Here is a 72089-nt window from a genome sequence, read left to right as displayed (position 1 = left end):
TAAGACCCTAAGACTTGAAGATAATATCTTTAAAATAAGGAACTAAGGACATTCCCAGACTTTGGAATTTGAAGCTTGATGACTGGTGGAATGCCATAGCTGCCCAAATCACATTTCATGTTGAAGCACCTCAAGCTTTTGGCCGTAGGACCAGAAAATGGACCAGGCAAATAAATAAGACAGAAGCAAAGCATTATATCAAAGCATGCACATGGACATCAGCTGACCTGGACTTAGTGACCATTGAAGTGCCAGAGAAAGAAAAAATTGTAGTCAAAGACAGCCCTGAAGGGCAGCATAAAAGACTTAGAACATGCTAGAGAGAAGGAAAACACAACAGGACAAGAAGTAAGAAAACAGCACCTAAGGAGGGTATGAAGGAAGAGATCGTAAAGGAGAATGAAGGAAGGGTGCGAAATAAGACACTCTGGTGGACGATTCTTGCTCTGAAGATTCTAGCTATGTTTGCCAACAATTTATTGGATCTGCATTGCACAATTTAATTTTTACTAATGCTAAATTCTGCTTTCTCCTTCCCATCATAGGAGTGGATTCTTAATTCACACCCTGAACCCTAAACTTTGTCTTTTCCAGGGAATTATAAATGGCTGATATTGGTAGTAGACCAAGGAAAGCAGAAACTCAGAAAGAAAACCTTCTGAGCTAGATTATGCGCCATCCAGATGGCAATGAGGACCTTGTGCTGATGATAGGTGGAACTCAGAAAGCCCCTGGGGAGGAGGGAGCTGTCCAATTGCTGAAAAACATTCACAGGTGGTGAACTCATAGGGCATACTGTTGAAAGGGAATTCATTAGAAGGTGTGGTAGATGATTTATCAAGCATCTGGAGTACATAGAGAAAAGAGTAGCTTTAAAGATAATGCTATCAAATAGTATTGCCACACATCACTGAGACATTACAAAAAGATAATGAAGAGCTGAGTGCAAGTCCCTTGCTACTGAAAGCCAGATGTTAAAGTTAGAGGGCTCCATTGGTTGCATACAAGAAATCTCTCATATTCTGTGATAGAGTATGGAGGACAATGAGGGCAAACACCAAGACCCAACAGCCAAACATGATGGATGACCATCAAGGATAATTACCCAAAAAGAATATTGTATTCTGGGAAATGGGAAGGTCAGAGCATAGTGTCAGCTTCAAGGATATAAAGCATACAGAAGTCATGGCCTCTTCAGTTCTCACATTAACAACAGTCTAGCCCCTAAGGAAGTCAGATGGATTCTGGATGCACTCTGTAGACCAGTGCATGAACAACCAAGTAATAAGCCTGGTTGTAACCAGCATGCTAAACGTGCTTTGGTTGTTGTTAGACTAGATTAATATGATCTCAGGTACATGCTGTAGAGACATTGTTTTGGCAAATGTGTTCTTTGATATCTCATTCAGAAGAAAGGATAAGACATAGTTTGTATTCATATGGAATGAGTAAAAATGCATTTTAACAATATTACCCCAGATCTATGTTCACCATCTGTCCTCTGCTACAAAATAATTTTAACAGATATGGACCACTTACAGGGCACACAAATATGATTTTAATCTATTCCATGATGGCATCATGCTCATTGGACAAAGTGAGCAAAGGGTGGCAAACATGCTGGCAGTCTTGGTAAAACTCATGGGATCCAGAGGGTGAGGTATAAACCCGAAAGTTTTAGCAGTTTGCCACATCCATAAAACTGTTAGGGTCTCAGTGGGACAGAATTATGTGAAAGGCTTACAGCATTAAGTGTGGCCCAAAGCAGAAAAGACTTTGCAGCAATGTCTAGGCATTAATGAAAGCAGCAATGCCAATTAGGCCATATAATTTAGCTGACCCTTGCATTACAGGTGAGAAAAGATGCTATGTGAAGCACATGGCTTGCTCCAAAAGGAGAACTGCAATTCAGTGCCCAGAACTGTGAGCAAGATCAAGCCAACTGGGGGAAGAATGTTATGGCTTTAGAAATACATCCTGATGAGCTAATGGGCTACAGTAGAGACAGAATGTCTGAGAGTGAGACAAGTGACCATGTGTCTAAAACTCCATCATGAACTGTTTCTTTTCAGACCCACCAAGTCATAAGGCCAAGAGCACAGTGACAATTCATCATACTTTGAAAGTAGTACCTACAGAATTTAGCCTGAGAAAGACCAGAAGGCACAAGCAAGATGCATGAGCAGATATTTCATATGTCCATGGCTCCTACCTGTATTAGGTAAACACTCGTGTTTTGTCAGATATTTTCTATGGTCATATGTATGGGAGATTTAGCTTGGTTCAGAGTCTCTGTGTGTGTGTGTGTGCACACATGCGTGCACGTGCACAAGGTGAAAATGGAAAGCAGTGTCACAACAGCTTCATTTAGAGATGGTCTTAAGGTAATGACCAAGAAAAATCCTCTCAGTGAACAGAGCTTCAGGCAGTGCACATGGTCTTCCAGTTTGTGTTGAAAGAGAAGTAGCCCATATTAGAATAAGTAAGAAGTTATGAGCAGTAGTGAATGGTCTGGCTGACTTTCCAGGAGCTTTAAGGAAAAGATCGTAATACTGATAACAAAGAAATTTGGATGGATGTATAGAAATGGTAATACATTGTAAAGTTCTCAGCATTCACTAGAGAGTATTTACCTTAGTAGAGACACTAGATAACCAAGTGAACACTAGGCCCAGCAAGCCAGTTGATGTCAGCTAGCCTCTGTCCTGGGTTAGCCCAATGCTGACTCAGGAACGAAATGTCTACAGTGTCACAGGTGGACATTATGGGCCCAATAGCAAAGACACACCAAGTTTGATCTACTCCTGCTCCCAAATATAAAAGCTTCCAGCAACAGAAACAAATGCTAAGCCTTTGATGGGAGACAATTTCTGCAAGAGACCCTGAAGCTACTTGGTGGTAATAAGACTGCATTGAGCTCCTGTATCCTGAAAGCGTCAGTAGTTTGTTCTCACAGAAATAGACATGTTTTCTTTTACTACCCACAGGGCCTTTGGCAGCACCATTATCCAATGGATTTTGAAGCATTTGACCCATGTAAACCCAGGGGACCCACTTTACAAAAAAGGAGTTGAGGGAGTCACTCCATGACCATGGGATCCTCTAGTTGTACCAAACTTCACCACATAGAAGCTTTTAGCCTGATAGACTGTTAAACTGGCCCAGTGAAGCATAGCTGAAAACAGTAGTTGAGAGCCAATACTTTGAGATCACTGCATGCCATCCTCCAAGACCCAATTTATACTTGGAATCAATCTGTATGGCATTGTGCTACCAATGGGAAGAATATATGTCCTGGTAATTTAGAGGTAGACATAGCACTCATAGCAACCCACAGAGAAAACTGGTGCTTCCCATCCCTACAACTAGTATCTGCAGGGTTAGAGTCCCTTGTCCCCAAATATATATATGTGGAAGTACATCTAAGCAGACAAGAGATAGGCCATGGTAGATATGGGGATGTGCTGCCTTAATCCTTTTGAAATAGGAGCTTGCTGCCCATCTGCAGGGAGTGCTGCTCAGAGATGGCCACTAATAGCTTCCCAGTATTTAACTTAATAGCTGCTCTTTTATCATAAACACACACACACACACACACACACACACACACACACATTTATTTTTCCACTGTAGCCTACATAATCTATACATGATTGAATATTGTTTTACAATATTTTTGCCCCACAATATAGTTACACATTTATCAATATGACTAAATATTCTACAATGTCATATTTGCAGCTGCATTAAATTCTAAAATCTAAATACCATAACATATTTATCTGATTTTGATGTTTATTTTAATTGTACTTTCCATCTGTGTAGAGCAGCTTATAAAGTTTCCCCACAGACAATGACATGCAGGGATTCTCAGGATACACTTTGAGAGGACTCATATAGACTAAAAACTTTACTATAATTAAAATTGTAAGGTATTGTTAAAAATGTAGGGGTAGGCCGGGCGCGGTGGCTCAAGCCTGTAATCCCAGCACTTTGGGAGGCCGAGGCGGGTGGATCACGAGGTCAAGAGATCGAGACCATCCTGGTCAACATGGTGAAACCCCGTCTCTACTAATACAAAAAATTAGCTGGGCACGGTGGCGCGTGCCTGTAATCCCAGCTACTCAGGAGGCTGAGGCAGGAGAATTGCCTGAACCCAGGAGGCGGAGATTGCGGTGAGCCGAGATCGCGCCATTGCGCTCCAGCCTGGGTAACAAGAGCGAAACTCCGTCTCAAAAAAAAAAAAAAAAAAAAAAAAATGTAGGGGTAATAGGAGAAGACAGAGTAAACTAATTATATATACCTGTTTATTAATCTCACTCAAAACATTCTTACTTATGAATTTAAATACCACCTGCTATTCTTGAATCTGTCTTCTTTAGTCCTGAGAGAGTCTAGCCCCAGGTAAGATGGGCTAGAGCAGATGGGGCCTTTCTAAAACCAATCTCCAGTGGCGCATTTTCCCATCTTAATTATTGGTTATAGGAGCAACTGCACAGCATGAAAAAATAAAATAAAACTTACATAATTCTGTTTCTAATTTATGCTTGCAATAAATTATGATTGTTTTTCATTGCTTATGCCAACCACCAAGTTATAACAGGAGGAGAACGACAATGTATTTCTAAAATAAGACTTTATTGAGATTGTCAATGTATTAAGCAGATCAACTATGAGAAGGTGCAGAATGACAGTTTGCATATTATCAAGAACTAGCTGGCAGGACTTTGTTAAAACACATAATCTATGGCTTTTCATATTGATGTTTCCATTTGCATTCCCATTTGTTTCTCTGACCCAAAACACAAAAATATGTCATGTTAAAAACCTTGATCGTGATATTACTGAAAGCAAAAGAGAACATGCTCTGAGAGGCCTCAAGGAACACAAACATTCTTCTCTCTCTAGGCTAAGCTTCTTCCAATAAGTCAACACAGGGTAGTGGGGAAAACATGCTTCTCTTCAAAACTGATACACTCTCAGCTTTGTCAACAGAAATTTAGACACCAGATACTTGTCCTTCAAGGACAATCTCTGAAGGTGATGTGATGATTACATGTACTACCAAGGAAGATGGACAAGGTGGATATTATGGACCAACTTTACACCAAAGTGCCAATCTTAGTCTGGTTAGGCTACTATAACAAAATACCACAGACTGGGTGGCTTAGTAACAGAAATAAACAGAAATTTATTTCTCATAGCTCTGGAGGCTGCGAAGTCCAAGATCAAGGTGCTAGCAGATTCTTTGTCTGGTGAGGACCTGCTTTTTGGTTGATAGAGGGCACCTGTGTCCTCACATGGTGGAGGGAGCAAGGCAGCTCTCTCAGTCCTCTTTTATTAAGGCACCAATCTATCATGCATGATCCCTGTTGTTATTTAATCAACCCCAAAAGCCCCACCTCCTAATAGCTTCACCTTAGGGGATAAGATTTCAACATATTAATTTAGGCAAATGCAAACATTTAGACCATAGCACTGCTAAATATAATGTGGTCCAAAAAGAAATTAATGTAAATTTTAAGTAAACTCATTAATAGCCATATAGATTTGGATAAATTACTTAATCTTTTTAATATTTAGCTTCCTCACATATATGGGAAAAATAATATCTATCTCTCAGAGTAGAAAGATAACATGGTAATTTATATAAAGTGCTTACCAGTGTATATAACACTTTTGATACTAGATTTACACAAAATTTTAAATTCATAAGTTCTTTCATGTACCTGTAACTAGTGGAAGTACTTTCAAAAATAATTCCTAATTTAATCCTCACAGCAACTTTGTAAAGACATAATTATACTAATTATACAGATAAGAACATGAAGAGTAAAGAAATCTTGACACCTGGGCATCATCGCATAATTGATAAGGGAATAAAAGGTAGGGTCTAGTGTTCTGAATCATATTCTGGAATTGCCCCTGTACTCATACTGAAGTAGCCAACAGCATACCCAGCAGAATGACTTCCTCAACTCTTCTGTATAATCTAAAGAACAGCATTATGAATGTCAGCAGCACTGGCTCACTTTCATTACGTTGCTTTTTTATGTGAAAATGTTAAAAGAAAAGTTTAAAATAAAATTTGAAACCAGTCTACAGGATGACTATTTTCTGCTTAACGTATATCAACAAACTTTTGATTTATCAATATACTGAACGAAGGTATGTTAAGTAACTTCCACAAAACATGGAAGCATATATAAGAATAACCTAAAATAGGCCTGACACTATTTACCCATTTCTCCTCACTATAACACTGGCTATGCCCTGAGAGTAATGAAGGTAGAATCTGTGTAATTCCAATACTAATACATTTATTTATGTTGCACAGTAGTCAAACTTAGCATTAAATAAAGTGCTAGTTTTTAAGAGTTCATTTTCCCAAACTTTAGCTTTCAAAAAATGAAGATATTGTGCCTTAATTACCCAGAATTTAGAAACAGTCTACATAGGTCTTTAATTGTTTTGTCCCTAATAACTGTTTTGTAAATCTATAAAAATGACAGAAATTCAACAAGTATCACTCACCTTGAATGCAAAAGCATTGCAATGACCTCTGTGAAATGCTACGTAGCTGTGGTGGGAGGAGTTTAATTTCCCTCCCTGAGTTTTCAATAGAAAAATCATTTTCCTGGCTGACTACTGCCTGGAATGCTCACCCCATAACTAATGCACCTTTTCATTTTGTTGATTTCCTATCTGCTGCCTTCAAATATATTTCCTCCTCCCACCTCATCTTCTAGCGTCCAGCCTTGCCATCTTGCCCAGCCCAACTGTGGCAGATGGAATATAAAGTAACAGAGAATCAAAAAATGTAGTTTTTCGAGCCGAGATCGCGCCATTGCACTCCAGCCTGGGTAACAAGAGCGAAACTCCATCTCAAAAAAAAAAAAAAAAAAAAAAAAAATGTATTTTTTCTTGGATCTGCTTTTCAATCAGCCTATGTCTACGCCAGGGGAGTTAAATTGAAAACTTATGAGAATGGAATTGCATTGTTCTTGTTTTATTATTTTTTGCAGCTAATGCATATTTTCCTACAAAAATTTAAAGATAGGTATATGAGTAAATAGGGATAATTTCTAAATTATATACTGAGTATGTGTTTATATAGAAAGATACTGATCAAATTATTTATTATAGAGGTACCTTTTCATGAATAATATGGAAGAAAATGTGCACTGAAAATATGAGAACAGGAACAAAATATATGTGTATATGGATATAAGTACATATATCTTTTTCAGTAATTCAATAAATAAGAGTTCTTATGTGGTATCCAGGAGCTGAGTGTTGGCATGACTAGCCAGTCTCTGCCCTCAAGGAACTCACTCATAGAAAGGGAGTTAGATCTGCAAGAGGACAATTACAATGTGAATGCTGTTTGAAGAGTCATTTCAGAGTACTTGAAAATACATCTGGGTGCTGCATGAGATTCATCTTCTTTGCGCAAATCTTCGGTTTTCTAACATCAGTCTGTGTTAGACCAGTTTATGTGACTAGTGTGAAGTCAGTCAGCTCATCAGTGGAAAGTCATCTTACATTCTACAATTCTAAAATGAAAGGGTCAGAATAACAACTCTCTTTCAAGAAAGATAATTCGCAAAATGCTTCAGGGGAAATTGTTAAAATAAAATTTTAAGAAGAATCGGATAATTACTAAAAGCAGATGAGGAACGTGACAAATTAGCATAGGATGGGAACGATATTTTATCAGCCTTCTGTTTATAAACAACCTCAACAAAGACTATTAAAACAGCAACATTTATTGTTTATCTTAGAACTTTTGTTTTTAGGTTTTTTTTCTTCACTGAATAAACCAAATAACCAATAAATAAACAAAAATACACACACACACACTTTTTATCATACAAGTTGTCCTTAGGCATGAACAACCTTTAACATGATAAATTTCCCTAATGTCATGTTGAATAAAGGCCTCGGTGTGTTGAGAAAGGGTAGTACAGGGGAAAGTTTGAAAGAACCACTTTGGAAAAAAGGAAGGATCATTAAGGCATGCACTGGGGTGTGGGTTGTGGGTGCATGTCGGCAGCTTACACGGACTGATATTTAGAGGGTTGTTCCTTAAAAGAGAAAGACTTTAGTGGATTGAAACTAATCCCTTAATCTCTTCCATTTGTACATCAATTTACAGTTCTCAAAGCACTTTCGAACCATTATCACATTTAATCTTCACAAATGCCAGGGCAAAACACAGGACAGGGATAAATCTGTCCTTTTTAATGTACAAAGGAGAGGATGTGATTTTAGCCAAAGTCACCCAGACAAGAGGAGCAAAGCTGGCTGGGGTCTTTGGTTTTTCTTTTTCTTTTTACTCATGGCCCCTCTTATTACTTTCTTTTCAGCCTGGGGGTAATATTAATTTGGTCCATGGGAAGAAAAGAAGTGCACAGATGATAGCCTTATGTTTTGTGCCAAGCTGCTACTCTAGGTAAAAATGGCCTCCTCCTAAGACTGCCTGTCGTCCTACACTCAGTCAGAGGACTCCAAAACTACGCTTCCTCTCTGCAGCAAGATAAGGGGCTTATGCCTCAATGCAATCAACTGTCACAAAGCACAGTGTTCATTTCAGGTGATTTTTTTTTTTATAGCAAGTATTGCATTGCCTTACGTGCTAGCCAAAACATGTTTTCTCATCACAACCCTGTAGCAAGGAATTCAAGGACAAGAACTTTGTATCATGGCTCTCAACTAATGAAACTAATAAAATGTAACTAACGAAACTAACGAAATTTCCCAGTGTGGGATTTCGGAGTGGCTTCCCTCCATGGTAACTACTTGAGTTCCAATGGAAAACTTCAGTACTGGGGATTTCCCCACTCAGGTCTTGCCCAGGCTGTCCCTATCCCCGCAACCCTCTCAATTGGAATAAGCACTCATTTATTCAGCTACAATTGTTTGAGCCTTTGCTACTTCCCAGTTAGGGACTAGGGGATTGAGGGGTCTATCATTTATGGAAGACAATGATAAGGACATGGAGATAGGCACAGGAGGTTCTGAGAAAACCAAGCAGGAACCACTAAACCAGGGTGGGTAAAGGGAGCTCTTCAGGAAGGGTGCCAGAGAGGAAGTGGCAACTGTACATTTGATATCAACACGTGCCTGAAATTCACCAGATAGACAAAGAGGAAAATGAATATCCCACAGATGAAATAGCACTGGGAAATTCACAATAGAGGAATGTGTTCACCCAACTGCAAGCATTTTATTATGGAACTGGGGAGGGAGTGCAGCACAAGTGAGAGGAGCCGGGCATGAAAGGTAGACACCACAACACAGAGGACCTTTTGTGCACAAGTAAGAGGCTTAGTTTGTATCCTGTGGGCACTGGCAACCCATTGAGGGCATTTATACAGGTACATAAAGGACATTTTTAAAAAATATCACTGGCATTTGTAAAAGTTTATTTGAAGAGACTGTAACTGAAGGCAATAAATTCGAAGAATATTGAAGCAATTCAGGAGAGGAGAACTGACTAAGGCAGGAAAAGTGAAGATTTGGGGGAAAAACAGAATTTTTAACAGGTTGAATTTGATACCTAATTATAATATCAGGTGAAGGGTTTTTAGACAGAGGCATCCCGGGCAACAGAGTGGTTGGTTTTCACCCTGTGCAGAACCCAAGTGTACTCATTCCCAGCCCAGCACTCATTGCCCTCCAAAACAAAGAAGGTTGCACGGAAATGTCAGGACCCTCCTGTCCCTGTCCTTTGACCTCTGCCCTGCACTGTTCAGTTCAAATAGTGACCACATTGGGCCACAAATGTCGCTCTTCACACTGGATACTCCGCACTTGTTAACAACCTGCTCACACATAGCTCCAGGGCCCCAGGCAGCTTCCTGATCCTTCACTCCATTTCCTATTTCTCATCTCATCCTGCCCTCTCAGACCTGATTAGTTGTTTCTGTTCTCTCTGCCTTCTGACTCCAGCTCTCCCAGTGATCCTGGATGGAATAACTCATCCCTGCTAAGCTGCTGTGAGTTGCCTTAGCTGAGGTGCCCAGCCTGTCCAGCACTCAAGATTCTGGTGTGCCTGGTCCCAGCCTACCACTCAGCTTCCAACTCCTGATTAAGTGACTGATTGGAGCTCTGCTCAGGTTTAATGTTCCAAATGTTCTCGTGTTTGCCATGTCCTCCCTACAGACTGTGGTGTAGCCATTTCTCTTGGATGTCACATAACTCAGAGGGAAGACTTTAGGACCTGATCTCCTCAGCTGCCCTGGAATACCCTCCCATCCACTGCTGTGCTGGCCATGTTCACGGTCCCAGTGTTCACAGGATGTGCAGCTGTACCTAGCAGATGAGATACCAGAAAGGTGGGGAAGTTATGTCTGGATTGAATTTTGTCGCATTAAATCCTGAAGTGCAATATGGTTCATTCAACATGCAACAGATATTTATTTTGTTCATACTATGTACCAGAAACTGTTTAAGGAATTAGAGATTTGGAATGGAGCAAAGGTACTTTCTTTTGTCATGAAGATAATATTTTAGTAGACTATAGATGAATATGAAATAATTTAAAAGTTCAGTTAGAGTTATATGAAAAAAATAAAACAATAAAAAGATTAAGGTAAGGTATTTAAAATTTTTCAACTTCAGTTTTCTCATCTGTATAATAATAATGAAAAGCTCTACTTTAGATATTTGTCATTAGATTCAAATGAAATAAAACATTTACAAACACTTAGAAAATTTCCTGAGACATAATGTGCACCTAATAAATATCTTTCATTATTCAAGGGATTTAAAATTATTACACATAGAAGCATTACAAATTAAAGCTATTACTAATATTTTAACCTGCCTGCTTCCATTTGATAAAAATTATTTTCGTTAGTATAATGACATATAAGAAATTTGAATAGCACAGTATTTAAAAGTTCTATCAAGTGCATTTAAAAGTAAAAGTTAAAAATAATCTCAATCTATGAGTAATCTGCTAAAATATTTTCATTTGTCTAGACCTTGGAGATGAATAATGTCAATAAATAAAGAAGAAAAAACATGAAGGGTTGGCTAACATAAATTGGCCAAGGTACCTTTGTATATATCTAAAGAAATAATAAAAGGAGTTGCCATTTTTTGAATGATTACTATGTGCCCTAAGTTCTTATGTTATACCTCTAATTCTTAAAACAACACTGAATGTTAGGTGTTTTTATAAAGACTTCAGGCAATGCAAATGACAGAGTCCCAACTCTATCTCACAAAAGAGACAATTTTGGTTCCGCTATTTGGGAACTCCAAGGTTGGGACCAGAAACAGGAATGGCTGCATTCAGGAGCTAAAATGAGGTTTTGACTCTAGCTTTTGCTTTTTATAACCTTCCTGCTTCCATTTGATAAAAATTATTTTTTAACCTTCCTGTTTCCTTTCAATCTTTCTTTCAATCTTCCTGCTCTACATCCTTTTGGGTTGGTGTTTTTATTAGGCAAGCTACTTCCAGAAAAGGGAACATCCTACCTGGAGTCCCAAGATTTTTGTAAATCATAATCCAAAATTAAAGAAATCTCTCCTTCCCAGTGACCACAGAACAATCCCAGGAAGGGTACTCATTGGCCCTGCTTAAAAGCATGTGACTTTCCCTTAACACTTCCTTATGATCAAGGTGATAAAGCAAAATCCCCAACCTGCAGTAGTGGGAAAGATGGTGATTATAGACGGGAGGGAAACAGCGCCACGTCTGACAGCCCAATAAGAACCAAATGGAGATGGTATGAGGGTTGTAAAAGGAAGGGCGTTAAATAGATATATTAAACTGTACTAAATTGAATTCTTAATTTGCATATGAGAAAACTGAGGCTTGGTTATACAAAACAACAAACAAATGCAACCTTGCGAAAATCTCATAACTTGTGTCAGAGCAAAGATTCAAAGTAACAACTTATTCTAAATCCTGAGATCTTTCTAGGATGCCACCTGCTTTTCTAACCCTCCATTAATGAATGCAATGGCACCTTCAGGGACTATCTCAACCTGGAGAACTAGATAATTGTGTTACATTTGCAAATTCCAATTGTGAGGAACTTGTTACACATTGTGTTGCTTCTCTGGACAGTTTTTGATGCTGTACATTAGGTTATTTTAACACGTGGCTTTCTTGTGCTATTTTATAGTCTTTTTTCAAATGCAATCAGAAAAAAAAAGCAATTTATTGGAAAGGATCTAGCCCATGCACAGCTGAATTCAAATAAATTTTGGATTTTGAACAGTGCTCATCTTCCAGTTAAATCCACAAGGCCATACAGAATGTCACAGGGAAATGAAGGAGCCAGTGTGATGGCTTCCAGGCTGTGCTTGCCAGAGCCATGGGCCTCCAGGCTTCCTCAGGGGTCCAGTAAGCAGCCAAAAAAGTGCAGGGCTGGCATGGCTCAGGAACCTCTCCCCAGTTCCACCGAGGTTCATTTGCATCATTTTATGTGAGAGGTACATTGCTTTAACAGAAAAATATGCAGCCTCCCTCAATGGTCTGATAGCAGAACATGGTTATTGGTGCCATCCTTAGCACATGTGGTAGGGTTGTTGTTTTGGCAAGTTACCTAATATAGTCAGACTCAGCCCTCCCCTTTATTTCAGAATACTCCACACAAGTGAGCACAAGTACTTCTAATATTTACTACGCACACAGTATAGGCAAAGCAAAGGGAGTCCTGGAAAGGCAGCCAAGCAACAAGAGAGCTCTCTGATGTCTAAGCAGACAGAGAGCCTGGTCTTGGGGACAGATATAGGAGACAGTACTCTGCTACTGAGATTTTTCAATAAGACTAGGGGCAGATGTATTTTGAGAGTTCTGAGATGTATTTTGAAAGAAGCAAGGAGGGCTATTTTGCATACCACTCATGAAGCATCTGATGGATTCTGCCCTGGAAGATGTTTACGGTGTGGCCGATATTTTGCATACCACTCATAGAGCATCTGATGGATTCTGCCCTGGAAGGTGTTTACAGTGTGGCCGACTTTCTTCTAGCCGAGGTGGACATACTGCTTTCAACTCTACTTCTTTACATTACTCAATTTCTCCATTGATAAAATGTTTATGTTGTAGCTGTGTGATTATTAGAAATATGCCCTCCCCTGGTATTTACAGTACAAACAAAATTTTAACTACTGACACTTTTATTGTTAATAATATTAATAAGCATTTCGAATACAATACTATGTTAAGTCTAAGCACTTACAGCTATTGTCTAAACATCCCTCTTAATAACTCAGGGGTAGGCATTATTATTATCCTTAATCTTGAAGTGAGAAAACTGAAGACTCAAGAGTTTAAGTTAAATTGAAAAGACTGAAAATATTTGAACAAAAGTATGTTTGAGTATATATGTGTGTGTGTGTGTGTGTGTGTAAAATATGTTTAAATAAAAATATATATTATATATATAACAACTATTAATATTCATGCAAATAGCTAGCCAGAATTCAATAAGCATCTTACTCCTTTCTCCCCCCCAGAAAAAAAAAAGAGAAGGAAGAGCAAGACAAGGATCTGTATTCAACACGGCCAGCTAAACAGGGGATTATGGGTCCAAACACTTTTGTGACTTTTATTTTCCTGTTGCCCTCATGTTTTTCCAACAGGTGCCAGAAATTCAACTGGTGTCTGTGGTTGCTCTGGTTAACAGGAATTACTATTACAGTGATCTTCTCATTCCTGGAGACTCTTTCCTGCCCAGACTGTGAGGTTAGATGCACACTGCTTCCATTTAATATTTACTACCCTCACTATCCCTAAAAACAAATTCATAGGCTCATTTGTTTGACTGTAGAATGACAGTGTCTGTTTTGAGACCCTTCTCAGGCATCCTCTCCTCTGTGCAGCCAGCCTTCCCTCGCCTCTGCAGGGAGAGTCATCCATAGTCTCTCAGCACTCTTCTTTGAACTGATCAAAGGAATATTTGTTGAGCTTTGAGCACACACATCCAGACTTGTCCATTTACCTCCACCACCTGGAGGGTGTAAGATCACAAGTGATCAGGACTCTGGAAGAAGGAAGCTGAGATTTTCAGAAAACGGCACAGAATGAGTAGACAGATGATGAACTTGTTGCCTGTCCTCCCAGATTAAACGAATGGACTTCGGGCCCCGCCACCAGTGGCACCAGCTCCACTGTCACTAATCAACCCGGAATAGAGGACTGATGACTTTTAAAGCCAAGTGATTACTTTTCTCTAAGAAATTTCATAGCTTCTGCCTTTGATCAGAGAGAGATGTCTTCCCATGAACTGCTCTCTCTCATACATACCTATATTGAGAAAACCCCCCACAGCTTTAAAATGATGATTTCTGACTTATTCTTTGAAGTTGAGTCCTCATCATGCTTCTCTGGTTATTTTTCTTGCATTTGCATTCTGTGCACTTGGACACTTGCCACACTGAAGGGTGTTACTCATCACTTGCTTCTCTTCTCGGTGGCACGTGAGTGTAGCTACTCACTCCGCACACATTTGCTTTGCAGTGACTGTCAGCCAGATCCAATGTCACATACCAACTGGTAAACTGAATAAATGTTTCTAATACTATGTGCTTACAATAGGGTAGGGGTGGGGAGAGGGGGAGGGAATCACAGCCGCATAATGACAAGGTACGATTGCAAATGCGCTGAAAGAGAGAGATGTGCTGGGCATCAGGGAATCGCAGAAGCCGAGGGAGGTGTTCTCCACCCAGCCCAAAGTCATAGGGAGTGTCAGGTGCACTTTCCAGAAAAGGAGACTCCTGTTCCTCCTTTTATCAGTTCTTCCTTTTATCATACATTAAAGTGGTTAGAACTGGGTGTGAATGTTTTAAAAAAATATATCAGCTGTCAACTGAAAAAAAGCAACTTGGTTTAGAAACTTTACAAAGACGAAGATTTGATGTCTGTGATCTCTGATCAATCTCAGTTGACCCCGTGCTTGCTTCTCTTACCTTTGAGAGTATTGTTCAAGGCATCTTTAGACCTAGACACCTTTTCTCTTGGGTATGCAGTCCACCTCACCATAAAGGCAGCTTGTTACAACATTAGCAACAGAAATGTCAATGGGAAGAAAAAGAAATGTGAAACAGCATGCCTTTAGGATCTTCCAGGTTTCAAGGCATTCATCACCTCTGTGATCTCTAGACTAGGTAGTTCCCAGAGAAGAGAATCCCTTGCCCCTCACAAGGATGTGTCTTTATGTATTTTGCTTACATCTCCAAGACAATAAGAAATGGTTTTGTAGGAACAAGAGACACAAAGCACAGAGCTCTGGTAAATCCAGGCTGTGGTTTAAGAGCAATGACTTTGGGATCAAGGAAGAGCAAGTTCACTCTCCGACCCTGCCAATTACTGTGTAAACTTGGCTGGGTGATTTAACCTCTTTTGTCTTTAGTTTCCTCACCTATAAAGTGGATATTGTCTGAAACAAGCCGGACACAAAAAGACAAACATCACCTGCCCTCACCTATAAGGTGTACATATGGACATATACAGTGGCATGATAGACAATGGAGACTCAGAAAGGTGAGAGAGTGGGAGGAGGGTGGATGATGAAAAATTACTTAATAGTACAATGTGTATTTTTCAGGTGATGGATACCCTAGAAGCCCTAATTTAACCACTATGCAGGTAACAAAATTGCACTTATATTCTATAAATTTATAAACATAAAAAATTAAAGGCCGGGCACAGTGGCTCACACCTGTAATCCAAGTACTTTGGGAGGCCAAGGCAGGCAGATCACAAGGTCAGGAGTTCGAGATCATCCTGGCCAACATTGTGAAACCCCATCTCTACTAAAAATACAAAAGTTAGCTGTGTGTGATGGTGCACGCATATAGTCCCAGCTACTTGGGAGGCTGACGCAGGAGAATTACTTGAACCCAGGAGGCAGAGGTTGCAGTGAGCCAAGATCGTGCCACTGCACTCCAGCCTGGGTGACAGAGTGAGACTCTGTCTCAAATAAATAAATAAATAAATGGATGCTGTCTTGGTATCTATGTCACAGTTTTGGAATTAAACCTGAGAATTCATGTAAGGAGAGCTTTTGTCAATATTTCTTCTTATATAAATGTTCAGTTCAATTCTGAAAATTTGTCCCTAGAGTGTGTGTTTAGTGTTTGGAAATTATAGGGGATTTCCATGATCAAAATGGAGGAAGTTAAGGCAACCTCAAAGAAATGGGAAAAGTGAGGTTATTAATTGTCATCAGAATATATTTGACAAAAATGCAGGAGATAATTGATTTTTACCTAATGCCACTTTGGGGGGCACATTCTGCAAATGCTTTTGCTTTAAGAAACAGTTACTGAGCTGCTATCATTAACAAATTACTGCCTCCAACATTGTGGGGCACACAAGAGCGAACTGATTCCTTGAGGACAGGGATTATGTTTGTTCATTTTGGTATCTACAATACCTGTCAGAGAGAAGATGATCAATGAATGTGCTATGCATGAATACACTAGAAAAGGCCCCATTCTGATTCTTGTTACTTACATACAATAGGTGTGCAAATAATAATGCAGTGTAGAAAGTGGTAACTGCTCTGAATTTAGTACAATTAGAGAGAGATGAAATGACACCAAAAGTGTGATAGATTAGGATGGAGACAGTTAGTAAATCATCTCTGCCATTTACAAAGCTCTTTACCTGCATAACCTTGAGTGAGTCACTCAGTTCAGATCAGTATTTGCTGAACACCCACAATGCACCAGGCACCAGAGATTTCAAGATAGTGCACCACACTTCTAAGAAGCAGCAGCAATGCCTCTGTCTGTGAAATGAAGACAATAGTTGTACTAATAGCTCTGGGCTCTTGGTGAAGTTGTAGTAAATTACCATATGCAAAAGTGCTTTTTTAAGCAAAAACTGATTTTCAAGTGTGCATTGTTGTTGAGACTTTTGCTCTGGGAATTCATTAAATAGAGAAAGATGACTTCCAGGTGAAGCAATGAGCACAAACAGCTGCTACGCAGAGACAAAAAGATTACCTGAGTCCTACTGGATTTTATGTATTGAAGCAAGGCATCCTGTGGCATTTATGAATGCTTCCAGAGAGAAATATGGAAAATGTACTAATTTAATGAAAGATGGATGTTTATTATCACTGAAACGTTATTCAGAGGACTTTAGAAAACATGTTCCACTAATTAGCTATTATGATCAGGTATCTATGGAAACAGTTATAAATCAGAACTCAAAATAGACAATAATTGAACACTTAATAGGGAATAAGAACCCAAAAGCGATCATAGTTCAGTGACTTCTTGAAACATACGTAAAATATACATAAAACTGTACAAATTTCAAGGGTAAATATGGCATTAAAAAAGAAAAAAGATCCAGGTGGGGTTAAGGGAGTAGAATAGAATAGGGGAAAGAAACCATTCTGCATGTCTGAAGACCATGCCTGCTTTATGTGCATTAGCAGCAATACTCACTGTGCCCTTGGTAAGATGATAATTTGTTGTAATATTTAATATGTTGATCAATAATACAGAAAGCACTGAGTTTTCTTAATGCTGCCTAGCACTGTTGCAGAGACACAAAGATGAAAAGAACCCCATCTCTGCCCTTGAGGAACTCACGGTATGAAAATCGGGGGAAAGATTTAATAGATGAGCAATATCTGAAAAGTGTTCTGGGAACATAAATTTGGTGTTGCGGCCAGGAATCCGCAAAAATCACAGGGAGAGGCCACATTTCAGTGTGGCCTTAAAGCCAGAGAGATACTCATATAGGTGGAGGAGATGGGTGAGAAATAGTACCGGGAAGGTGCCCAGACACTGAGTTATGTGTGCGATGCCCTGGGAAAGGATGAAACAATGGGTCCTTAGAGATTCTTCTGTGATTTTGAACGTGTTGCAAATATGTCTTCATTTAAGCCTCACAACAACCCTATATTCGGTATTATTCATCATCCAAGTTTTATAAATAAGAAAATAGATGCTCGGAGCTATTAAGTAACTTAGCCCATGGTTGTCCTGCTGGGAGTCAAGGTTTAAAATGATGATGGCCTGATTCCCGAGTCTGCGGTCTGCATCCAGTTTCCCACTCTAATTTTATCTTTGTGTCTGGTTTTCTATTGCTCCTGTATTTTTGTTGTTGTTGTTTTTTCTGCCATCTGTTTGGTATCTCATATTCAAACCTTTCCAAGATAAAGTCTGATTGGGGCATCTCTGCTAAACAGAGTTCTTACAGGAGGCCACTGCATGGAACGCTAGTGTCCTTTTGATGTAAAGCTTGTATGTGCATTCAGATTCAAAGTCTAGTAAGAGGTGGCCAGGACAAGAGCCACAGGACACAAGGCAAACTTCTCATCAAGTGATTCTCAGGGAGATCTGGGCTAGGAAGGTGTCTGTAAGTATGACAGACACTCAAGAGTCTCATTACTCATCCCCAGTACAAACTGTCTCCTATGAACAAGAGTTGAGCCCCTTGATACCTGCTTGACACCTGATGTTCTGGCCTATGAATAAGGTGCTCCTTTCTATACTCCTGGCTTAGCTTGCATTACCATATTGGGAGGACAATTTTGATATGGGCACCAGGCAAAATGGTTGACATCCTGAATCCAAGGTAAATTCCCTGTAGGGCACTCTCACAAGGGGGTGAGACTTCTGAGGCCCTGTTTTGACCTAGAAACTTCACTTGTTCATGATTTCTCTAGCAATGCATGTAACTTTCCTGAGGACAATGTTGTCACCTGGTAATGAAATAATCCTGAGTACTGGTAATGGTAATAGCTTGGCAATGGGCAAAACAAAAGCAGCACCAGAGGCTGATGCAAGAACCACAATAGCAGCTGATCAGGTCTGGTTGAGAGGTTGCCTCTTGTATGAAATAAATACCTAATTGTTTTTAGTCCCCTTTTAATGTATGTAGATATAATAACATAATAATATAACCTAAAGGAGAAGATATAAATACCAACTTGAAATAGTAATTCTAAACAGACTACGCAACAAGAGATATACATGTTATAATCCCTAAAATAACCCTAAAAAGAGGAGGGTGAGAAGTATAGTCCCAAAGGCAATGGATTAATTAAGATTAAATGCTAAAACACATTCAGCTAATCCAAAAGAAGGAAATAAAGGAAAAAAAATGAAGAACAAAAACTAAAGTGGACAGATAGAACTTAAATTCAGCCATATCAGTAACCATATTAAATGGATATCAAGTGGCCAAAAACATCAATTGAAAGACAGAGATTGCCAAATTAAGTTGGTGAGAAAAAGACAACTATTTTCTGTTTGCACAATGCCTCCTTTAAATATAATAGTACAGATAAGTTACAAGTGAAAGGATGGAAAAAAGTATACCATCTAAATGCCAATTTTAAAATAATTAAAAAAAACTGGAGTAGACATGTTGATATTAAAGTAGACTTCAGAACAAGCAGTCTACCATGGATCAAGAAAGATCTTGTTAATAACAAAATGGTCAATTCGCCAAGTGTGTTAGTTTGCTAAAGGCGCCATAGCAAAGTACCACAAATGGAGTGGCTTAAACAATGGAAATATATTGTCTCACAGTTCTAGAGGCTAGTCCAAAATCAAGTTGTCAGTAGCGTTGCTTTCCTGTGAGGGCCATGAAATAGTCTGGTCCTTGCCTTTTGCCTGACTTCTGGTGCTTTGCTGGCAGTCTTTCACAATCCTCAGCTTGTAGAAGGATCTGGACCCAGTTCCAGATCTGTTGCAGATCCAGCAGAAATCACAGGATCTGAATCACAGAATGTCCTATATAAGGACAGGCCTTCCTTGAAAGTGAATCTTAAGTAGCTGTCTTGTTTTACTTGACCTCTTACCTCCTCACAGGTCTGGATGGGGTCCTAGGTATCTCCTGGCCAAGCCCTTAAGAATCTGGCATGTTAGAAGCATCATCCTAATCTGTCATCATCTTCACATAGTATTCTACTTGCATGTATGTCTGTGTACAAATGTCCCCTTTTTATAAGAATTTTCATCATATTAGAATAGAAGTTCACCCTACTACTGTATGGCCTCATCTTAACTACCTACACCTGCAACAATCCTATCTTCAAATACCATCACATTCTGAGGTACTGGGGGCTAGGACTTATAGTCCCTATGAATGTGAGTATGAACTTGGAGGGACACAATTCAACCCATAACACCAAGAACACATAACAATACTAAATAAGCATGAACCTAACCTCAGAGTTTCAAACTGCATGGAACAAAGACCAATAGTACTAAACGGAGAAATGGACAAATATACAATTACGGTTTGAGACTTCTCAGGGACAAATTAGGGCAAACTGATGCCCTAAACATAAACATAGAACAACAATGATGGACCTTGAATCTTCCATTGCATAACATAAAAAACTTCAGTATCTGTTACACAAATCAGCTGATAATTTACTGATAGGCTGGCCCAGGTGATTATGTTTACATTCAATGGAAGTGAAACTCTCCTGAGATAAACCAGAAACAAATGTAATATAACATGCCACTTTCAAACAAGAATTGTAAACTTTAAGCTCTCACCATGTCAAACAATAAAAAAAGTGTATTTAACCATGCAATTGAAAGTTGAATAAGGCAGATAAAGAATATTGCCCCCAAAAGAGACTAAAGTTGACTGTGGCAATGCAAGAATTAAGAGTACTATAGCCAGGAGATATAAAATTATAAGGTTTGCCTCTCTAATGTCTTAAGCAAACAATTATTTGCTTAATAAGAAAATAATATAATAATATTCAGGGCTGAAATAGTTATCTATTCATACATATACAGGTAGTATATTTGACAGAACACATCAATGGAAAATTGATAAAACTATAGAAGCCCAAAGTTATATTACCAATTGACCTCATCAATATTTATAGAACACTTTATTCAACAACAGCAGAATATGCATTATTTGAAGTTCACATGACGTTTCACACAGGCCATATGTAATAAGCCACAAACTATACATTAATTTTGTCAAATAAAATGAAATAATATAATTTATAAAGATATTCTATGACCATAAGGAAAAGAAACTACAGATCAATAAAATTAAGATAGCTGGAAACCCGCTAGATATTTGGAAATTAAACATCATACTTCGAATATATTATGTTCAATAAGTAAGTTTCAAGTAAATTATACATTATTTATAATTGAATGAAAGGAAACATATCAAAATGTGATCATCTTTACAAAATAAACTTTAAAAAAGAAGCATAAAGCTCCTTTAAAAAGTCTTTCAAAAAATTGCCAACAATAAAACATTAAGTAATTAATTGATTAAATTTGTGGAAGGTATTTTTCTAACTCAACATTTAGATAATCTTATAGAAAAAAACAAATATCTCAAATTTAAAATCTATGTTTTTACCTTAAGAAGCTAGATAGAGGAAATTAAATAAAAAACTTACAAAACAGAAAATAAAGATTTAAAAATAAATAAAAATGAAAAACAGCTTATCAAAAGAAAAAAGTAAGAGATTGTTCTTTGATAAGATTGATAAACTTGATAAATCTTAATATAAGATTGCTGTAAACAATGCTATGCCCGTCATCAAATATTAATATGAAAGACATGAACTACCAAACTCACTCAAGAAGAAACAGACAATCCAAATAGTCATCTATTTCTTATAGAAATTGAATTAATAATTTAAAACTTTCTAACAAGAACAACAAAAAACTTCAGGTCTAGATGATTTTATTGGTAAATTCAACCAAATATTTAAAAAAGAAATAGAATCTATTATAGACATTTGTTCCAGAAAAGACAATAGGAGGGATTATATTCCAACTCATTCTATGAGGGCAGCTACATACTGATACTGAACCTACATGAAAAATTACGAAAAAGTAAAAATACAGACCAAAATATCCAACAATTCAACTAATCCAACAATTCAACTAATATTTTGCTGAGAAATTTGCATCAGTGCTCATGAAATATTTTGGTCTGTATTTTTACTTTTTTGTAATCCAGCACAAACAAATGAGCTTTATCCCAGGAATGCAAGTAGGATTTAATATTTTTTTAAAAAACCATCAATAAAATTAACTGTATTAACAGCATAAGGAAAAAAATTAAGAACTTATTTCAATAGATACATAAAAATTATTTGAGAAAATTCAGTATTCAATCATGAAAAGAAATAAACTATCTTAATTAGGTAACAGACAGCTATAAAATTCTACAACTGATATCGAACCTAATGGTGAAATGCTGAATAATTTTCTTCTCCTATATGTGAGAATAAGGGATGTGCTATTCTACCTAGTACAGTAAGATTATAAAAAGTAAAAAAGCATACAAATGGGGGGGTGCAGAAATCAAATTGCCTTTGTTTATAGAAGTCATGATAGTCTCCGTAGAAAAATCCTAAGTAATCTACCAAATGGCTTCTTGAATTAATGAGTAAGTTTATCAAGGTCACAGTTTAAGAGATTACTATAAAATATCAATTGTATTTCCATATACTAGCAATAAATACCTGGAAATTAAAAAATTGCTTGAATCGCCATTTATGATAGTATTCAAAAAGAAAATATCTAGATGTATATCTGACAAAATATATGTAGAATTTGTGTCCTAAAAACTACAAATAACTAAATAAATAAACTAAAGATGATCTGAATAAATGCAGAGGGATATTGTTTCATGGACTGTAAGACTAAATGTCATTATGTTAATTTTCTTCAAATTCATCTATAGAATTAAGGCAATCCCAACTGTAACCTATTGCAAAAATTATTCTAAAATTTATATGAATAGCACAGAAACAAAAAGAACCAAAATCATTTTGAAAGTGAACACATTTGGAGGGCTCTCATTACCCAATTTCAACACCTACTCTTAATACAAACCTGTAGAAGTTAACACAGTGAGTTATTGAGAAACGGTAGAACATTTATATACCTTTAAAGACTATATAAGAAATAAATGCTATCCCTGCCCCCTACCAAGCTCACCATAATTTTCCTTCCATGGACTTTCTGCCCACACTTTCTTGACTAAAATATCAGCAGTAAGTGTTGCAAATCAAGCCAGAATCATTGTATCTGAATCATAGGATGTCCTCTATGAGAACAGGGCTTCCTTGAAAGTGAATCTTAAATGCTTTTCTGGTTTTACTTGATCTCTCACTGCCTCACAAACCTGGATAGGTCCTAGGTATCTCATGCCCAAGCCTATAAGAATCCAGGGATGCTAATCAGCCCCCAGCATCCATCTATTAGTGCAAGTAACACCTCTAACATGGCACTTTCAATCACAAACCAGAAATTACAATGAGAATTTTGTTTTACAGACCCTGAATTATTCAACTACTTTTCCATTCATAACATCGCATGAAATGCTTGGTTGGTTATGACACAAGGATGTTTCTCTCTCTCACTCTCTCTCTCTCACACACACACACACACAAACACATACACACACAAACACATGTACACTTACTATGTTACAAAACACCCTTGCCTGTGTTGCCAGACCACAGCCGACTGGGAATAAAGTCAGGGTCACAGCAATGACACTAAATAGAATTCTTTGGATCTGCCCTCACTTCAAGGTTTCTCACTTCTTTCCCATTGCTGGAGTTTTATGTACACAAAATTATTTTATGTGTACCTTCAGGCATGAACCTCAACGACTACATACTAAGGCCCCCCATTCAGGATGCCCTTCATACTGTATGACCTCCATTTCCTCCCCTGCCTGCTGTAGCTTCCTGTCATGATTTGCTACCAGGCAATGATGGCTCCAAGTCCACCATCAAGGAGCTACTGCTTCAGGTGGCTCTGCCAAGGTCCCATGAAACCAATCCCCATGGCTTCTAGGCTCCATCTCCTTATAGGTGCAAGCCCCCATTGGCTGTAGAGGGTGAGCATGGTGGTTAACATTATATGTAAACTTAAAACTGGAATTCTTGGAGAAGACTTTCCTGACTCTTCCTCTACTTTAGGATCTCAGATTATAGTCCCATAACACCTTATATGTTTCCTATCATGGTACTCATTGTATTTTTTAAGTATTAATGTCTTAAGGAAGGAAGCGTCTGCCTCATTCACAATCACACTGCTCAGGCCTAATATCTATTTTTGTGCCTGGCATAAAGTGTAACATACATATATATATATATATATATATATATAAAACAAAAGTACTTAAATTTTGATGTACATAATAGTTACTTTGGGAGTTTATTAAAAATGTGTGTCTATATATATGTGTGTGTATGTGTATATGTGTGTGTGTGATATCACATTCAGTAAATTTATGATGCAAACCAGGAATTTGCAGTGGCTCAAATATTTTTCAAGTTTTTTTAATGCAGAAGGCCATTTAGCAATTATTTAGTGAATTAATATTTGAATAGATGGATGGATATATGAATAAATTCATCAATTAGCCAATTAATTAATGAATGGACAAATGAATTTTCAAGCTAAGACTAGATCTCAGATTGTGTTGTCTCCACTATGATTCTGTTATTCCACAAGGTCTAACCTGGACAGATGGCAAGTCTTGCCTGTGACATGTTTTTAAAAACAAATGCTCTGGGATGAAATAGTTCCCTGATAATCATCATTATATTGTACACACCCCACCAACACTTCAAATGAAGCCTTTGAACTAAGTCTTTAGAGAAACAAACAATTAGGAACAAGACAATACCATAATTGACTTGGAAGTAAACACTAGGTTGCTATTTAAATATCATCACCCCAAGTATAAACTCCTTAAGACCAACATTGAATAAATGCAAAAATAAATCTATTAGTTGAAAATAAATAAAACAATATTTATAAAATAAGCAATTTGGATTTGATTAACGTTTATAAATGTGTTTACAATGAATTGAATATTAACCTATAGCTTGAAAAGCTTTAATTAGCCTTGGAATATTGTTTCGGAGAGCAACGAAAAGAAACCAATTCACAAAGGGGAAGGCAAAGGATATCTGAAAGCACAAATGAGGTCAATTAATTGAGCAATTTGCATACATTTGAATGATTATTTTCACAGCGCTTTTTTCAATATTTGGCTCTTCCTCGTCCCATATTTTGTTTCCAACATTCTATTTATAAAACATATCAATCACCCAGCCACTCAGTGCATTATGATCAGCTCAGGAGCAGCTGATCATAACCCTGGAGCCCATTTTTCCTGAGAACTAATCATCTCTGTACAGAAAACAGAATAACTTCTTCATAAAAGCCCCAGAATGACCAGAGTGGGAAGTCAGGTTTAAACTAAACCAATAAATGTGATATAGAACATTAATTATTGGTACACAGCAACAGGAACACAATAGAACTTCAATAATTATTTGTTTAATGAGTGAATAAATGAAAGTTATCATGGAGTTTCAAGATTATTGAATGTAGTGTTTTATAAAAATTATTGCATACAGTATACTTAACCCTTTTTAACCCCTATCCTCAACATGATTTAGTTGTCTAAATTTTGTACTTACCTATCTCTCAGGAAGACCTTGTGAAGTCTTACATTATTCCAGTTGCTTTATAAAAATAATATATAAATTCAATATGCTTTTACAAATGAGTTATCTTGTCTCTCCAGTTTTGATCACCTCGCATGAAGGATTGCCACCCTTCTCAATATTGAGTCAGTATTATTGAGATTCCTAATGCAAAGTTAAATAGCTGGTCAATCAAGTAATGATAAAACTAGCTAGAGATACAATTATACCTAACCTCTATCTACCCTCCAATAAACATAGAAGGAGGTCATTGTTAATCAGATGCCCAAGAACTGTTAAGTGGAGTAGAAGGAAGAATAATAGCACCACTGAGAAACAGCCCATTCTTTATGGGTACATTGTAATATATCCAGTTGTATAGAATACTATTACATTCATTATTCAATATCAATTTGTGAAAGAAGTATGGGAGGTGTCATTTTCCTCATTTGAAACAGAAAACGTGTTCTTTCCATTGGAATGGAATATCTGAAGCATTATCATTGCTACACTCAATTATCATCTTAAGAACTTCTCAGCCTCAGGCCAAGAACTGGTACAGAGAGCTGTAGAGAATGGAAATCCATTTACTCCGATTGGGGTTGGCATTTTGTATTGTCATGTGAACAACCAGTGCATGTCATGATTATAAGGACACTTGAAAGTATTCTACGTCTACAATTTCCCCTAGTTTATTCGATATACAAAAATATTTAACAGTAGAGCCTTTATTTCCGCTAAGATAAATAGGATTAAAAGGATGATAATTACAGAAATAATTGTTTATGCTAACAATAAAAATTAAGGCATATAGAACTTAAATCTGTAAAGGTAAATCCTGTCTTTCCAGTAGTTTCCATTGGGTGTAAGTTTAGATAGAGCCTAATAGAAGTAAGTTCCTTAATAATTTTGTTAATGAGTTGATTAGAGAAGGTAACTTTGAAAGAAAAATTAATTCATGGACTGAGCACAATGGCTCTTGCATGTAATCCCAGAACTTTGAGAGGTTGAGGTGGGAGGATACCTTGAGCCCAGGAGGTAGAGGCTTTAGCAAGCCATGATCAGGCCACTTTACTCCAGCCTGGTGAATATAGTGAGACCCTGTTTCTTCAAAAAATAACAAATAGCCAGGCGCGATGACACATGCCTATAGTTTTAGCTACTTAAAGATCTGAGGTGGGAGGATCCCTTGAGTCCAGGAGATCAAGGCTACAGTGAGCAATAACCATGCCACTGCATGCCAGCCTGGGTGACAGAGTGACATCCTGTCTCTAAAAAATAATTCTTGGAAGGCATTCTGTTATACTGAAATCAATCTTTGCTCACTTGCCAACTTTGTCAAGATCTGAATCTAGGTGCTCGCTCTTATTTGCCTAATCAAACAAGTATTTGCCTTATGAGTTCTACCTTAGAAACTTTGAAAGGGCTGAGTGTGTAGTGTGAAGTGCACTGAAGTTGGAATCACATCATTTTGTTAAAAAAAAAAAGAGTGGGGAAATTAATATATTGAGAGCTTGCAATGCACCAGACATTATACTAGGTCAACTGACATGCATTATCTAGTTGAATCATCACAGTAACTCTTTGAGAAAGAAATTATTCTTATTTATTTTCCAACTGAGTCTCAGGGGATGCTTAAATGAGTTTTGTTTCCTTTCGGTAATAAGGATTAGAGCCAAGACTTGAGCTCAAATCTGTTTGACCCCAAATCACAGATCCTCACTTTTGTATCTACCATTTGCTAACTCTGGGGTGGGCTCCCACAGCCCTGTTGGATTCTTTGAGGTTAGATAACTTAAGTTCAGTCCAGGGAGACGAGAGTATCTGTTCCAGACAATGAGGCTACTTTCCATTTTCCCTTCTACATTCAAATCTCAGAATTTGCAAACTCATGGCCAAACTACCATTTCCCAGAAACTGAAATGGAAAGTTCTGTTGAGTCCCTACTCACCCACAACACACACATTCAGTTCTCCTTAACTCTAATCTTATTTGCAGTTGACACATAATATTTTACGTATTTATAGGGTATGTGAGGTTTTCTTACATGCATAGAATGTGCAATGATCAAGTCAGGGTTATTGAGGTATCTACCACTTTCAGAATTTATCATTTTCATGTGTTGAGAACAGCTTAAGTTCTTTACCTTATTGTTAGTAAAGTCACTCTACTCTGCTATTGGACAATATAATTTTCTTAATCAATTGCTGCCACTCTATCCCTGTCATTTCCAGTCATTTTATGTAGTCTTAGATCCATGCTTCCTTCCTTCCTAATCTATGAAGGATACATGGCGCAGGGAAGCAGGCACAGGTTTTAGAGTCAGAAAGAAGTCGGTTCAGGCCACGGCTAAGAGACTGGTTCACTGTGAGACTTTGAGCAAAATGAACTTGGTCTCATTTTTCTCATCCTTTCAATAGGAGAAATAACTATCAAACCAAAATGCTATGAGTGTAATGTGTCTAGTTTGCAAATTGAGCTATCATTTTTGTTGGTGTCTCATGAGGTTCAATTCAATTCAGAAAATATTTACGAAGGGCACCTTATGGCAAACAATGACCAGGGAGAGGACTTGGCCTTTTTATAAGACTAAGTAGCTCCGGATTCAAGCCACTAACTCCAGTAAAAAGGAGCTCCCTTAATGACTTTGTAAGTCTTTTCTTTTTACACTCTGATCTTTATGATTTGTCTTCCTCTCCTGTTTCCTACCTTCTACAGACCTGCAGAAACCTAAGGCTTTCCTTCCCACTATGTCCTACCTTGAATTATTTCCTTGGTTCGATGCTAATTTCCAGCTACAAAGGAAAACAGCTGGGTCTTACTCCATCCCATTCCAGGACATTGTGCCTTGGTGCCAGCTCATTGGAAGGAAATTCAATCCATTTGCATAAGAACAAACCATCCAAGGAGCACAGAGTTAAGCTCTGAGGACTCAACAAAACACCAGTTTTTCAATTTAAAGAAAAGAAAATGATATCAAATGTACGTGCTTTCACTGACCTTTCACAGATTTTTAGTCCTGAATGTTCCTTAGAATTAGACGCCCATCCAAATGCTCCAATCCCATGACTCTAATCCCTTACTGCTCAGTTTCACAAACACAAGATCATAGGGGCTCTAAGCAAACACTGTAAAGTTCCTAACTTGTTTGAATAATTATTCTTTATGTCTACCTGTCTGTCTGTCTTTATTTTTTTATTTTTATTTTTAAAGGGAGAACAGGAGGTAGACAGAAAACCAGTATCTGTGACTCCATTCACCATCCCTTACTTCTGAGACAGGTGCCTTGTCCCAAGGAGCTCCTCTTCCAAAGGTTTCAGAATCAGTCAATTTCTTTCACTCATCTCTGTTGACTGATTAATGCTAATGAATACCAAACAATATGCTCTTATATTAAGAAAAATAAATCCCAAGTAAAGTTGCACTATCTTCTCTTTAACCAAAACTGCCTGTAAATTTGACTAAATCGATTTAACTGAAATTTGATCATTTGAAACAAATATATTTGCCGAAGTCAAAATCTGAGCAACTAGAAAACGTAGGGAAAGAACATTAAGGAGTTCACATTTAATTTAATCCTCAACACAAATTCTGAGCTTTTATTTATTTTGATCAACCTTCATTCCTATCGCAGGTGTTTTCATAAGAAACTAATTCCTATGGACTAAGTAGTGCTTCTGACTGTAAATATCATATATTAGAAAAACCAGAGACATCAGCATTAGCAAATTTAGTCATAGATATTAATGAAGTTCATTACATTATTTTCAAATTTGTTCATAATTAAAGTAAAAAGGTTAATTAAAACAAAACGACCACATTTGACCAAAAAAACCTATAAATTAGATTTGGAAAAATTATTATTATTATTTTTTCAGACGGAGTTTCGCTCTTGTTACCCAGGCTGGAGAGCAATGGCACGATCTCGGCTCACCGCAACCTCCGTCTCCTGGGTTCAAGCAATTCTCCTGCCTCAGCCTCCCGAGTAGCTGGGACTACAGGCACGCACCACCATGTCCAGCTAATTTTTGTATTTTTAGTAGAGACGGGGTTTCACCATGTTGACCAGAATGGTCTCGATCTCTTGACCTTGTGATCCACCTGTCTCGGCCTCCTAAAGTGCTGGGATTACAGGCGTGAGCCACCGGGCTCGGTCTGGATAAATTATTAAAGGCTTAACTAAGTAAAACTAGCTTAGCATGTGGTTTTTAGGTTTACCTATTCTACTCATTCATCTATTAACACACCAATGAAATATCCACTTTGTTCTAAACTCTATGTTAAGCACAGTGCAGAATACAAAGATAGAAACTCAAAGTCCTTGTTCTCAAAGAATTCCCGTTGAGTGAAAAATGATTCCTGTGTCATTCAATGACACTAGAGAGGTAACCCTGTAGTTCCCGATGAGCCTTTGTTAGTTTATCCATGTAGCAGAGTAAACTCCCGCAGGGAGGGAACAGTTACACTGGGCGTGATAACCACATGTTCATGAGGAGACTGCAGTAAACTGGCTATGGAAACAGCAAGCACCTGAAAAAGGCAGAAGCCATTAAACTTGTGGAGGTGGATACTGCTCAAGTTTCCTTCCACAGAGCTGAGGTTCCTTAAACATGGCCAATTTGTGGAGACGTCTGTATCAGACTTTAGGCAAATGGGCGACACAAAGATAAAGATGGTGTGGATCATCTCAGAAATGTAAATACAATAGAAGAGTGTTGGCATGTATGTATTATTTTGAAAGTATATGTTTCTTTTTTGTTATGTATTACTTTTTTCTTTTTTTAAATTATACTTTAAGTTCTGGGGTACATGTGCAGATCTGGCAGGATTGTTACATAAGTATACACATGCCATGGTGCTTTGCTGCCTCCATCTCCCTGTCACCTACACTGAGTAATTCTCCATATGGTATCCCTCCCCAATCTCCCCACCCCCTGCTATCCTCCCCTAGTCCCCCACCCCCCAACAGAGCCCAGTGTGTGATATTACCCTCCCTATGTCCATGTGTTTTCATTGTTCAATACCCATTTATGAGTGAGAGCATGCAGTGTTTTGTTTTCTGTTCTTGTGTCAGTTTGCTGAGAAAGATGGTTGCAGACTCATCCATGTCCCTGCAAAGGATGTTAACTCATCATTTTTTATGGCTGCATAATATTCCATGGTGTATATATGCCACATTTTCTTTATCCAGTCTATCATTGATGGGCATTTGGGTTGGTTCCAAGTCTTTGCTATTATAAACAGTGCCTCAGTGAATATACATGTGCATGTGTCTTTATAGTAGAATAATTTATAATCCTTTGGGTATATACCCAGGAATGGGATTGCTGGGTCAAATGGAATTTCTATTTCTAGATCCTTCAGGAATCATCACACTGTCTTCCACAATGGTTGAACTAGTTTACACACCCACTAACAGAGTAAAAGCATTTCTCTTTCTCTACATCCTCTCCGGCATCTGTTGTCTTCAGATTTTTTTAATGATCACCATTCTAACTAGCATGAGATGGTATCTCAATGTGGTTTTGATTTGCATTTCTCTAATGACTAGTGATGATGAGCATTTTTTCGTATGTTTGTTGGCCGCAAAATGCCTTCTTTTGAAAAGTGTTTGCTCATATTCTTTGCCCACCTTTTGATAGGGTTGTTTTTTTCTTATAAATTTGTTTAAGTTCTTTGTAGATTCTAGATATTAGCCCTTTGTCAAATGGGTAGATTGAAAAAATTTCTTCCCATTCTGTTGGTTGCCGGTTCACTCTAATGATTGTTTCTTTTGTGTGCAGAAGTTCTTAAGTTTAATTGGATACCATTTGTCTGTTTTGGCTTTTGTTGCCATTGCTTTTGGTGTTTTAGTCATGAAGTTCTTGCCTATGACTATGTCCTGAATGGTATTGCCTAGGTTTTCTTCTAGGATTTTTATGATGTTAGGTCTTATGTTTAAATATTTAATCCATCTGGAGTTAAGTTTTATATAAGGTGCAAGGAAGGAGTCTAGTTTCGCTTTCTATACATGGCTAGCCAGTTTTCTCAACACCATTTATTAAACAGGGAATACTTTCCCCATTGCTTGTTTTTGTCAGGTTTGTCAAAGATTGGATGGTTGTAGATGTGTGGTATTACTTTGAGGCCTCTGTTCTGTTCCATTGGCCTATCTCTCTGTTTTGGTACAAGTGCCATGCTGTTTTGATTACTGTAGGCTTGTAGTATAGTTTGAAGTCAGGTAGCTTGATGCCTCCAGCTTTGTTCTTTTTGCTTAGGATTGTCTTGGCTATGTGGGCTCTTTTGTGGTTCCATATGAAGTTTAAGGTGTTTTATTTCAGTTCTGTGAAAAAGATCAATGGTAGTTTGATGGGGATAGCACTGAATCTATAAATTACTTTGGGCAGTATGGCCATTTTATGATATTGATTCTTCCTAATCATGGTTATGTTTCTCTTTTGAGATTAAAAATAATCTTTATATCTATGAATTAACAGTGATAATAGACTACAGTTGTTTTCATTTGTTTTATTTTGAATTTCCTTCTTTGGCAAAATAATACAATGACAATTCTATAATGGTTTGTGTAAGTATACAAAGGAATACACACAGATATTTGAACATATTTTTTTTTTGAGATGGAGTCTTGCACTGTCACCCAGGCTAGACTCTAATAGTGCAATCTTGGCTCACTGCAACCTCCGCCTCCTAGGTTCAAGTGATTCTCCTGCCTCGGCCTCCCAAATAGCTGGGGTTACAGGAGCATGCCACCATGACCCAGGCTAGTTTTTTGTATTTATAGTAGAGACAGGGTTTTACCATGTTGGCCTGGCTGGTCTCAACCCCTAACGTTGTGATCCACCCACCTCAGCCTCCCTAAGTTCTGGGATTACAGGCATCAGCCACTATGTTCAGCCTTGAACATAAATTTTAAAAACACATACATGAATGTGTATATGTGTACACATTTATACATAATATGTGTGTATGTATTCATATATGCATATGTGTATCTGTGTATTTAGATACACAAAGCTAAATACATACATTTGTATGTATAATCTGTCATGTCCAAAGGTTAGCATGAGGAGATAACACACCATACTAAATACTTACTTGTAAGAGTAAGAAACATGCTTCAAGAAGAAAAAGAATGTTTCTTTTGGATTGAGGAGGAGCTTCTCTTTTGAGAGGACGTTCATTTAATAATAGTAACACTGTTCTGTTTTGTTTCTTCCCATTGTTCCTTACTTCTTGAAAATAGCATTTCTTTTCTTTTGAGAAGCCAACTTTGAGGGAAGACAAATGACAAACATTTCATAATTCATTATAGTCACATAAGGGAATCAAGAACAGTTTTCAATATCTTTGGTCTGCTTCTTTCTTCTAAAGCTTGCAGCTTCTTTCAAGAGACAGACTCTTTTCATTTTCTCAGTCTACCTAAAGGTTTATCCACATTATTTTTCAGAAAACAACTCTTGGTTTATTTTTTTCTATTGTTTTCCCTGTCTCTATCTCATTTATTTCTATTCTAATCTTTATTATTTCCTTCCTTCTGTTAACATTGAGCTTAGTTTCTTCTTTTTCTGTGTCTTTAAGATTTAAAATTAGATTGTTTATTCGCAATTTCCCTTCCTTATAATGTAGGTGTTTATCACTATAAGTTGTTCTCTTAGTACGACTGCATCTCATAAGTTCCTTAACCTTTGTTTTCACTAGTCTCAAGATCTGTTGAACATGGATGCAAAAGTACTCAAGGAAATACTCACAAATTCAATTCAACAGCTTAATAAAAGGATCCTTGAGATACAAGCATGTTTCAACAAATTCAGATGAATAAATGTGATGCACTAGATAAACAGAAGGAATTATTTAAAAATCACATGATCATCTCAGTAGATGTAGACAAGACAAAGTAACAGAATTCGACACCGTTTTATGACAAAAAATGCTCAATAGATCAGGTAGAAAAGATGTGTACCTCAACATGTCCCTGTTTGCAGATGACCTGAACATATGTATAAAAAACCCTAAAGACTCTACTAAAAAGCTTCAGGATCTAATAAATAAATTCAGTAGAGTTTCAGGATACAAAATCAATATATAAAAATTAGTTGTGTTTTTACACACTAACAACAAACCATCCCCTATGTATTAAGAAAACAATCCACATATAATGTCATCGAAAATAATCAAATACTTAGGAATAAACCTAACCCAGGAAGTAAAACATTTGTAACTTGAAAATTACAAGACAATGATGAAAGACAAGAGACAGAAATAAGTAAAAAGAATGCTTATGTTCATGGATTGGAAAATATAATACAGTTAAAATGTTCATACTACCCAAACTGATCTACAGATTCAATAATATCACCATCAAAATATCAAGGATGCTTTATAAAGAAATAGTAAAAACAATTCTAAAATTCAAATGGAACCATAAAAGACGTAAAATATCCAAAGTAATCTCAAAAAAAAAAAAAAAAAAAAAAGAACAACAAAGCTGGAAACATTGCACTTTCTGATTTCAAAATAGCTTATACAGCTACAGTAATTAAAATAATACAGTATTGTCATAGACAGATAGGCCAATGGAACAGGATGGAAAACCCAGAAACAAACCCACCCACATATGGTCAACCGATCTTTAACAAAGGTGCCAGGAATACACCTTTGTCAGTCGGAAAGAATAGCCTCTTTGACCAATGATGCAGGAAAAAAATTACATTTACATTCAAGGACAATAAATTTTTACACTTAAACACTGTACACAAATATCAACTCAAAATGGATTAAAGACTTACATGTAAGACCCGAAACTGTAAAACTTCTAGTAGAACACATAGGAGGAAAGCTTCTTAACATTGGTCTTGACAATTGTTTAGTGAATATGACATGAAAGATATGGGAAACGAAAGAGAATGGGGATTACATCAAACTAAAAAGCATCTGCACAGGAAAGGAAACAATCAAGAGAAGAAAAGGCATCATATACTATGGGAAAAATATTTGCAAATCAGATATTTGAGAAGAAGCTAATTTCTATAATACATAAAAAACTCCTACAACTCCATAGCAAAACTAATATTGACAGATAATAAAAATAACCTAATTTAAAAGTGGGTAAAGGAATTGAATAAACAATTCTCCAAAGAAGAGATATAAATGGTCAACAGGTATCTGAAAAGATGTTCAACATCATTAATTAGAAGGGAAACGTAAATCAAAGCTACAATGACATACCACTCACATCTGTCAGCCTGGTTATTACCAAAATTAAATAAAAAGCATTAGTGAGAATGTTGTGAATTTGGAATCCTTGAACACAGTTGACAGGAATGTAGAATGGCACAGGAGCTATGGAAAACCATATGGAAGTTCCTCAAAAATTAAAAAGAGGACTACCAGGTGATTCAATAGTCCTAGATCTGGGTATATATCCAAAATAGGTGAAATCAGGATTTTGAAAAGACCATCTGTACTCTCATTTTTTGCAGCATTATTCACAATAGTGAAGATACGGAATCAACCTAAGCGTTCATTGATGGATAAATGAATAAAGAAAACATGGTGTATGGCGTGTGTGTGTGTATGTGTGTGTGTGTGTAGTATGTATATATGTGTGTATACAGCATTTTACATACACACACACATACATATAAACACAATGCTATTCAGCCTTTGAAATTAAAAAACAATGCTGCTATTTGCAACAACATGAATGAACCTGGAGGACATTATGCTAAGTGAAATTAATGTCACAGGGAGACAGACACTGTGCAATATCACTTATATGATTTATTTACACTAGTCAAACTCACAGAAGGAGAGAATACAACAGGGGTTGCCAGGGGCTGTGGGAGAGTTGAAAGGGGAGTTGTTCAATAGGTATAGTTTCAATTATGCTAGAAGAATAAATTCTAGAAATCTGCTATACAACATAGTGCCCTTACTTAATGCAGTATCATGCACTTTGACATTTGCTAAGAGGGTAGACTTCATGGTAAATGTTGTAACCACAGAAACAAAGACAAAACCAAAGAAACACAAGGAAACTTAGGGATGTGTTGGACATATCTATGACCTAGTTTGTGGCAATTGTATCATGAGTCTTTGCAGAGGTAAAAACTCATTAAATGGTATACATGAAATATGTGCAGTTCTTTGTATATCACTAACACCTCAATAAAGTTGTTTTTTAAGGAAAAGAGACACACTCCACATCCAATTTAATTTTTACCAGTTTTTTGTTTGCAAAATGTCCACCCTCTGCTGATAGAGCAATCCTGATTATCAAGGGGCTACAATTACACCTACAGCTTCTCCGAGCCAGCTCAGGATAAGGAACTGAATCACACCATCCTTCCCACTTTCCTGCCTTCAAGGTTGCATTGTCACTTACAAGGATACACCCATTGCTGTCCCTGAGAGTTAATTGATCAATAAAATGTTCAACTTTCACTTCTCACAGTTCTAGAAACAGAAACTGGATGGATCATATAATCAAATATTCAGTAGGCCTGGGACAGCGAGACTAGTTATTAGAATTAAGAAACACAGACACTATATTCCATTGCACACTTAAGCTAAGTGGAAGAGGACATGGTTCAAAATATTTCTGATGGCTGCTAAAATAGATTACAGGAAGCTATGAGTACATTTCTAGTGTTCACAGGCTCGCTAGGTTCTCAAAATATCCAACTTCTTACAACTTAAGCTTAAATGTCTCCTATCTATTCCAAAACGTCCTCCTTTAAATTTACCATTCAAGAAATCTTTTTGACTATTGACTTTTTCCCTTCAAAATGGGTCAGAAGGAAAGAGAACAGCAAAGAACTATTTTACTTTTTAAGTGCCTACCTTGCACCAAACTCTGAGCTTGATACTTTTAAGTAAAGAGCTCATATTATCATAACAAGCACCTTGTTCATTATATACAATTTTACCCATCATGTAGAAGAAAAAGAAAACAGCACCTCAGCAAGTTCTCCAGGTCATCTAAGTGGAGCAAGGTAAAGTTATGCTGGGGTCTATCCAGCATCAAAGCGTGTACCCTGATTCTCAGCACACAGCACTGCAGGATCACTTACATTTGCTTTCCACAATTTTGCATTTCATCTTGGCTACATGTTTTGCCCTTATTTCCTGTTTATTGCCTTTATGTTCCCTAAGGAAGCTGTAATTGTCTAGAAAGCATCCTATTTTGCTTGAATACAGTAAGTCAGGATACAGTGAATGGTTATGATGGAGGTACAGAATGTGGCAGAGTATGCAGAGGAGACTCTGAATCAGGAACTGATTAAAGAAGATGGTCTCCTGTGTTGGGCACGAATATATGTGTATGGTGAAATCTAGAGCATAAAAGGAGGTCAGTAGGACCCACTGGGGCGCTTTTCCTTTAAATCTGCCTTTTGGCATGTTGAAAACCTATTGCATCTCACTGTAATATCAGGAGTTCAAGACCACCCTGACCAACATGGTGAAACCCCATCTCTACTAAAAATACAAAAATTAGCTGGCCATGGTGGCACAAGCCTGTAGTCTCAGCTACTCCGGAGGCTGAGGCAGAAGAATGGCTTGAACCCAGGAGGCGGAGGTTGCAGTGAGCCAAGATCAGGCCACTACACTCCAGCCTGGGTGACAGAGTGAGACTCCATCTCAAAAAATTAAAAAAAAAAAAAAAATATATATATATATATATATATATATATATATATATATAGAGAGAGAGAGAGAGAGAGAGAGAGAGAGAGAGCAGGAAAATTAACAGACTCTACTTCTCACAGAAAATAATTATATTATATTTGAGTATTCATTTATTTTATTATTAAAATGAAAAAAATAATTCCCTACACTTGCCAAACTAATAGTCTTTCCCAGGAAATACATGTGCCTGGATTTGCCATGTCAGCTCAATTCGATAATAGGTACATGACCTTAGACGAATTATTTCACCTTTCTAAATTTCAGGTTTTTGTATCTATAAGATGAAGGTGATGACATCTCCTCTGCAGAGATTTTATAATTGAAAGTACCATATGAACTTAATAACATAACATTTAACACACAGAGTTTTCAATAAACCTTACCTGAATCTGACACGAACTTTTGGTGGCAAATAAATAACAAGGCTCAGGATTTCTGGTCACTTTAAATTTTGTCTGTAAGCCCATCATTCTGAATTTATTCATCCCTGCCACCAGTATGCAGAATGCAAGGACTCTGTTAAAAATTTTTAGCTCATGTTTAGTGAGGAGTCACAAACCAATGACTGGTTCTTTATAATTATACACACACAGAGAAACATCACATATGACACAAATATTTGCTTAGCTCCTTCCATGTGCTAAGCCCTATAGGTAATAAAAAAACAAATCATATATGCATCTTGTTGTCAGGCACTTAAAGTCAAGCAGGGGAGATAAGAGACATAAATCACTAGAATGTAAGGTTGAAATGGGTCATAATAGCCAGAATTTATTGAACATCTACAGTGCACCTGGTGTTTCTTCATTTGGCATTTCTTTTTCCAAAATTAAACTTTCTTTGTTTTAAGAGGAACTCCCTTTCTTCCCCTCCCCACATTCCAACCTTGGCCAATAAAAGAGGGAAATCTCACATACTCTGAGCCGTACTGGGAGATGATGCTGAAATGCTGGGAAGGATGCTGAAGTACTGGGGAGGACAGGAAGGAACTGTGGCAGGGAGGAGGATTGTGCTGAAGTCCTGGAGATGTGCATCGGGAAATGTGCTTAAGTACCCCAGGGTGCTGAAGTACTGGATGGTGATGAATTACTGGAGGGTGCTGAAGTGCCAGAGAGGTGCTGAAGTGCGAGGCTAGAGCTGAATTTCTGGGAATATGCTGAAATACTGGAGAGCATGCTGAAGTATTGGGAGGTGCTGAAGGCCTAGGGAAAATACTGAGGTTCTGAGGAGAACACTGAAGTATGAGTGGTACTTCGGCTTTCTCTACATCTCCTTTCTCCTTAGTCCCCCATAGGACCAGGACTATCTATCCCACTGGACCAAGTTCGCACTAGTTACCTGAAAAAATAAGACAAAGTCCACCATTTAAGTCTCCCTCTGCTTTTTGCTTGTGGGTCAGTGAGAAATAGGATGCTCTCTCTGTGATGTGCCATGTGAACCCACATGGGGAAGAACTTAGCGTCTGCCTCCAACCTTTTCTTCCTGTTCTCTCTGGAGCTCTGCTTCTGACTGTGACTTTTGCCTTAGCCAGTAAAACCAAACAAATCATTCTGTGGCTCCAAAATGTTTGGTCTGTATCCTGGTGCCATTTCCACATGGAAAGCAACCCTACAGAGGGTGGGTCTGTAGCTACTGTCACCTTCTATTTATTGAGTATTTACAAAGCACCAGGAACTGGGCCAACAGTTTTACACTTACGATGCTGACAACAGCCCTTTGAGGTGACTAATAAGAAGGCTCACCCGGTCAGTACATTTCTCTGGGTTCGCAGGCAGAGTCCAGCTCACTTCTCTGGGTTCACAGGTTCAATTCTCAGAGAACAAAGATGCAATGACAGTGATTAATGAAGTAAGATTTATGAATGGATGAGGATAGACACTAGCAAGGATAGGGACAAGCAAGATGATGAAGAAAGGAGAAACTTTCCACGTACATCCTTGTGAGATCCCTCTGTGAGATAATATGTTATCACTGCAAAACTCGTTTTACTTCTCTTCAGAACCATGACAACATTTTGTAGGTGAAAGTCAATTCTGTTAAATTCCTAAACATTTTCTGAGCACCTATATAATTTTAGACAAAGCTCTTTATGTGGGAAATACAAACAGTAATAAAAAGAATCCCTGCATGGGCTTTGGAAAGGACAAATGCTTTAGAGCCAGAGAGTTTGAGTTTAATTTTCAACCTTGCATTCTATAGCCATGTCACCTTGAAAAAGTAAATTTATGTTTCTCAATCTCAGTTTCATCGGTTAAATAAAACAATGACAACAAAAACTTGCACTGCAGGTTTTCTACTGTCATCTAAAATAACAAGCACCCAAGAGTTAGCACCAGGCCAGACACCAGAGCTGGTAGTCAATGTGATGAAAAAAAGCTCCAGGAGCATACGGGTAACCCCCATTCTGATTCCTCAGTCTCTCTGGGAGAAATCAGAATGAATGAGTTCAGAGTTTGGATATAAATATGCAAAGTACATGAAAGAACAGAGATCAAGTAATAACAACTCTGTTTTGAATAGTCCTCTAAGTTCACTAAACAAGCCTGGATTCATTAACTTGATCCTCACTATACTCTTATAAGATCGGCAGGACATAGCATTTTTTTAAAACTGTTGTTTTCAGGGGGCTCAGGGAGCTGAAGGGAATTTCCCAAGATCACGTAGTTCTAAAGTGGCAGTCAGGGTCTAAAAGACACTTCTAATTTCATGGTTTTTAGCCAAAAGTCAATCCATTCAAGTCAACTTGAACTTGCAATTATATCAAGTCTTCTGTCTCATGTCTAGTTATCCCGGCCATGTTAAAAACAAGAAGCCAGTGCTAAGTATATGGGGGAGGATATGAAGAAGGATTTCTAAGGCTCAGAGACAGTGAGATTTGCAGAACACCCTGCCTCTCCCTTAGTTGACTTTGTAGGAGCATCTGCTCGTTCTGTGGCCTCGAGGTCTTGGTAGGAAACAGGAGATGAAGTGGCTGACAACATTAGCTCTTGATATGAGCCATCCGAGACCTTTCCAGAGCCCCAGCGATGCCCCTCCTGGCAGACTGGGCTGGACTCTGCCTGTGCCGTGCAAACAGTAGAGTTCTCATCACACAGAAACCAGGCGAGCGTGGCCTGGCTTCCTCACGCTTCATTAACTGCACTTCTATTTTTGCATCCTGTCTTGTTTCCATTTGGTGTCGGAATGGAATCTCACCCTAGGGTCAGAGGCATTTGTGTCAGTGGCAGCCAAAATCTCATATGTCTCAGTAGTGAACTTTTTTTTCCAGGATCCCTTGGCCAAAACGTAGTTGCCTGGATTTCCTAATGGAAGAGGGGGTGAGAGTGGGGTGGTTTTTCTAAGTATTACTGGGTCATGATGTCATAGTTCCCCCTCCTTCCTTCCCTTCTTTCACGTTTTCATGTTTTTATTTGATCTTATTTAGTCAATGTTAACTCTATCTTGTGTACCCTGCCAGGTTCTGAAAATTAAAAAGAATATATTCTGAAAACTAAAGAGAATAAAGTTATCCTTGATAGCGCCTTGCCTTTCTCTACTGCAAACTCCGCTTGAGTTTCTGACAGTCTGTTGGGGAGGATAGGCACAGGTACATCAAAACGAATTGTGACATAGTGTAAGTTGGGAAACAGAGGTTGCCCGGCATGTTTTGTGGAAGCTCAGAAGAGGAAGGCTTCAATTTTCACTAGGGGGAGCCAAGAGAGCAGAGGGACAGAAAGCCATGCAGTCTTGTGGGGCTGCAGGTGCAGATGTGTGAGGGGAGGAGCAAAGGAAGCTGAAATACACACAGGTGGTGCTGTGTGTGCATCAGCTCAAAGAGCCCAAGCGTTAGCTTCGAGCTGGTGGGTTTTGCAGGGAAGAGCAGCACCGCAAGTGCTATTGGAAAGCAATGATGTTAGTGTGAAGAGTGGGTCAGAGCGGAGGTGGGATGGGGGCCAGTAGATAGAAGAACAGTTGTGAATTGATGATGATAAATGCACCAAGGAAGGCCCATTTTCTTGGCACTCCCTGGACCCGGGAAAGGTTATATTATCCCACCACCTTGCATCCTTCAATACAATTCAAAATGAATGTTATTAAACTGTAAACAGAAAGCTTACACATATGGTGAAATTGAAATGTCTCTCTTGATTTTTTTATGAAATGGACTATTCTATAAAAACTATATTGAAGTCAACATTTTCGCATTTTTTGAGTCCCTGCTTATATGCTTAGTTAGAGTGTTGGGAGAGGAGGTCCAGGCAGGAAACTCCACAGAGGACAGACTTCCAATGTCACAGTCCTTCTGCAGCATTGAAGGTTTGGCCACCTGGCCAAATACGTGGACTGCATGGTGACCTCTGAATGCATTTGGAAGGTGGTAAAGGCATCTCGTGGCATGACTATGGGTCTGGCATCCCAGCTTGGCTCACACTGGAAGAAGCACATGTGACATCTGTGTATGAGTGTGCAACATGCGCATGAGCCGGTGTGGTGCAGCTCACGGCTCAGTTCATCTTGCATTGCTAGCCCTTGTCACTCTACTCTGACCACTAGCTCACTCCTCTGTCTTAATATGATTCCTTCTGCTTCATAGAGTTTCCAAAAAAAGGCAAGGTAGTGGAGGGAGCATTTGATGAAGGCAGCTCAGGAGGGTACAGAGGAAAGGGAGTGAGAGAACAAGGTCATCATTGAGGTGAAGGATGATGGCAGGCTCTTTGCTTTTGGTCGGGCTTATTCCTGTCTTGCCACACAAGCCATATCATGCAATGAGGTTATTGGTCTGCATATCACCATAAATCAAGACTCTTTGATTTATTCTTTGCAACTGTCAACAGATTTCCCCTGAAAGGGAGCTCAGGGCTCTGATCCAGAAGCCCAGATTCTCTAAATGCTGCATTGTTTTAATGTTTGGCTATTGCGAGATAATTCATGATAAAGGAAACCCGCTCTTCCTTTAGTCCTTCCCATAACACCTTCTCACAAAACACATCTTCGACTTGCTCTTCTTCTCTACTGCTCACATTGCAGGGTGAAAGGAATTCACATTGCACAAGAGTCCTGGATCTAAGACCTGAGATGGGACGATGTATTTATTTATGAGGAAACCAAGATTTTTCAGGTATTCTGACTTTCTGAAGGTCCTAGCCATCTCTTAGTCCATAACGTGGAATCCTATGAGATAATATTCATATAAGGCTAATCACCACGGTCCTTCCTTTACTCATTTTGAATCCAGATTCATGGATTCTTGTCTCTCTCCACCCCTCACGACTCTCACTTCTACATGTGTTCTCTAGTAATGGAAATTGTTTACATTTCTCTAAATGAGCCATGCTCTTTCCTGCCTCCATGGTTATAAATTCTGCCTTCTTTTCCATAGATAATTTCCTTTTTTGTTTTTAATTTCAGATACCACTTTCTCCAGGAAGTCCCCTCTGACTGGATTAGCTGCTTTTGCACTGAACCTTGATAGCACCTTGCCTTCCTCTTTGCAAACTCTATGCAACTCTACATAGAGTTTCTCAAAGGAGAAATTCCATGATTTTAAAGTCACTGGTGGTAACACACATCCTCATTTCTATAACAAGTTTTTATTGATTTGATAAACCCTACTGTATAAAATACAAGCATTGATTACAAAACACATTTCAGTTTCACAACATGAAGAGATAAAACAATGTAGGTCTTTCTATTGAGAAAATAAAATTTGTTTATTTTATAAAATTATTTATTCTTAGCTCCTGGCACAGAGTTGGGAGAGCAGAGGCTGTTTGCACACAAATATCCATGTGCCCCTCTTCATATTCAAGCCCCCAAGGAACTAGGTGATACTCTGTGATTTTCCTCCCAGGGGAATGTAAGCCAAAGTGATGTGCCACTTCTGGTAAGAGGCAGTTAAGAGCAAATTAGTCTCTCTCCCTCTCTCGTCACTTTGATTGGAAAAGAAGGGTCCTGAGATGGTAGAATAACAAGTGTGAGGTGGTCTGAAGCTCTGCTTAACCACACCCAACCTGAATAGAACTGTGACGGAAGCAAAAAGAAACCGCTAAGATTAAGATTAAGCCATTAAGATCTCATATTTTTTATTTCTGTTGTTGTCTTTGTTACTACCTCATAGTCCATCTTATCTTTATTGACACAATAGGTCAAAATATTAGTGGTATAAATGACTGCTTAAATTCTAAAACTGGAAGGTCAATTGCCATATTCTAGACAAATGAACAAATGGATATGATTTAGCAAAAGTGCTCTGCAAAAGTGGAGTTTCTTCTAGGAATGCAAGTACTAATGTTTTATACACCATCTATTTTAATCCTCACAATTCTAGAGGATGTCATTTCCATGTGCAGGTGAGAAATCTGAGCTTCAGTGAGTTAAGAAACTTGCCCAAATCTGTACATATGCAGCTAGTTAAGTGGTAGAGTCTAAATTCTGAACATACTCTTCAGTGTGAAGTCCAGACTCATTCCTGACCAGTCTGCCACAAGAAGGCTTCCTCAGGATTGGAATTGCCTTGGGTGACTAGGAGCATCAGGAGCTTTGTGTAGAGCTCAGGAAGGGGCACCTCATGCATAAGGCAAGTTTCAAGGTCAAGAAGTCTAGATAACTGAGCAGTGCACGAATGACTGAGCTTTCCCTGTGAAAGCTATATGCCTCTCAGGTGGGAGAGGCAGGAGGCAGAGAAACTCTAGGCAGATAGAGGCAGGTCCCTGGCAAAACCCCATCTTCGAGTTGAAAAGCCTGAAAACTGCAGCCCAAAGTGAGAACTTCTATCCTCTGTTTGCCCCCTCTCTCTTGATTGGTTCTTTCTGAATAATGTATTTTTCCTAATTCCAAAACTACCTAGGGCCCACTCCACCCCTCCATCCTGTGCCTATAATGACCCCACACTCAGCCAGTAGAGAGAAGAAGTGGTTGGACTTCAAGAAAGGGCAACTGGACTTCAGAGGCAATGGCTGGCCATCGGAGAAAGGTGACTTGACTTCGAAGGCGAAAGTCAGAGAAGCAACTTGACTTCAGGGGAGAGCGATCTGTCCTCCCCATCCCCTTTCCAGCTCCCCTCTCCACTGAGAGCCACTTTCGTCACTCAATAAAATTCTTTATATTCACTACCCCTCAATTTGTTCACATGACCTCATTCTTCTTGGGCACCAGACAAGAGTTTGGGATCCACCAAGTGTGGGTACCCAAAAAGGCTGTCACACTGGCCTTTTCCTCTCATTAGTGGAGAGCAGCTGCCCCATGCAATGAGACAAAGGGCCCACTAAGCTAATAACACATTGCTTTCGGCAGACAGCAAAGCAAAGAAAGAACTGTAGCATGCCCTCTGGAGCCTAGGTGTCATAGGCACCCCCACCTGGATGCCACCAAAGGACCTGCAAGGAGTTTGCTACTGCTGGCACCAAAGTGGTCAACCCTGTTCCCATGCTCGTTCACTCATGTGCTCCCTCCTGCAAGGGGTGGAGTGCAACAGGCTGAGTAAATGGGCACCCCTGTTGTGATTTCCTTGGATAGGTCAAGGAAAAATCCTGCATCATAGGCACAGCCCCAAGTCCTCAACAGCAGTTTCTTAAGTAGTACAGGAGGTGTTATGCGATTGGCGTCTGGGGCATTCATGAGAACCCCATGAACATGCAACTCGGCAAAGTCATCCTATTTGGAACTCAGAGGACACAGTCAAGTAAGGAACCACCCACTCTAATCTGCAGGTGTTTTATAAGCCAAAACCTTCATAGGCAGAATAAGCCAAATTCAATAATACAGGGACAGCTCCTGAGTGCTTGTGAGATTTCTGCTTGGTTCCCACATGGCATTGGCTTGAAAGGACAAATAGTCAATTAATAAATATGTGTCATATGATCACCCTGTCCCAGGCTGTACGCTATACCTTTAGTTACCAGGGTGCTCAATACTTCAAAACCAGACAGACAAGCTTCTGAGCCTAATGAAGTGTTAAATCTAAGAGAAAACAGACACAAACAAATAATTGCAAATAATACAAAGATCACAGGCTAAGGGTGTCAGGGAGCTGAGTAGCTCAGAATTATGGCTTTTGAATCAGCCTGCCTTAGTAAAACCCTGGTCACGCCACTGATTAGATCTCTCACTCAAACACTCTGAGCCTCAGGGACTTTGTATGTAAAACAGTGATAACACAACCACCTAAATTTATAATACTGCTGTGAGGATTGTTAGATCACTCAGGTATGCTGTCTAAGAGTGGCAACAGCACAGTATGCCCTCAGGAAATATTACTTATTAATTATGTTGTTATTATTACTGAGAAGTTCAGAGTGCTGGACCAGTGTCAACCAGAAAGGTAACCTTAGTGCATCCAGGAAAGTCTTTTGAGGAAATGATGTTTAATGTCACATCTAGAGGAAGGGTTGGAGTTAGTAGGTGAAGAGTCCCGGGATGTTTTCTAGAGTACTCAAGCAGAAGGACCAGCATGAGCAGCAGGTTTAGGCACCAAAGAGATTGGTGCAATTGGAAGCATACCCATATGGCAGAGGCATAAAGACTACATTGAGAGTACGTGGAGAGGTGGGTGGGGGCAAGGTTACGAAATGGATTTGAAACTTGGGTATGATCTTCAAAGTGTATTCTGTGCACAAGGAAAGTCCCTAAAAGGCTATAGATTGCTTTACATCTGATTTTGGATTTTTAGATTTACAATTTAAATTTTGCTGTATATCTGATACTGGATTTTTCCAAGGTAGGAAGGCTACCCATTCCTGACTTGACAGGTTTTGGCTCCCAGACAGTCCCTTAACAGGTTGTGTCAGTATATCTCCAAAATAGATCCCTAAATTCTACCATATTGCATTACTTCAAAACCAAGAACCTAGTACAAGCCATGGTCTTTTCTTTCCTGAGTTTCTGCACCAGCCTCCTCAGTTGCTATTCCTGTTTTCTCTCATACCACCCCCACTCTACCCAACAACTTAATATCCTGTACTCAGCAACCAGAGTAATCTCCCTAAAGCATAATCAGATTATGTCATCCCCTGCTTAAAAACCATCTAATCATTTTCCTTTTCACTTAGGAAAAAAAACCCAAAATCCTTACCATGATGTACACAGTCCTATATAAACTAGACTTTCTCTTTTATAATCATTCCAGTTTCAATTCAAAAACATGCTCCAATTCAAAAACAACTCCAGGTAAAGCAACACTCTACCTCCCCTCCCGCAAAAATAAAAATTATTGCTCTCTATGCATAATTCCTGGTATAATTTTAAGCGACTTTAGCAGTACCTGAACATGACTCCTCTACTCATTTGTCCTTGCATTTGTCATTTTTTTTCCTCCCTAGAGATAGACTCCACTGTGCAAAAAATTTCTCTGTCTAATCCACCATTGTGTTCTCAGCACATGGAATAATTTATGGCACAAACTGAAGAGGAAAGTTTGATCTGGTTTGGTTACACTAGTTTTAGGCTTCCATGTACTATAAGATTGCCATATAATAACACTGTGATTATTCCAAGCACCAAACCCTCCTAGGTCTGAATATCATCTGGCTACTACCAGTCACTACCATCATCATCATCATCATCATTATACGTTTTTATCATCAAAGTCAACAACACCTTCCTACAACACTAGCTGCCTCTACCAAACACATTCCATATGCCAGGTACTCTGGCACTTCCTCCTTGAATCTTCAGAATAAGTGCAGGCTGACACCATTTTCTTGAATTTTTCACATGGAGGTAACCTCACTCAGAGCTCAGAAAGTTTAAATGACATTCAAAATCACACAACTAATATGTGGGAGAAAGGGTTTCAAACCCAGATCTGTTTGACTCCAAATGCTGGGCTTTCTACAAAGCCACCCTGCTTCTCCCATTTTATTCCAAATTTTCTTGGATCATGAATATTGGCTGGCTCTCCAGTATGCCAGCTCATCACCATCCTTTGAATTTTTTCAACTAATTTCATTCCACTCTTTCCTTCTTCAAGAACCATGGCTTGGAACTGATTTCTGAATCCTCTACTCTTGGCCATCACATGCATTATTCTCAGTGCAATCACTTATCAGGAGGCCCTAAAACCAAGTCCACTTCAATTTTCATTCCAAATAGGGGAGGATAAGAATGTATTTGTATAATCAAATTGGTGAGATCAGGTTATTAAAACAAACTCACTGGATTGCCTTCAACATCTACATGTGATCTTTTTTTTTGTCTACATTAAGTACTTTGTCTTAATTTGAATGCCAAAGACCTGAGTCTCAGACAATCCAGTGTCTTGATGTGCACAACTCTTAAGAATGGAAGACTGGCAGGATGCTGTTTATCAATTCCCTTGCAAAAAATATTTAATAGAAATGAAGATATCGTCTTTAAATAAATGTGATGGGAAAGTGCTTTCTGCTTGTATTATGTTAACCATTTTGGAGTCCAACACATTAACCATGCTTTTGAAATAACACTAATAATAAGCAAAAAGCTGCAGATTTGAGTTAAAAATTTGACATCTCAAGAGAAAAAAAGTTAGAAAAACATGCCTCACATTTTCTCTCCCTTGTCAGATAAATTGGTGTTCTGTTGATCTTATATTTGAAATGTCTTGCAATTCAAGCCATTATATAGAAAGAAAACACTTATTTGTCATCACTTCCCTATGATACTTAGATGTGTTCTGTCAAAGATGATTTTTCAGACATAATCCATCCATGTGAGAATTGCTATTTGTGTTAATTAGTATGTGACAGCTCAGATTTCTCTAGAGGGCCTCTTAATTCTGTGGCTTATTTAAAGGAGAGAGAAATCAATCTATTGTGAAGTAATTGAGATGTAGGCCTAACATTTCTTCTGCTGAACCTCTTGCCCTAAGTGGTTTTGTAAGATATTTATCTCAGATGTGACCAAGAGTGTTTTGATGCGGTCAAGCTTTTTCTTTTCTCAAGACTTATGTAAGCTGTTTCTTATCTGCACTGTTGAGTTCAAAACTATTTGAAAGCTGAACATTTTTTATAAGCATTTGCAGCAAAACATTTCTTGAATTGTCATGAGGCTCTTTATAGTCTTTATTTATCCCATTAGTGTGAAACTTTCTGTGGTTTACTGGAGAAACACCTATGGGTTTGCTGGCTGTGATCCACGAAGGACATTGCCTTCTACAATTTAAAAAAAAAAAAGGAGGGGAGACAGGAAAAAGAAAAAAGAAAAAAAGGATTCCAAAGCATATCAAGCCCAAAAGCTTTTCACATTATTATGAAACTGTGTTTATTTCTTTTTTTTTTTTTTGTGGTACCTATTTTTTTATTTTATTTTATTTTATTTTAGGTTTTGGGGTACATGTGAAGAACATGCAAGATTGTTGCATAGATACACACGTGGCAATGTGATTTGCTGCCTTCCTCCCCTTCACCTATATCTGGCATTTCTCCCCATTCTATCTCTCCCCAACTCCCCACCCCTCACTATCCCTCCCCTATTTCCCCCCAACAGACCCCAGTGTGCAGTGCCCCCCTCCCTGTGTCCATGTGTTCTCATTGTTCAACACCCGCTTATGAGTGAGAACATGGAATCTGGAAACCATCATTCTCAGCAAACTGAAACTGTGTTTCTATATGAATGACATTCCCTGACTATTAGCGTAGTTTTCATCCGTAGAAATGCTTGAGTTCAATTAGTAGATATGCCAAGTTGATAACAAAGCTCATTCTTCCCTTAGCTCCCTAAGCAACTCCCCTCCTTCATCCCTAATATAACAGATCTCCTCTATTCTCCATAACAGAAAAATCTCACTGTGTTCCAAGGCCTGAATTCCTCCAGGCCTTGTCTATTTCTCTAACACAGCAATATGAGCTCTTCTCCAGGAGAAAATTCAAACACATTTGTCATACATTGAAACAAGGACTCAGAGTTAATTGCATAAATCTCCCTGCCTGACTATAGAATATTTATTCATTCATTTGTTTACTTATTCATGAAATCGTTTGTACAATTTTTAGACATTCGTATTAGGTCTTTATATTAGGTACTTTTAAAATTGTTTTCTCTATTGATCACTGCAAAAGTCTTTAACATACTTACTAATGTCTCTATTTTTTACAGAAGAAAACACTGAAACCCAGGGCTTAAAAAAATCAGACAACTTTTCTAAGGACACATGGGCTGTAAATTGTAGAGTTAGAATTTTAACTTAGATCTGTATGACCCAAAAGTCCATGTTCTACTGATATTCCACGGTGTTTGGGGACATATTGTCCTATTTATTTTGTCATGGTCATGCTTTAGGTCATTGTCAAAGTGGTTTTTAAATAGGTGGTTAGATATACTGTTCTTTTTTTTTTTTTTTTGATGACTCAGAGGAACAGAGACATTGACTGTCTAACTCTGCCTAATAGAACTAAGAATTATGTACAGGCCTTAGATTTTGACCTATTATTTTCTCCAAAGACCTTGTTTGTTTACTTTATTTGTGATCCAAGAGAAAAGATACTATTAAAAACTCGTAACAGTGAAATACAAAGAGGTATTACTTTTACTTTGAAGGGTCACTTTCCGACTGGCTATTATAACAGTTTGCTGAAAGTAAGGCACTGGACCCTGCTCAGTTAGTTTTTTGCATTTCTCCTAATAGACTCTCCTCTGACACTGCAACATAATTATCTACTGTTCATCCTCCAGAATGCAGTCAAGAAAGGGAAATCTGAGACTAGGGTGCACTCCTCGGAATGACATACTCATCTATAGTTTCTGACATCGGGTAATGTGATCTGAATTTTCCTGTGGTCATTGTTATAGTTCTCTTGTAATTTATTTCTTTTTTAAAAACTCAATAATATATGACTCATCCATGTTTACCTATGTTGTAGTGTTTATTGACTCACTGCTACCTGATATTCCGATGTAAACATATATTACAATTAATTAATCCATTATACAGTAAGTTTACATTATGTAGTTCTGAATTTAATTTGTTTATTTACACATTTATCCACTCAGTTATTCTGCAAATATTTTTTGAGGACATATTATGTGGCATGTACTGCTTTAGGCAATGAAGAAATAGCAATAACTGTAGTTATGCTCTTACATTCTAGAGTGAAAATGTAAAAAATAATGTGAATACACAGAATGTAAGATGTGGAGAAAAATGGTTGGACAGGAGAGTATAGTTATTGTATACGGCACAGTTAGGGAAATCTTCATTGATAAGTTAACCATTTAAGTAGAAACCTTAATCTATTTAATCTTAATCTGTTTTCTGAAGAAAAACTATTTCAAGAATTATGCAAAGGCCTTCAATAAGTATGGTTCTAGAACATTTAAGGACTGGTAAGTGTACCATTGCACCTAAACTAGGGTGACTGAGAAAAATTGTGTAAGATGAGGTCACAAATGTTATAAGACCTCGTTAACCAAGGAAAGGATCTTTGCTTTTGTTCTAAGTCTTTGGGAAGATTTGATCAGAAGAGTAACATGATATGAATGACTATTAATAGAATCATTTTGGCTGCTGTGTTGAATATGGACATTAAAGAAGCTGGGGCTGAGTCAAGGAGTCCGACTGAAAGGTATTGTGAGAATCAACTTCAGAGTTGATGGTAGTTTAGACCAGATAGTGAGAAATAAACCAACTATTTAATATATTAGCATATGGATATGTTAGTGGGTTTGATTTTTCACACCTCCCTATTTTCATGCTGACACTGACTTTGTGTTGACATGTGATTATTTTGGCTAACAAGGCAATAGTACATTGAACTAAACAGGAGATTGAAAAAGTACTTGTATGTTTCTACTTTCTCATCACCATGATAGCAACATACCTGACTAGCATACTTGAAGGATGTGAAAGTCATCACAGCTAGCCACAAATTGACCACATACACATGAGAGAGCCCAGATGTGATATACACAGCCAAGTCCTAATAATCAAGTCTGCTCCATTGCCCTGTAGGCTTGCATAAAATATTAAATGATTATTGCTTTAAGTTTTGAAGCTGTTTGTTATCCAGCATTAGCTAACTGATACACATATTATGAAGTGAGAGCAGATAAGTTATGTGCTAATGGAAATTTAAAAATTATTTTCCATTTACTTCTATTTATTTTCAGGCATAGAAAATAAAGTTAATGATTAAAAATGAGGCTCAAAGGTTTTGAAGAATGAAGAGAAAGCATAAAACATCCATGTAGTAGAATAGAAGAGAGGAAAAAAAAACCTTAGGAGAATTCAGTATGATCATAGATTGATACCAAGATCCTATTGTGCTTTTCTCTGGACATATTCCACTGCATTACATAGGTGAGGAGGTGGTAGAGACTTCAATTTTTTATCCAGGATGGCTTTTTGTTTTTGTTTTTGAAAAAGGGGACGACAGTGTCGGGACTCACCAAAAATTTTCTGTAAAGTCATAAATATTTTAGGCTTTGTGGGCCAGATAGTCTCTGTTGTGACTACTGAACTCAGCCACTGTAGCATAAAGCCCACCACTGAAAATGTGTAAACAAAAGGACGTGGCTCTGTAGTGAAACAAAATTTTACTTACAAAACAGTCAGCATCAGGTCTAGGGAGTTGAAGGTGTCTGGAAGGGAATGATTATAATGACTATGTCATCAAATTTCGGTAAGGAAGAAAATTCAGGGAATGGAGAATTAACAGTTGGTGCAAATGTGCACGAGTTTGTGTGTATGTGTCTTAGAGTATTATGGTTTTCTTTAACATTACAAGGTAATGCTAGTGTTTGTTCTTTATTATTTACACCATTTTATTCTTCCAATAGCAGAGCAGGAAATCTTCCCCATATCCTTGCCGACAATTAGTACTCACAGGTTTTTTGTTTGTTTTGTTTTGGTTTTTTGCTATTTTCGGGGCTACAAAATGGTATTTTTTGCCATTTTAATGTAACATTTTCTTGGTTCATCATTTTTTCTTGCATATGATATATGCCATTGTGTTCAATACTAATAAACAATGTACAATAAATGGAAATACAGATAAGCCCTATGCACAGGCCCGAGACTATGTTCATTGCTAGTCAGATCTGTATAAGAGATAGACATGTGGTTGAACCTGATGTGTATGCCCTGTTCCTGGCCCTAGGCCAAGCCTGATCAAAGTGGGAAGTATCTTGTGGCTTGCAGCCTAGTATTTTATTTAATCTAGAACAACAACTCAAATGTATTATTTATTTGCAGACCTAAACATCCTATTATGCATCACCATGTTTTGTTTATATTTGCAGTTTTGGAAAATGACTTATTTTAGAATGCAAGTTTTTTTGGTATTAATGAAAACATGAAATGCTATGGTGACTTGCCTCTTCCTTACATAGCATGTATTTGCAAATTGGCTTAAGGAGAGGGTCTGAATGCCAGCATGTCTCATACATAGACACCAATGAATATTTTACTTTGCCTCTAATGCAAATAGTGTTGTAAGCACTTTTGACAGTCACACTATTGTAAAAATAAGTTCATTCTAAAAAATTTAAAAAATAGAAAAAAGTGACAAAAATATAATAAATATTTATTCCAAGTCCCACCACACAGCAAAGTCAATGTTTGATTATCGTGTGTGTGTGTGTGTGTGTGTGTGTATACTCAAGCACACAAACCCTCTCAGTATGCATTGCATAAAATATAGATGTTGCTATGCTTTACAAAGAAGAAACACCTGCAACTAGCAGTTCTATAACCACATTCTAATTATTTGCAAAACTTAGTGACATCTAGCTTGATTATTGTTAGATAGTATTATTCTCTCTCATAAGGTTTAGTGTTTCACAATACCTGTCTCAAGATAATAAGAGGCGCATGGATCCTGGGCAGGCATCCGATGAATTACTCCTGTCACTTATTGGCTAGGTGATAGTATAATAAAGTCAATGGTGGCATTTTATTGATGGTATGTTAATTTCTGGGAATTGTTCTAAGCACTTCCACATGTTATCTCCTGTAATTCTCACAACAAGGCAGAGAAGTAGGTAATATCATCACCATTTAACAGATGAACACATCTTGGCACTAATACACCTACTCTCAGTAGATTCACTTGAAAAAAAGGACAACAATAACTTCCAGATAGAGAAAAAAATACACCATAGCCAAGTCTAAACCACTGAGCACTGTACCTGGCCCAGGGTATGTACTCAGGAAATAATCATCCCTTTCCCTCCTTGTAAGGAATCAGGTCTTCTCAGTGAATACCTCAATTATCTGTACAACCACCTAACATTAAAAAAAAAATTAGCCATGGGAAGAGAAGATAAATAATGCAGAAATCAAGGTGACATTGTCATTGCTCTCTCTCAACCTTTTGATTTTATGGTCAGACAGAGGTTCTTAAAGAATTGATGCTCTCAGAGGGGATGAATCTGAATCAGACCATACACATTTACTGACTTTGGCTCCAAATATACTTTCCATGGAAAGACAATATCCCAAAACTAATGAAAGACCAGAAAGGCTTTGCCTGAAACAGACATCAGCATATAAGTTGCCCCAGAATCACATCCTGGGCAAAGACTTGAGTACCTTTCATATAGGTGTGAGGAGAAAGCTCCATAAATGAGTGGGGAATTGAAGGGAGTAGGGAAGGAAGACGATAAATAATGCATTGATGAGCAAGTCACTACTATGGGCAGGTGAAAATCTATACCATTGAGGATCCAGGAAGCCTCCACAGAGACCATTACTGAATTGAGTTATCCCACCCCCAGGTGGTAAGCTGGGGTATATACTCACCACTTCTGTCCATCATCAGTTGAGAACTATTATCAGAGGATTTTCTCTCTGGCATTCTGGCCTGCCTCTGCCCTGCTTGTGGGAAGACCTCATGCTCTGATTAGCAAAGGCCTCAGAAAAAGAGTCATAAGTATTTGCAGAAGAAAGGCCCTGGGTAAGGAAAAGGTGAGTAATGAAGGGATAAGCAGAAAGGCACAAACAGCCCTACTACAAATAAAGGAGGGGTCTTCTGGGTTTAGGACAGCAGGATATAAAATGTGGTCAAGAATATAGCTTCACTTCAGTGGCATTATAAATATCATTACCAAAACAAACAAACAAAAAACTCCTCCATTATGTCGGGGGAGAATGAACAGCTATTAAGCCAAATGATGTAACATCATGGGAACAGGTTTTGGGCTCTTTTCCTTGAAACTTAATTTCAATATTCACTTTGCAGTTACTTAGGAGGAAGTTGTTTAATGTTCATGAGTGTGTATAGTTTTGAGAGATCTTCTTGATATTAATTTCTCTTTTTGTTACACTGTGGTTAATGAGTATGCTTGGTATAATTTCAATATTTTTGAATTAATTGAGACTTGCTTGATAAGCAAGCATTTGGTCTTAGAATATGTTCCATGTGCAGATGAGAAGAATGTATATTCTGTGGTTGTTGAGTGGAGTATTTTATTCATGTCTACTAGGCCCAATTGTTGAATTCCAGAGTTTCTTTGTTAGTTTCTGCCTTGGTGATCTCTCTAATGCTGCTGTCAGTGGGGCACTGAAGTCTACAATTATAGTGTATATACATATGTTTCCTTTATATATATTTATATATATGTGTGTGTATATATATATAAAGGAAACGTGTATATATATATATATATATATATATATGTTATCTTCTTGTTAAACCATACCTTATATCATTTTGTAATACTTTTTCCTTTATATACTTTATTGGTTTAAAATCTGTTTTATCTGATATAACAACTTCTGCTTTTTTTGTTTGTTTTCCATTTGCATGGTAGATCTTATTTCATCCCTTTTCTTTGAGCCCATGGGTGTCATTACATGTGAGATAGATCTCTTGAAGATAGAAGATGGTTGGGTCTTATCTTTTTATTCAGCTTGCCACTCTATGTCTTTTAATAAAGACATTTAGCCCGTTTACATTTAGTGTTAGTAGTCGTAAGTGAGATTTGATCCTGTTATCAGCTTGTTAGCTGATTGTTATGCAGATCTGATTATATAATTGTTTTGTAGTGCCTGTGGGCTGTGTGCTTAAGAGTGCTTTGTGGTAACCGGTGCCATTCATTTTGTTCCATGTTTGGCACTCTCTAAAGGACCTCTTGTAAGACTGGTCTAGTTAAAATGTATTCTCTCAGCATTTGCTTGTCTGAGAAAAATTTTCATGGACTATATCCTCAAATATATTTTCCAAGTTGTTCATTCTCTCTCTTTTTCAGGAATGCCAATGAATTGTTAATTTGGTGTCATTATACAATCTCACATTTTCCAGAGGTTTTGTTCATTTTTTTTCAATTCTGTTTTTTCTTTATTTTTGTCTGACTAGGTTGATTCAAAGAACCAGTCTTCGAGCTCACAGACTGTTTCCTCAGCTTTGTTTATTCTGCTGTTAACACTTCAATTGTATAATAAAATTCTCGTAAATTTTTTAGCTCTAGAACTTCAGTTTGTTTTTTCCTAAAGTGGTTATTTTCTCTTTTAGCTCTTGGATCAATTTATTGGACTTCTTGAATTCCTTGGATTTGGTTTTAATTTCTTCTGAATCTCGGTGAGTATCCTTGCCATTCAGATTTGGATTCTATGTCTGTCATTTCATTCATTTCCCACTGGTTAAGAACCATTGCTGGGGAGCTAGTGGAATCATCTGGAAATAAAGTAGCACTCTGGCTTATTGAATTGCCAGAGTTCTTGGGCTGGTTCTTTCTCATCTGGGAGAACTGATGTTCCTTTAACTGTGGTGTAATTTGAGTATAGTCAGTTGTTTTCATTCTGAATGTTTTCAGAGGGTCAAGCCTCTGTGTAAGGTATTTATTTCTGGCTGAATTATTGCCCTAGGTTTCACCGAGGAGTATATTAGTGAAGTATGTTTTGTGCTGTGGTTTGGACTGTAATCTAGGAGATGGCGCTTAAGAGTAATGCCCCATAGATAAACTCAGTCACATGGCTCCTTTGTATTTCCTTGGTGTTTGCAGCAGTGCTCAGTGGTTCAGCTGCTAGAGAGGTGACCCCCCTCACCAGGTCTGCTCCTGGGCATTGGGGGAGGCCCCTTAAATCACTGGCACTGTGCCCATGTTTCTTTTGTTAGGTGTTCTGGGCTGCAGGGCTCCCTTTGGCAGAGTCAGGACAGAGAGATAGGCCACACCTTTTCCAGGCCAGCTCACAGGAGGGAGTGATGCTCAGCCTCCCCAGCAGCCCAGGAATCCTTACCACTCACCCCATTCAGTGCTGAGAGTGTGAATTCCCCTCCTGCTTGAGTTCTGGCCACGGATCTTGGCCTGGCTCTCCTGAGCTGTACACCACAGCCATAAGGTGAGCTCAGGCTTTTTGTTCCCTCCCCATCTTGGAGACAGCAGAGACTGTAGCAGCAGCAATGCAGAGGGCCTGTCAGTTGCTGCTGGGAGCTCCATCCCAGAAACTCAGAGCCATGGCTAATGGGAGTGATCAGCCACAAGAAATAGGGCAGCTGTGCTGCAGGCCCAAGCCGGAGGGACGCTGCCCGGGGAAGATATCACTGCCTGTTGTCTTTGCAGGTAAGACAGTCTGGCCTTCTCTGTCTTGCTGTAGGGCAGCTACATGAGCTATAGCACTGGAAAGCAATCGGCCTGTTTGTTCCCTCTCTAGCCTGGGGGGAGCAAGGGCAGGTACCACTGTAGCAGCAAAGGTAGAGAGTCTGTCAGATAACTCTGTGAACTCCACCCCAGAGAAGTGCAGAGTCGCTACCAACTGAAGTGATCAGGGAGGGGTGTGGTGGCTGAGCTGGGGAAGCCTGCCCAGTGAGGAGTAGCAGGAGCAGGAACCCACATGGAAAACAGTCCGGCAGCTTTTCAGTATGGTAGCTGCAGGGTGTTGGAGCCCCATAAAAATTCTTGAGCTCTTCACTTCCTCCCAAGCCTGAGGGAAGCCAGAGCGGGAAACCTGGCAGCAATTACTGAGGGCCTACTGGCTACCTCTGGGAGCTCCATTCCAGAGAAATGGAGGGCTGCAACAGACCAGAGTGCTCAGGCCAAGATGGGAGGTCTGCACTAGGGACCCAGGGGCCTGTGGGCTTTGCTGGGTGAGGTTCAGTGAATGGGGCCTACAGTCCATTCACTCCTGAGCACGGTAGATGAAGCCCCTATCTAGGGGCACACAGAGAGCCTGGCCTGCTTTACTGGTGGGGCTACAGCAGCTGGTGCCAGGGTGCTCAGGGATCCAAGGCCTACGGGGCCCATATGGGCCTGAGCGGTGACTCTGCTCAGACTCCAGCAATATTGCTGTCAGTCTCGAGGCCCGGGGATTTGAGGGGAACCTCCTTTGCCCAGATTTACAAAAGACCGTGGCAGGAGTGTGGGTCCCCAGGGGCTCTTACTCACTCACCCATTTTCTGGTTCCCTGACAATCCCTAGTGGGCAACTGTCCTGCCAGTCTCCTCTCCGCTCTCTGTGGGTAGTCTTTAGCTTCTTGATGTATTACTCCATTCTAAAGCTGCTTCAAAGAACTGACAAGACTGGGTAATTTATAAAGGAAAGAGGCTTAATTGACTCACAGTTCTGCAGGTCTTGGGAGGCATCCGGAAACTTACAGTCATGACAGAAGGAAAAGAAAACACATCCTTCACATGGCAGCAGGAAGAAGAATGAGCGCCCAGCAAAGGGGGAAACCCCTTATGAAACCATCACATCTTGTGAAAACTAACCGACTACCACCAGGAGAGGATGAGGAAACTGCTCCCGTGATTCAATTATCTCCACCTGGTCTCTCCCACAACCTGTGGTGATTAAGGGACTACAATTCAAGATGAGATTTGGGTGGAGACACAGCCAAACGGTATCACTTGATGAATCCCAACGTGGCCTTCTAGATGATCCACCTGAAGAGCTAGTGTTTACTCGCCACTCTGTCTCCTCTCCATGAGAGCAGCGCAAACCAGGGATCCTAGTCAGCCATCTTGGCACCTCCCCCTGCTCTTCTGACTTCAAATTCCACACTGGCTCATTCCTACCTGGGATAGTTTACATGGGTACCTGTCTCTACCCAAAAGCTGTCCATGAGACTTCTGATTTTTCAAATTCTATTTTTGATACAAAAAAGTGCTTTTCTCATCTTTTTTATTTTTTTAATTGTGGTAGAAAACACACAAAATAAAATTTACCATCTCAAGATTCCTAAGTGTACAGTTTAGTAGTACTACGTAATAATAAATCCCCAGATCATTTTAACCTTGCAAAACTGAAACTCTATTAGACAACATCTTTCCCTTTCTCCTTCTCTTCTGTGCCCCTGGAAACCACCATTCCACTTTGTTTCTGTGAATTTTACCACTCTAGGAAGCTCTTTTAAGAGGACTCTTATGGCATCTGTCTTTTAATGACAAGTTTATTCCACTAAGTACATCATCTTTGAGTTTCATCTATGTTGTAGCACATGCCAGAACTTCCTGACTTTGTAAAGCTGAATAATATATCATTACATGAATGTACCACATTTTCTTTATCCCCTTATCTATTGCGGTACACTTGAGTTGCTTCCACATTTTGGCTGTAATGATTGCTGCCATAAACATGATATGTAATCACTCATTTTTTCAGATGGAAACACAGGCTCAGTAATCAGGATTAAACAGCTTGCCTGTTTAATAGCTACAGGTGGCATGACGTGGGCTTTGTGTTAGTTCTCGTGCTGCTAATAAAGACATACCTGAGACTGGGCAATTTATAAAGGAAAGATGTTTAATGGACTCACAGTTCCACATCTCTGGAGAGGCATGACAATCATAGCAGAAGGCAAAGAAGAAACAAGTCACATCTTACATGGCAGCAGGCAAGGAGAAGTGCAAAGCAAAAGGAGAAAAAGCCCCTTAAAAAACCATCAGATCTCATGAGATCTCACTCGCTATCACAAGAAGAGCAGCATGGGGGTAACTGCCCCCATGATTCAATTACCCCCCACCAGGTCCCTCCTACAACATGCAGGGATTATGAGAACTACAATTCAAGATGAGATCTGGGTGGGGACACAGCCAAACCATATCAGGCTTGCATCCAATTCGCTTTTAATTCATTGAATCCATATGATTTTTTTTGAACATTTATGACATCCAGGCCCTATGGGAGACGCTGGCGATAAGGAAGTGAATAAAACAGACACAATCCTTCAATCTTTGGCCTCCTGATGTTTACATTCTACTGAGGGAGAGACATACAATAGAGTGGCAAACAAAATCACAGACAGTGATAAATTCTATGAAGATGAAATGGCTGCAGGGGAGAGTAACTGAGGGGCAGTGGTCTTTGTAAGCCACACCAAGGACAGAGCCCTTGAACAGAGAAGACCTGAAGGAAAAGAAGGAGCCAGGCATGAGAGAAGCTGGGATAGCCTTCCAGGCAGAAGGAGTAGCAAGGCAGGACCCTGGAATGGGAACCAGTTGGCTTAACGGAGGAATGCACATGACACTCGTGTACCTGGAGTATATCTGAACCAGAATATGATTACAAACTGAAGACAAAGAGGCACACAGGTGCTAGGTCACACAGAGACTCTAATGTGGATTTTATTCTAAGAGCAACAGGAAGCATTTGAAGGATTCTTAAGAGAAGAGTGTAGTAATCTGACTCAAATTTACCACTCTGACTCTATTACACTATTATTAATAGTTGTCACTAATATTTATTGAGTACTTAGTCTAATCAGCCATGGCTTTAAGCTTATACTAACTCTTACAACACTTTTAAGAATCTATTATTTTCTGAGACACAGAGAGGTTAAACAATTTTTCCAAAGTCACCCAGCTTAAAAGAAATAAAGGTAAGTCCTGAACCCTTCAAATTTGACTTGAATAACCACCCACTTTGAGAAGACACAAAGTCAGTAGTAGTCAGTGAAGTGTTTTGATGCAAAATCTGTTTAGATTTAGATTTTCTTTTGTGTATTCTCCACAGGTCTAGGGCACAGGGCCTTCTAGACAATAAAGACTAATGCCACCATAAAGCTGTAAAACACTTTTTCTTTCTTTCTTTCTTTCTTTTTTTTTTTTTTGAGAAGGAGTCTCGCTCTCTTGCACTGCAGGCTGGAGTGAAGTGACATGAACTTGGCTCCCTGCAACCTCTGTCCCCTGGATTCAAGCCATTCTCCTGCCTCAGCCTCCCAAGTAGCTGAGATTACAGGCACCTGCCACCATGCACAGCTAATTTTTGTATTTCTAGAGACGAGGTTTCACCATGTTGGTCAGGCTGGTTTCGAACCCCTGACCTCAAATGATCCTACGGCCCCGGCATCCCAAAGTGCTGGGATTACAGGTGTGAGCCACCGCACCCAGCCATAAAATACTTTCTAGTTTGCAAAGTTCATTATTGTGCTTAATCTTCTCAATGGCTCTACGAAATAACAGTTATAACATGACCCTTACAGTGCTAACTGTTGGACCACAGGAGAGAATGCCTCTTCTCCAGACCATACTCTTCCCTCCAGGTGGCAGCAGACCTGCTAAGGTCACACAATTGGTTTTCTTCCCTGCGTCTCACTCGTTGCTTTGTTGTGGAAGTCAGGAGACATTTTATTGGTATGTGTACAAAGAGAAACTCAAGCCTACTTATGCATTTTATTTATTTATTATTATTTTTTGAGATAGGGTCTCACTCTGTTGCTCAGGCTGGAGTGCAATGGCATGATCACACTCATTGGAGCTTCAACCTCCTGGGCTCAAGAGATCCTCCTACCTCAGCCTCCCAAGTAGCTGGGACTACAGGGACATGCCACCATGCCTAGCTATTTTTTTTTTGCATTTTTAGTAGAAACATGATTTAGCAATGTTGCTGAGGATGGTCTCGAACTCCTGGGCACAAGCGATCATCCCACTTTGGCCTCTCAAAGTACATTTTTCTCTCCTCTTCTTCTTAGCAGCTGGCTGCCAACAGAGAGCTGGAGACTTCAGTTGCTTTCAGTCATGCAGAAAACCTGGCAATAGAAGCCAAAAGAAGACTGTCCAGTTGGAGTCTGCTGACCGGAGTAATGGATCTGGTCTGAAGTTTAACTATCTCCAGCCTTCCTCCACTATGAGTGATAGAGGGGATATTTTCACACTCTCATTCTAATCTAGATTTTTTTTTTATTCCTCAACTGGTTTAAAACTCAGACAGGGAAAAGAGGCATTACATCTGCTTCCCTCCTAACACAAACACGAGACATATAATGGTGATTCAATAACTTTTGGGCCATTTCTCTTATTTTTCAGAGGTCAAAAGACTTACATCAAGTCACATATTCCATCAAAGAGTTGAGATTGGAGCACATACCTGTCCTCTGTGGCCCAGGACTTAATGAATCAGTAAATGAGCAGACACGTGTAGCGCTCTTGGCTTATTGGAGACCCATTAGTGCCCACCACAACAGCACATGTCTTGAAGGGTTTCTCAGAGAAGGCTCTCCCCTCTGAGCTCCGAGGGTTTTCAGCAAGGCAGCAGTGCCTCTACTTATGACTCCAACAGGGAGGGTGCCTGGCTCAGGGAACATTTCATCCAGCTTGTCTAGCCAAGAGCCATACTGCAGGCATCACTAGCCATGTGCCGAACCTGCCATCAATAACTCAGGTAGCTGAAAAACTGTCTGCTGTTCTGCAAAACACCGCTCATTCTGCGCTCACAGGACTGCAGTCATGTTGAGGCAACTGCTTCCTTGTCAGGTGGGAGCAGACAGTCAAAACGAGGAATGACATTTTCTCTCCCGCAAGAAATAAGTAAAAATAAACACCCTCAATGGTAGATGACATCAGATCGCACAGTAACATTATCCAAAGGTCAGAAGGTGGAGCCAAATGTCAAATGCTGTGAGGAAAGATTGCTTTTCTGATGTGGGTATCTGTGGTCTCCCCTGATGCCTAATATGCTACCAAGCACTTGATTGCCTATGGAAAAGATCATAGCCTTAGGAAAATCTTTCTTTGGCCTCATCTCTTGACATTGTATTTTCTTTCTTCTCTTATAACACAAGAAGTGGAAAAAAAGGCTTCATTTTCTTAGGAAGCTAATATTTAGATACTGGTTAAAATATCTGCTTTTACCATTCATAAGAAGCAGAAGTCTGAAATGTTATCTGATTACATTTTTTTCAGTTGTTATTGGAAGAATAAAGTGAGATAAAAGATTAGCATTGTGATTATATTCTACTTCTAGAATAATTATGAAAAAAAAAAAATCCAAACAGCATGAATGTGTTATTTGGCTGGTATCCACTTGGCTTTCTTCAGCATAGATCAAGTGATGCAATTTTCCACCTTATAATCTATGGATTTTATAAGATGTACTGAAGTCATTGCTCACAACGTCTTGAACCTTCTCAAATTTGTGTTTTGTTGCCACTACCTTGGACAAAAATCCCAATGGTCGATCCCTTAATAATCTTCAGACTATGACATATAAGAATTTTTTTAAAATGTGACTTCAGGCCACAAACAGTGGCTCACACCCATAATCACAGCACCTTGGGAGACTGAGGCTGGTGGATAACTTGAGCCAAGAAGTTTGAGAACAGCCTGGGCAACACAGCAGAAACCTATCTCTACAATAAATACTAAAATTAGCTGAGTGTGGTGATGAGTGCCTGTAGTCCCAGCTACTCGGGAGGCTGAGGCAGAAGGATCACTTGAGCCTAGGAGGTTGAGGCTGCTGTGAGCTGTGATGGCACCACTGCACTCTAGCCAGGGCAAAAGAGCGAGCCCCTGTCAAAAAAGAAAAAGAATGGACTTTAACTTAGCATTCTAGATTCATTTCCTGGAGTACGTCCCCCCATCTCTCTCTATCTTCTTCCCTATGCGACATTCTCAAGGCAAGAAATGGATTTGGTTGGTTTTGCTGCCCAAAGTAGTGTCTAGCAGGCCTTGGGCCACCAGATGGCAGCCTCCCAGACGCAGCCTCCCAGACGGCAGCCTCCCAGACGGCAGCCTCCCAGACGCAGCCTCTCAGACGGCAGCCTCCCAGACGCAGCCTCTCAGACGGCAGCCTCCCAGACGCAGCCTCTCAGACGGCAGCCTCCCAGTCACAGCCTCTCAGACGGCAGCCTCCCAGACGCAGCCTCCCAGACGGCAGCCTCCCAGATGGCAGCCTTCATATCCATTTCAACGCAATTTCCGTGCACAAATATTGACCTCACTTCCTTTCTTATTCACAGGCATCTCTGATACTGGAGTACCACCTGAACATCAGATTTGCCTGGGGCCCAGAAACAATAGTGTTTTCTTCATCTTTTTCAGTCAACAAACAATCACCAGGTAGCAATGACTTAACACAACAGCAGTCATTTGTTTTGTTTATGACTCTGGAGTTGACTGAGCCAAGCTAGGAGGTTCTCACATGGAGTCAGTTGTAAAGCTGCAACCAGGTGGTGGCTGGCCTCTCAGGTGTCTTCAGTCACACGCATGGACAGTAACACCTGGAGCTCCTCAGGTCTCTCTCTTTCTGTGCATAGGGTCTTAGGGTAGCTCCCAGAGAGAAACCTGCAGGGGCCACATGGCCTCCCCTAACCTGGCCTGGGAAGTCACATGGTATCATTTCTGCCACATTCTTTTAGTCAAGGAAGTCCCGAAGTCTGCCCAGGTTCATGAAGAGAGAACATAGCTACCACTTCTTGATAGGTATGCCAATGAATGTGTAGATATAGTTTAAAGCCACCAGATATGGTTATCCATTTAGTAAATACCTTCTATGTCCAGATGCTACATCAAACCCTGTCATAATTTTATTTAATCCTTTTAGCAATCCCACTGGAAAGGCTGTTTACCAATTTTAGAGAGAGAAAAAGACGTAAAAAACAGAGTTAAGACATGTACGTCTAGGTCAAAGACAGGCTTATCACTATGTGACTAGCTGCTTCCCTGCAGTCTCACCACGCCTAGCATATTGTGGGCTCACCCTCTGTATATTTGGTCAATGAATGAGTGAAAGAGTAAATATTGGATTTCAAATCCTGTGCTCTTTAGCATTCAATATTACTTCTAAAAACTTAAAATGTTACAAACTCTTCTCTTAGGCTCCAGACCCTGCTTTTGTATTTCCAATGGCTAAGCCAGGTCTTTTATTTATTCATTTATTCATATAAATATATCTCTAGCATAGATTTATCTTAGACTCACAATGGTCCAGACACTTTGCCAAGTGCTAAGGACAAGCCCAAGTGGTCCTTGTCATTACAGAGTTTACACTGAAGAGATGACAGCATTTAAAATGACATAATCTTCTGCATTGGTTATTTATAGTTGTGATAAATACCACAAAGGGTCATCTTGGGGTTGTGATTCAAATAGAATTGTTCTCCCATATGAATGGCACTGTTACTGGGAGTTTAGTTAGTTCAAAGTCTAGCTGATGTCCCAGATTAGCTGACGGAGTCACCTGTGCTATGTTACCAGACTCTAGTCAGCTGGGGTTGACCAGGCCCCTTGAGCATCAAGGTTTGCCTCTGAGTGCATGTTCAAGTTTATAGTGTCATGTTTAATCAATCTAATTGATTATTAACACATGGCTTCTCAACCTTGGCACTAGTGACATTTAAGCAAAATAATTATTTGCCACAGAGACTGTCCTGTGCATAGTAGGACGTTTAGCCACGTCCTAGACCTCTACACACCAGATGCCAGAAGCACACACTCCCCTAGCAACCCAAAATATCCTCAAGCATTTTTAAATGTCCTCTTATGGACAAATTTGCTCCCAGAGAGGACCAGTGAGTTAGAGCAAATAGGTGAAAATCCAAGAGCTTCTATTTCTTAGCTGTGAGATCTTAGACAAGTTGTTTAACCTCCCAAGGCTTAATGATTATGATACTGTCTATAAAAGAAGGATGTGCATAGTGAGTTGCTCACAAGAGTTTTTAAGAACTGTAATAATGTTAGCTAACACTTTTAAGTGCTTTGTATTGGCCCATTCTCCTGCTGCTATGAAGAAATACCCAAGACAGGGTAATTTACAAAGAAAAGAGGTTTCATTGACTCACAGTTTCACATAGCTGGGGAGGCCTCAAAAACTTACAATCATGGCAGAGAAGGCATCTCTTCACAGAGCGGCAGGAGAGAGAATGAATGCAAGCAGGGAAAATGCCAGATGCTTATAAAACCATCAGATCTCATGAGAACTCACTCACTGTCACAAGAACAGCATGGGGAAACCACCCCCATGATTCAATTATCTCCCACCAGGTCCCTCCCATGACACATGGGATTATGGGGATTACAATTCAAGATGAGATTTGGGTGGGATATAACCAAACTATGTCATGCTTGTTATATTCTAGACACTATGTTTAAGTATCTCCACATATTAACTCCTTGAATATCCACAAAACTCTCTTGAGGTATGATTATTTATTTCCATCTTATATATAAAGAAACTGAGAAAACAAACAATATACTTAAGGCCACAGAGGTGCTCTATGCAACAGATGGACAGTGAACTCATGAAGTCGGACTCTGGAATTTCAACACTGTACCCCATTATTTTCCCATGATCTGTAATGTGCTTTGGAGAGAGAACCTATTCTTTCTAGCTACAATGTGCAATATTACCAGCTTATTCCCAAAGGTCACTGCTTGCCTCACAGATAAATCAACAAGAGCTACAAAATAGTATTTAGGAGATGACGTAAAATATGGCTTTAGTGGAAAAACTAACAATTAAATAATAGATAATGCGCTATCTGTTCTTGGCACCATGTTAAGCATTGAAAATGCAGACATGACCAAGGTCCAGGACCTGTCCTCAAGCTTCTCAAAGTTCCCACCAAATTTCCCACTGTAATTTAGAAGGCCCAGCCTTTTCCTGTTACATTGCGGGAGCACTGGAGGACCGTGGATGCCAAAGGTAAATATGTGTCCTGAGGCTGGTTGGTCAGAGGGAGTGAGTGAATGCATGTGGCCACTGAGTGGCATGAGGACTATCCACAGCTTCTGAGAAATGGTTGGAAAAAAGGGAATCTGGAGACAAGGAAATTAGTTAAAGAAGCTTCAATAGTACCTGTATTAGTCTGCTTTCACAGTGCTTTAAAGAACTGGTGACCGGGGGATGGTGGCAGCAAACTACATTGCCATGTATGTACATCTGAAAAATCCTGCATGTTCTGCACATGTACCCCAGAACCTAGAATGCAATTATATATAAAGAACTATATATAGAGAGTTCTTTATATATATATTATAATTTATATATATATAAAGAACAATTTTATATATATATATATATATAAAAAGAACCGGTTCTTTAAACATACATTTATATATACATATAAAGAACTGGTCAAGACTGGGTAATTTATAAAGAAAAGAGGTTTAATTGACACACAGTTCTGCAGGGCTGGGTGGGGAGGCTTCAGGAAGCTTGAAATCATGGTGGAAGGCAAAGGGGAAGCAAGCACCTTCCTCACAAGGTGGCAGGAAGGAGCATGAACACAGGAGGAACTACCAAACACTTACAAAACCATTAGCTCTTGTGAGAACGCACTCACTATCACGAGGACAGCAATGGAGTAAACCACCCCCATGATTCAATTATCTCCACCTGGTCCCTCCCTTGACATGTGAGGATCATGGGAGTTATGGGGATTATAATTCAAGATGAGACTTTTGGTGGGAACACAGCCGAACCTTATCAGTATCCCAGAGAGGAAGGGGAGCCTCAGGTGAGGTTCTCACAGTAGGAATACAAAGCCAATTTGTATGTTTCCAAGGACAGATGAAGCAGAACAGGGATTAGAACACTGACTGATTCTACAAAACAGAAGACCTGGTAAGCTGCGTGATTTTGGAAAGTTAAATATTTCCGAGTTTCTGTTTCCTCATTACAAAACAGTGATAATAGTGCTAACATATCCAGATGCCGAAAAGATAAATAGGACAAATCAGAGAATGCATGTAACACAAGACATTTGTCAATTCCCCAATTAATTTTAGCTACTATTATAATTACTGTAAAGCACTGAATACAGACTAGGCCTGAAAAACTAGTAGCTTTTTCTTACCCAGCACTCTTTCCAAGGCTTCCATTCTCTCCCTGACTTCCCTGAGGATAATGTTATTGGGAACATTGACCTAATAAAGATGCACAGAAACCTCTTTTTATAGACTGAATCAATGCAAAGCAAAACAAAACCCAAAAAGGCAATGCAATTCTCTTTCCTGTTTTGCAAGTTCCATTGGGATTTCCTTTCCAAACAAAAACATTCTATTTCTGTTCCGGGAAATAAAGCTATTGAAAATAAGACCATTCCCCCTTAAGATTCGCTATTCAGTGGCTCAGCAGTTTTTCCATTTTATTTTCTCATTTTCCCATATATCATCTGACTTATATTCACTCTCCTGTGTTCTCTTACCAAGAATAGTTGAATACATTTAAAGAGGAAAAAACAGCCATTCAAACCAAAGCATCCAAACCTAATAAATACTGTTTGTTTCTTCAAATCTTTCACTCAGCAAATAATTATTGTGCACCTACTATGCGCCTGGTTTTGTTCTAGCCACTAAGAAAACAGGTTTATATTAAAAAAGAAAGAAAGAATGAAAGAAAGGTCTCTGCTATCAGGGAGCTTTCACTCCAGTGGTTGTGGAGATCAGTGAGGGGAATAAACAGAAGTGATACCATTTAGACAATAATGAAGGTTATTAACAGAATACAAAGAATAGGAAATTAGGAGAATGCAGGTGCTTTGTAAGACAGAGAAGGCCCGGAAAAGGCTCTTCACAGAGGTGGTATTTGAGTTAAACTTCTTTGACAGTAACAAAAAGCAAGCCATGGGAAGCTCTGGGAAGGGCATGCCTAGTATAGAGATAGCAAGTGAAGCTTGTGTGCTGAGAAACTGCAGAAAGTCTCTGGCTGGAGCAAAATGGGAAAGAGAAACCAGGTAGGAGGTGACCTTGGAGAGAGGGCAGAGGGAAGGTCACATGAAACCTACTAAGCTGTGGTCGGAACTTTGGATTCTTATTCTAAAAGAGGTTAATGGGAATTTAAAGAAAAGCCATAGAAGGCGTTGAAGGTATAGACTGATCAGGTTTACATCTGATACAATCAGACTGGCTGGTGTGTAGAGAAGAGAAGCAAGGCAGAGAGGACAGGCTGGAGGCCATTGTGCTAGATGTTCATGTGAGCCAGAGATGATGGTGTCCAGGCTGGGGCAGTTGTAGAAAAGATGGTAAGAAGTGCTTACATGTGGGACCGCTGGGTGGCAGCCCCAGGATTTGCAGGCAGACCGTAGGTATCTTGTGAAAGAAATGGAGTGGTAAAGATGACCACCAAATGTTTTTGCCCGAGCCGTTTTGGTGTCATTTTCCGAAATGAGGGAGATTAGAGGAAGAGCAGGTTTCAGGGTGCAGAGGTGAATTTGCAACTCAAGCTGTTTGTTGTAAACAGGTTAAGTGAGAGAGCAGCCTATTACACATCCTACAGAGATCCTACAGAACTACTCACTAGGTGGGTTCAAAAGTGGATAAATCAGCAGAGATGTTAAAGCTCCAACCTCTGTTAAATCATTTACTAAGTGAGGATTTAACATCAACCACCTGACATGCACCTGGCACAGTTCTAAAACTTGAGGAAGAAAAATATAAAGAAAAATAGCCCCTGCCCTCAAGGTGCATACAGTGGAGAAAAGACACAGCAATCTATTAGCGATTAACATAATTGAATGAGGTTTTAAAAAGAAGTTTGAAAGTATATGTGCCAAGAAAGAACAGCAGGTAAGTGATAGAGGGGCCATTTTGCAAGACTCTGAAAAAGGATGGAAGAAGCTGAGGTGGTTGTTACAAAACGAATTGGAGTTCACAGGGTGGAAAAAAAGAGGAAGATGGAAGAGAATGCCCAGAAGTCATGTAAGTGTGAAAAGGCTGGTGCTGGATACTCTAAGTTGTCCTGTATGTGCGGTGGAGAACACCAAAAGATTGGTTGAAGACAATATTTGAAGGCTGCAGAGGCCCAAGTATGTGAAGTCTGCAGAAGGATCCTGTATTAGTCAGGGTTCTCTAGAGAAACCAGAATGAAATATAAATGCATATAGTAAGTAGTTATTAGAAGGCATTTACTCACATGATTATGGAGTCTGACAAGTCCAAAATCTGCAGTGTGGGCCAGCAGGCTGGAGACCCAGAAGAGTGGATGGTGTAGATGAAGTCCAAAGGCTATCTGCTAGAGAAGCCTCTCTTGCTCAGAGGGACCTGTTTTTGTCTATGCAGGCCTCCAGCTGATTGGATGAGGCCCACTCACATTATGGAAAATGATCTGCTTTAATCAAAATTTACTGCTTTAAATGTTAATCTCATCCAAAAATATCCTCCAAGTTGACAAATAAAATTAACCATCACCAAGCCCAGTGCAGGATTTGAAAAGAAACAATCAGTATCCCAAACGCAATCTTACCACGCTAGTTGAGTGAACCTGGGAAACAGTTACAATACAATTTATTGTGTGATTGAGACTAACCTGGAAAACTATTACAATACTGACCATTTATTGTATGATTGAGACTATAGGAATCATTTTATTTTAATTCATTCAATCCTTGCAGCAACCCATTAACAGAAGTATTGAGATGATCATTTTACAGAGGAGCCAATTGTACGTAATCTTTCCAAGGACAGATGAAGCAGAATGGGGATTTGAACACAGACTGATTCCAACACTTATGGTCTTTAACAAGACTATGCTGTAACTTTTTTGAGACTCTTTTTTATTAAACTCCCCAACTTATAAAAATTAAGCATACTAAGACCCAGTAAAAATTAAGTGGCATAAAATCAGCTGGCAAGGTGACTGAATCTTCATAGGTGGTAAATAAATTCAAGTACCCTTCCTGTCACATAATCAAATGACTTGTTTCATTCATTCATTCATTCATTCATTCATTCATATATTTAACCAGTAATTATTGGATCCCAATTTTGTTACTACCATTAGTAGCAGTCTTTGCAGAGTGAGATGATCTGCCTCTTATCCTCCATTAGACTGTGCATGAGTAATATTCTGCACTGGTCATGAAATAAAATCCAAACTTCTCAAAACAGCATCTAAGGCCTTTCTCACTTCAGCCTCCACTGCCACCTCTCCCTCCTCATGCTGTCTGCAGTACATGACACCTGTATGGGCCACATGTGGCCACATTCCAGGCAACGAAATGGACTTGTTGTGAGTGTTACACAGTTGTCTCAATGCTAAGCTGATTATCTTATTTTTTCTATTATAATTGCTGCCATATCTTCTGAAAATTATAAGAAGTACTATTATTTTCATTATATAAGAACTACTACTACAGTTGTAATAATAGCTCTAATTTATTCATTTAAAATATTTGTTGAGTACCTTTTGCAGTTAGTAAGCTGAGAAGCCAGGAAGTGCTTTGAGCAAAGGGGTGATATAATCTAACTTATTATTTAAAAATATTATTCAGATGGTTGTATTGGAAACGGGGTGATGAGAAGATAGGTTTCAAAGTTAAGAGGTTGTTACAAACAATCCAGGTAAGAGAAGGCGGGATCTTGGACCATTGTGAAGTGAGTGGAGGTGGTGAGAAGTGGTCAAATCTGGATCTAGTATGACGACAGAGGAGTTTCCAGGGTAAGCTAAAAGATTGGTTGTTGAGGATAAAAGAAAGAGAAGAACCAAAGATAAGTCAGCCTTTTGGCCCATGCAGGCAGAAAGCTGGAGTCACCACTAACCGTGTGAAAGTCAGGTTGAACAAGCTTTTGCTTGAAATGTCACTTAGACATCCACATGGAGACCGTCAGTTGAATGCACAGTAGTGGAATTAAAATGTACTAGACATTGGACTGGGTGCTGAGAGATAAGCTAAAAGATGGAGTTTTGCCTTTAGCCATTTCACAGTTAACAAAAGGTGTTGAAGCTGTTCTAATAGAGGTGTGCCCAGATTAGGAGTCCAGGGACACAGAAAAGGAGCACCTGCTGAGAGCAGAATTCTTAGAGGCGTAGTGACTTGAAACAGTCTCTAAACTCATTAGAAGCCCTTACAGTCAATAAAATAGGACTGCCACTGTTGGCTAATTAGTCAAAAGAATCAGTTTAAGAGAGGATCATAAAAAATAATGCATATACACTCTAAGCAGCTTATAAATATTTTATATTACTTAAAACATAAAAATCTGTTGTTGTTTGCCAAGGTTCAGATGTACAGCAAAGGGGTTGATTTGAAGATGGGTCCCAGATTGATTGGAGTTTGCTCCAGTCTTATTTGCATAAATCACACTCATAATTTATGTTCTTTGATTTCCAATGTGAGCTTCTTAAAAGTAGAGTAAAAAATGTAAAGACACTTGGAAAAGCAATAAGAATACAGACTTTTGAATTTTTTTTTAAATCCCATCTTTTGCTGATTTAACTGAAATTATAAAAACTACCTTTATCAAATATTCTATCAAATCAAATCTTTCCAAAGTATTTACACTTGTTTTCATAGAAACAACTATTTTTGTCCTTGCGCTCACATTTTGTCATTTGCATAGTAATTAGCTAAATGAATAAATATAAACAGTACAACTGACACAAACAGAGGGCTTTTTAGGAAGCATCAAGTCTCCCCTTGGGAGCAGAAGTATGCAGATGTACTGAGAGTGACGTACCATTCAGAGCTGTCAAATGTACTGTATACATTATAGGAATATTTTAGCAAGAATAACTGGGACTGTTGAACCAGCAAAGGATGAAGTGAAGCTCATTTAAGAGACTGCCTGAAAAAGAAAGCAAACCGTCAAAGGCTCTGTATGCAGCCTCTCTTTCCACTCGTATTTCTACTTCCAAACCCCACCTATAAAGCCCTTACATAGGCTACAGCCAAACTAATCAGACTAAATGAATATCTGACTTGGAACACATCTGCTGGAAATTATTTAATTTTTCCTCTTTTGCTTCAAGGTAATATTAATAGCTAACATTTCTTGAGTGCTCATGATATACCAGGTACTATGCTAACTACCTTCCATGCACTAAATCATGCTGTCCTCAGAAAACTCCATGAGATGAGTGTTGTTACCAGCTTCCTTTGTCAGGTGAACTGGGTGAGGATCAGAAAGGCAAAGC

Source organism: Aotus nancymaae, unplaced genomic scaffold (assembly GCF_030222135.1).
Source record: "Aotus nancymaae isolate 86718 unplaced genomic scaffold, 86718_ANA_hifiasm-v0.15.2.pri h1tg000036l, whole genome shotgun sequence".
NCBI lineage: Eukaryota > Metazoa > Chordata > Mammalia > Primates > Aotidae > Aotus > Aotus nancymaae.
Note: the sequence above shows the minus strand (reverse complement) of the source record.